This window comes from Chiloscyllium plagiosum, unplaced genomic scaffold (assembly GCF_037043375.1).
Source record: "Chiloscyllium plagiosum isolate Xiang-an unplaced genomic scaffold, Cpla_swu_hap1 HiC_scaffold_38, whole genome shotgun sequence".
Classification (NCBI taxonomy): domain Eukaryota; kingdom Metazoa; phylum Chordata; class Chondrichthyes; order Orectolobiformes; family Hemiscylliidae; genus Chiloscyllium; species Chiloscyllium plagiosum.
The window spans coordinates 23,854,195-23,916,225 of NW_028270176.1; the positions used below are offsets into that span (position 1 = coordinate 23,854,195).

General features: G+C 41.7%; 1 protein-coding gene and 1 pseudogene across 3 annotated transcripts; one reads left to right on the plus strand and one right to left on the minus strand.

Moving 5' to 3' along the window:
• Positions 1 to 24,917: 24,917 nt before the first annotated feature.
• Positions 24,918 to 29,604, plus strand: LOC122544242 (C-reactive protein-like; annotated as a pseudogene).
• A 208-nt stretch (positions 29,605 to 29,812) lies between these two features.
• On the minus strand, positions 29,813 to 51,951 carry LOC122544186 (uncharacterized). Of its 3 annotated transcripts, none has more exons than XM_087981063.1 (7): positions 51,819 to 51,951; positions 42,386 to 42,703; positions 39,328 to 39,633; positions 37,196 to 37,319; positions 36,560 to 36,606; positions 32,603 to 32,667; positions 29,813 to 29,948 (listed from the first exon to the last, which is right to left on the minus strand). In XM_087981063.1, exons 1-6 carry the CDS (start codon positions 51,865 to 51,867, stop codon positions 32,606 to 32,608), a joined length of 906 nt encoding a protein of 301 aa, XP_087837189.1. In that variant the 5' UTR covers positions 51,868 to 51,951; the 3' UTR covers positions 29,813 to 29,948; positions 32,603 to 32,605. The 3 variants fall into 3 exon arrangements, with proteins under 3 accessions (XP_087837189.1, XP_087837187.1, XP_087837188.1); XM_087981061.1 differs by having other exon boundaries at positions 29,813 to 30,073; XM_087981062.1 differs by lacking the exon at positions 29,813 to 29,948 and adding an exon at positions 30,105 to 31,174.
• Between the last annotated feature and the right edge of the window lie 10,080 nt (positions 51,952 to 62,031).

Sequence of the window (62,031 nt, forward strand, 5' to 3'; positions counted from 1 at the left end):
GTTTCCTCCCACCATCCAAAGATGTGCGGGTCAGGTGAATTGGCCATACTAAATTGCCTGTAGTGTTAGGTAAGGGGTAAATGTAGGGGTATGGGTGGGTTTCGCTTCGGCGGGTCGGTGTGGACGTGTTGGGCCGAAGGGCCTGTTTCCACACTGTAATCTAATCTAATCTAATCTAATCTAATGAAGATCAGTGCTTTTCCAACAAGGATGAGAAATCTCCAGGGAAATGTTCCTAAAACATTGAAAAAAAGCACCTTGTGTTGCTCATTCTTGCAACCTGATAGCAACTTCGCTGTTATCTAAATGAAAGCACAACTTCCCCCTAGATTAACATCAAAAAATCTGAATTTATTTATTCTAGCTTATTTGGCATTTGTGTGTTGCTGGTTTAATGTAGAATCAATTGACTATTTGCACAGATTCATGCTTTAAAGAAACGATCGCAAATTCCAGCACTGGATTTGTAACAGCAAAGCTCATTCAATAACTATGGAACTGCAGGCTTGTTTTTTTTTGGTAATTCGAAGCATAATAACTACCATTGATTGTTTGTGTAGCTTTCAAGCTGAGATGGTAATTGTAGAATTAACCACAAATTAAATGGAAAGTGGGCTATTTCATACTCTTTGGACGAGTTATCTATAACCAACATATTCAATTATCCCATAGACTCAAGTCTCATTTTAGGATTATCTCACTTGATGGTCTTTCTTCAGATTCAAACATTAGAGGTTGAATTTTCAAGATATTAGGTCAAGCAGGTAGAACTGACTTGGAAAATTCCTTCACTTAGTGTGTCGTACATTTTTTGGAGTACTCTGTGCCCCTGTGAATTTAAAACTGAGATCGGTAGATTCTTTGGACTGAGGCGAATCAAGATATATGGAACATAAGGCGAGACAGTGAGTTTGAGGTCAAAGTTAAGATGCGAACTTATTGAATGTTGTAGTATCGTCAAGGGGTCAAATATTCTCCTCCTATCTTTTTTTCTGAATGGTGTCAAGAAAACCAAAACAGAATGAAATGATTTTCAGACCTGGACATTGCAGTGAGTGAACCAGCAAATAAACACCGCAATTAGAAAGGAAGCCTTAAACTAAGTCGGAAAGTGGAAAATTTTGAAAATTAGGGTCTCCCATTTAAGACGGAAATAATGAGTATTCTTTTTCTATCTCTTCGAAAAGAGATAATCTTTGGATCACTCTTCTCCACTGAGAAGTGGAAGCTGGACAATGGGTAATTTCGAGGGTTAGGTGAATTTGTGATTGAAAATGGAAATTTGGGCTATGGCCTCTACAGATAGAAAAATGGTGTTCAGTTTAGAGCCTTATTAAACAATAACGTATGCTGGACTGGCTAAAGGGCCTACCACTCCTATTAATTTTTATTTACCTGATAAAGGAGTACTTCTCTAAAACTTTGTGGTTTTAACTAAATCTGTTGGACTACAACCTGTGACCTGTGACTTTTGATTTTGTCCAGCCCAGTTCAACACAGCATCTTTACATCATGACTACTTTTTATGCTCTGCCAAACAATACTCAGGAACACGGTCTATGACATTGAGAGAAAATTTGACATCGCAAAGCCCTGTATTAATTCAATGGATCCTGTCATTTTAATAGCGAAAATGGTCTTCTACCGCTTCTTATGAATTAATCTTGAACACAACCAAGAAAAGTTAAAACAATCAGACCCTCTGTGAAGACAGTGAACAAGGCATTATACATGCCTTAACATTACAACTACAGTAAATTTCTGAAGCCAAAGCAATGAATGTTTTCATGAAAGAGATAAAGGGATGAAAAGTATGTGGAGAAAGTGGGAAAAAAGGTATTGATTTGGATGATCAATCATGATTATGTTGAATGGGTAGCAGGCTAGAAAGACCGAATGGCTTACTCCTGCTCCTATTTTCTGCGTTTCTACATTTAACATTCACCGTGAAAGTGGTCAGTGGGGCTGGACACAGGCACACCTCCCCCAGACATAAGAAATATTATCTCTCAAAGAATTTATCAGTGTAGTCACTACACTTCAGAATATTCAGAGATGTACCTGTTGAATGGAGCTGGTACCTGCTAACAATAACATCTTTATCGTTCTCTGCTGTGCATGAGATTAGCTTTTCAAATCCAGGGAAATGAATCAGTGTCAAGAAGCTCTGAAACAGGCCATTATTCACCCTCCCAGAATGGACTGTAATATCTGAAATGTTTCCTTTGATCTCTCTCCCACTTAGGGTCCACGTGATGTTTACTGGGGGATTAGCTCTGATTCTGCAGGTACAAACGAGGCCTTTCTTGGAACTTGCACAGGTCGGACCAGAAACTATTGTCGGTATCCCTGCAAAAGCAAATAACAGTGTTCAAATGATGATCCTTTTTACCATGCAGTTGTAACATGTACGTGAAATAGTTAATTTTTTGAATAACTAGAATAAATAATGACAAAATATTATTTATTGAGGTTAACAAAGTGAAATGTCCTAAATGATTTCGAATCCATTTTGATCAGTCAAATTTGAGAAGCCACTGGAGCTTGAGAATATGTTCCCAGCTAACGCGACGCTAAGTGCTATGTTTATATCATTTTCTAATGCCAGCCATGTTAGCAGTTACAGAAATCCCTCAATATCTCTACTGGCATTCAAAGAGATCAACCCTGTTTCGCACTTTAATATTGCTCCACGGTGACATCATTGATATTCTTACTTTAAAAATAAATTGGATTCTGTCAATTTCAATGTTGAGATGTTCATTTTTCCAGTTGAGCTTTCACTGAAATTAAAGACCGAAGCTGTTACTGGCCAGGTTGTTTGAGTAAAATGGACAGCAGATACTTAAATAGTGTGCACAGCCATCATGCACTGAGTGGCTGGAACAACGTGGAATGCAAACATGATGCTGAATGTGTAGAATAAATATAATGTTGTACTTGTATTGAACATGCAGCAGTGTGCATTTTCTTTCATGTTCTAGGAAAAAATATTTTGTTACACACTCATTTCATAATTAAAGTCCGCATTTACAAAATAATATCCAGTAGATAGGGCATTTTCAATGACAGTCACAGTTGTCTCAGTAGTGGTGTAAAGTCTGTGACGATGCTATCACTTTCAAAAGGTTATTTTTTGAAGAGAGATTTTAAAGAAAGAGTGGCGAGGAGTCTAGGGTGTGTCAGTTTAATTATGGAAAGGGAATGGCGAGTTCTCCCTGTTCAGGCTTTTTTCTTCTAGTTTTATTTATCGGAAGCAGTCATAAGATGTGTAAGTACCAGGTGTGCTGGATGCTTCAGGAAAGGATTCCTAACTGACTTTCTCTGAAATTTCTCTGAAATTCACCTGGACTTTCCATATAAATGCAGAGGCTACAAGGGCAGTCAAAAAGCTGGGAATACTGCCGGAAGTAACTCATCTCCTACTCGAAAGCCTGTTCATTGTTTGCAAGGCCCAAGTCAGCAGTGATGAAATATTCCCTACTTGCCTGGGTGAGTACGGTTCCCACAACAATCAACAGGCTTGACACCATCCCGGACAGAACAACCTGCTTGATTGGCATCACATCCACAAACATCCACTCCTTCCACCACCAATGTCCCATGGTAACAATGTGTGTCTTTTACAAGGTGCACTGCAGAAATCCACCAAGGCTCCTTGGCACCTTTCAAGCCCATGAACGCTTCCACTTAAAATGAAACAGAGAAATTCATTGGAATACTACAGCCTGCAAGCTCTGCACTATTCTGACTTGGGGATATTTCACCATTCGGTCTGAGTCAAAGACCTAGAATTCCCTCCCGAATGGATTTCAGGTTGTACTTACAGAACATGGACTGCAGTGGTTCAAGGAGGCATCTCACCACCACCTTCTCAAGTGCAATCAGTGATGGGAAAACAAAAATGTTGTCTCAGCCAACAACGCCCAAATCCCACGAATTAAAATACAACTAAGGATTTATCTGACGAACACAGCTTGTACTTAATGACACCAATACCATTCACATTCTCTGCTCTGCATTTAATCAGCTCTTCAGACCAATTTAGACGAGTCAGTGTCAGAAAGCTCTGAAACCTGCCATTATTCACTGTTCAGGAATAGACTCAAACATCTGAAGTGATCCCCGTTTTCCCATTTGTTTTCCATGTATTGATTGCTGGAGGATTGCATCTGACCATGCAGAAACAAAATGCCTCATTCTTGGAACGGGTGCAGTTTGGATCAAATACAATGACGGGTTCATCAAAAGGAAAGGAGCAGATTCACATTATCATGAATGCAAACATCCACATGAAATGTCTAGATGTGAATTAGAATTAGAAGTCCTACAGTGTGGAAACAAGCCCTTTGGCCCAACAAGTGGACACCGACTGGCTACAGGGTATCCCACGCAGACCCATTCTCCTACCCTATATTTACCAGCCAAATAACCTACACTACGGGCCATTTAGAATGGCCAATTCACCTAACCTGCACATCTTTGGACTGTGGGGGGAAACCACAGCACCCAGAGGGAAGCCACGCAGACACGGGGAGAATGTGCAAACTCCACACAGGACAGTCGCCGAGGCTGGAATCAAATCCAGGTCCCTGGAGCTGTGAGGCAGCAGTGCTAACCACTGAGCTGCCATGCCAAAATATTGCTTTCTATTTAAAGAACCGGAGAAGTTAATGGCAACAACTTAAATACATATCAACAGATAATAACACTGCTGTTCTCACCAATAATGTGATGCTGTCAAGCCACAGTTAAGTATTGTATGATATCAGGGTCTATTATAAGCTGTTCTCCCGTTGGCTCCAGCACATGCTGTTAACAGACATGTGTTTATGGGACGTTCTCAAAAAATTTTATGAACACTTGATTTTGTATATCTTCATCCATCTATCATTATCTATACATACGTGAAATTCTCCATGGTTATTATTTTACTTTTCTGACAGGTTCGCATGTTTCTTTGTGAGACATTTCTTCATAGGACAAGCCCTCCAGTTCAAGCAGAATCCTAATAAATCTCCTCTGCAGCCTCTCTAAAGCTTCCATATCCTTCCTATAACGAGGCAACCCGAACTGAACACAAACTTCCAAGTGTGATATAATCACAGTTTTGTGGAGCTGCAGCATAACCTCGCAGCTCTTAAACTCAATCCCTCTGCTAATGAAAGCCAAAACATCACATGTCTTCTTCACAACCCTATCAACTTGGGGGGCAACTTTGAAGGATCTATGGACATGGACAACAAGACCACCTGTTACTCCGTACTGCCAAGGTCCTTGCTTTAAACCCTGTAATTCAAATTCGACCTTCCAAAATGAACCACTTCACACTTTTCCTGACTGAGCTCTGTCTGCAACCTCTCAGCCCAGCTCTGCGTCCTGTCAATATCCCACTGCAACCTACAACAGTCCTCACATTATCCACAGCTCCACCAAAACATGTGCCATTGGCAGACTTACCAACTCACCCTACCACTTTCTCATCCAAGTCTTTAATAAAAATCACAAGGAACCGAGGTCCCAGAAGAGATCCCCGTGGAGCATGACTGGTCACTCAGCTCCATCGACAACCAGACTCTGCCTTCTATAAGCCAGCCAATTCTATATACAGACAGACAAATTTCCCTGTATCCCATGCCTCCTTACGGTCTGAATGAGCCTGCCATGGGGAACATTGTCAAACGCCTTGCTAAAACTCATATACAGCACATCCATTGTTCTACTTTCTTCAATGTGATTTGACACTTCCTCAAACAATTCAGTAAGGCTTGCGAGGCATGACCTGCCCCAAACAAAGTCATGCTGACTAAATATAATCAAACTATGTTTTCCAAAATAATCATAAATTCTGTCTGTCAGAATCCTCTCCAATATCTTGCTCACCACTGACTGTCTTGTAATTCCCAGGGTTATCCCAACTCACATTTGTGAACAAGGCAAGAACATTTGCCATTCTCCAATCATCTGGTACGATTCCAGTGGGCAGTGAGGACTCAAAGATCATCACCAAAGGCACAGCAATCTCTTTCCTCACTTCCCATAGTTATCTTAGGTACATCCTGTCTGGCCCAGAGGATTTACCTACTCTCCAGTTTTTCAAAATTTCCAGCACATCCTCCTTCTTCCTCAACTTGTTCGAGGGTGTCAGCCTGTTTCATGCTGTCTTCACAAATGACAAGGTCCCTCTCAGTAGTGAATACTGAAGCAAAGTATTCATGTCAGATTACAGGTGACTACCATTGCACACTCCTACACACACTCTCTCTCTGTCTGTCTCTCTCTCTCTCTCACTCACACACACATACACACATACATTCCTATACACGCATAAACACGGACACACATACACACAGATGTGCACACAGACACCCACACACACCCGCACAGACACACATACTCCCACACTCACACATGCACCCGCTCACAGACTTAAGACATTCTACACTCACTACACACACACACATACACTTTCTCACACTCACGACCCCCAACCCAGACAGACACACACAGACACAGACAAAGACCCCAATGGACACATATATTTTGTGGGGTGAATTTGTACTTGCAGGGTTACATTGTACTTTGCTCAAAAGCTGCATGCATTCATGTAGAACTCTGAGCTGAAAAACTGCATGAATTAATGTAAAACTCCGTTATCTCACTTTTTAGATTAGAATCAATCTAAACATCATGGCATAGACAGAGCACACAGGGGACTAACACCTTCAACATATTGTCTAGCTATCACCATTGTTAACAGCTAACCAGAGTGCAACTTTTTAAAAAAAGGTTTTGTGATTTACACATGTAGGAAGTGAAACAATCATGGCATTCAAACAGATGAAAGACTTAACCGACAATCAATTTTTCAATGTTTAATTTCAGTTACATCACACTGTAAATTTTTGCTATAAATTTTGTGTGTTAAGATTGAGCTCTCCACTATCACCTGATGAAGGAGCATCTCTTCGAAAGCTAATGTGCTTCCAATTAAACCTGTTGGACTATAACCTGGTGTTCCAAGGTTCCTTCACCCTACCATCCCTTCCTTGCCTCAGTGGGATAAACCTTTGTACCACTCGCAGCAAGTGCTCCCTAATCCACCTCCAATATCTGTCATGCACTTCCCTGACAACATTTGTTCCCAATCAATGCTGCATAGTTCTGCCTAATAGCATTATAAATTTCCCTCTTCCAATTAAATGCACTCATACCATCTATTCGCATCCCTCTCCGTAACTACAGTAAACATCAGGAGTTGTGATCACTGTCACCAAAATGCTCTCCCATCGAGACATCTGAAACCTAGCCTGGTTCATTGCAAAGCATCAAATCCAACATAGCCTACCTACACATTGAGTCAATGCCCTTCTGGGCACAACTGAAAAAGTCTGTTCCATCCTATCGATTTGCAGGAAGGGAGTTTCAATGAATATTCGGCAAGTTGAAGTCACTTATGAGAACAACCCTTTAGTTCCACATCTTTCCATAATCTGCTTCCCAATCTGCTCCACCATGACTCTGTTGCTATTCGGGAGGTATACAGAAAATTCCCAGTAAAGTGACTGTTCCTTTCCTGTTTCTTACTTACACCTACTTCTGACTCATATGACAAATCCTCCTTGATGACTTCTCTTTCTGCAGCTGTGATACTATCCCTGATTAGCAAAACCATTCCCCACCTATTTTACCTCCCTCCCTATTCCTTTGGAAATATGTAAACCACAGAACATCCAACAAGCGTTGTGATATCCAAGCCTCCGTAATGGCCACAACATCGTAGCTCCAAGTACTGATCCATGCTCTCAGTTCATCCTCTTGTTTCTGACACTTCTTGCATTAAAATAGGCACACTTCAAAACAACACACTGACTGCAACTTTGCCCTAACAACTGTATATTCTTCTTCACAAACTTTCTGTCCTTTCCATCTGCTTATTCACCAGCTACCCCAACCTCTGATCCATAGCTTCGGTTCCCATACCCCTGTCAAACTAGTTGAAATATCCTGAAAACCTCTGGCAACCTCGTGACCAAGATATCGGTCCCTCTTCAGTTCAGGTGCAACATGTCCTCCTTGTACAGGTCCAATGTTACCCCAGAAGGTATCCTCCTGATTCACATATCTGAAGCCTGCCCTCCTACACCAGCTCTGCAGCCACGTGTTCAGCTGCACTTGATGTCTGTTCCTCACCTCACTAGCCTGTGGTACTGGTTGCAAGCCTAGGATATTGGTCTGCTCATCCTGTAGCTTCCAATCCGAATTCCATATATTCACTTTTGCGAGATATGCACTCGTACCAAAGTGTACCCGACTTCTGGCTGCTCTCCCTCCCCCTTAAAAATCCCGCAGACTCACATTGAAGAGATTTTTTTAATTGATTAAGTGCAGGAGATAATGTTATAGAATCCCTACAGTGCAGGAAGAGGTCATTCGGTACATCACGTCTGCACTATACCTCTAAACCTTATTGCACCCACTCCCACCCCATGACCCTCTCCCGTACCTTGCTTTTCCCATAGCTAACATACATAGCCTGCACATCCCTGAACACGATAGTGCATCTTAGTATGGCAAATCCACCTAACATGCACATCTCCAGCAAGCGACTCGAACATGCAAAGTGAACTCACGCAGGCACATGGGGAATTTGCAACTTTCCAGGTCAAACCCAGGTCTCTGGCACTGAGAGGCAGCAGTGCCAATCACTGAATAACCATGCCATCCCATTCATCGATAATAATTTACTTATCGAGTTTGTTCGAGTAAAATTTCCTGGATCATTTCAGATCCACATTGATCAGTTGAATTTCAGACCAGCTTCAAAAGCTACTGAGGCGCGAGATTACACGCCCAGCTAATCCGACATACAACACTAAGTGTAAATAATTTTCTGATGTCAGCTGAAGTCAGACTATGGAAGGAAGTGCCACTGATCCATCAGAATCTCGACTGGTAAACAGATAGGCCATGACTGTTTAGCATTTAAATGTTTCCATCATGACATAATTGGTATTCTAACTTTAAAACAGAACTGAATTCTGTTAATCTCAGATTTAAATTGTTCCCTAATTCACTTGAATTCTTACTCCACTGAAATGAAAGAGCAAAGCTGTTAGCTTCCAGAATGGTTGGGTCAATCCTCGAAGCTGCCTTCGACAACATCCTCCACACCAATAAACACTACCATATAGAAGGACAACAGAGCAGATTCATGGGAGCACCATTGCCTGCCAGTCTCCCGACAAGCACCTCACGATCCTGATTTGACAATATATCACCATTACTTCAGTTTTGCTGAGTAAAAGATGTAGAAATCTCTACCGAATGGCATTATAACACATGGACTGCACTTGTTCAAGAAGGCAGCTCTCCATCGTCTTCCCAAGTTCAAGTAGGGACAGTCAAAACACCCACCTTCTGCAGTTGAATTAAATGTAAAATTAGGATGTACTTGCTGAATTGAGTTGGTATTTATTGACACTAATGCCATTCCCATTCTCTGCCTTGCACATAATCAGCTCTTCAGAGCAATTTAATCCATTCAGTGTTCATGAGCTCCGAAACAGATCATTTTTCTCTGTTCAGGAATAGATTCTAATATATAAAGTGTTTCCGTGATTTTTCCCCCACTTGTACTCTATGTGGAGGCTATTAGAGGTTTTGCTCTAACAATGTATATACAAGAAACCTCGTCCTTGGTAGTTTTGGAGTTTGGATCAATATTATTTTGGGTTCATCTGAAGAAAAGGAGCTGATTCACATTATCATGGTTGCAGTCATCCACATGCATAGTCTAGTATGTGGAGTATATTCTATTTAACTAACTGGAGAAGTTTATGAAATTATCACTGACAACAATTTAACCATCAAGAGACAATCACAGTGGTGTTCACCACCAATGGTGCACTGTTGTCAATCCAAAGTTAAATATTGTATGCTATCAGGCCTATTGTAATCTGATCTCCCGTTGGTTCTGGAATATGCTGTTCCGAAACATCATCTCAAAAGCTGTGATGATGTTCTCAGAACGATGCTCTAGCCTGCCACATTCCCACAGTTAAGGGGACTGTACACGATTACCATTTTTTTTGTGTGTTTTACCACATCTCATACATACTAAAACCTGTTTCCACATCTTGACTTTCTGAACTTAGGTCATCTTGCTCTCTTCTGATAATGTCATCATTGATTAACAAACCCGCCCATGTCCTAGATTCCAGTCATGCCTAAATGTCCTCAACTTTTCCAGATTTATGTCCCAATTAACATCATCTTGGAGCAATGGCTCTGTGAAAGCTACCAGTTCATATTGAATCATTATACTCACGCTGTCAGATCATCTGCTTTGTTTTAGGCAATATCTCCAATCAGACACAGAGCCTTCAGCTTCATCCCTTTTTTTGTCTTTGTAAATTCTAATCTTATCTGTTGGTTGAACTTTGTGTTTCGCCTTAACTCACTTTTTGATATAACGCATCATTCTAAATTTAATATCTTCTCTCCCCAATTCTGTTTTGAATCCTCTAAACCTTACAAACAATCAGGCAACAAGAATATTCGCCCAGTATGGTCACACGGATTCTGCCCCATTGGTAGAGATTATACTTGCAGTATTTCTAATGGTAGCACGCTTAGAACTGGAACACGCTTCACTCACACCTGACATCGCTCTAGTCTTCTTTGACCTGTGCAAATTTGCATTTAGATTAGATTAGATTAGATTAGATTAGATTACGGTGTGGAAACAGGCCCTTCGGCCCAACAAGTCCACACCGACCCGCCGAAGCGAAACCCACCCATACCCCTACATTCACCCCTTACCTAACACTATGGACAATTTAGCATGGCCAATTCACCTGACCCTGCACATCTTTGGACTGTGGGAGGAAACCGGAGCACCCGGAGGAAACCCACGCAGACACGGGGAGAACGTGCAAACTCCACACAGTCAGTCGCCTGAGGCGGGAATTGAACCCGGGTCTCTGGTGCTGTGAGGCAGCAGTGCTAACCACTGTGCCACCGTGCCGCCCACAATGCAATAACGTTAGCTGATGCAATAACGTAGAGATCATGAGCTTTGAGGTTCTGCCATTTCATCTGCTATCTAGTTCCTCACAATAACTTTCAGAACATTTTTCTTTGTTCTGCACCTCTTTCTGGTAACAAAATGGGCAATCAGGAGTAGATACTTCCCCATCCAAAGATACTTTCTGTTGAATTGTAAGATAACATCCCAAACCATCGTAGAAAGCTGCCTACTTGACTCATGTTTAATACTGTTGGCGAAGGATGTTTTGGAGCCACGATCTATTGAAGTGTCATGGAGAAGGAGAAGGCTATTTGGCGCAATATTTCTGCAACAGATCTCCAAATAACAATGTGACTTGGTGCAATACTCCTGCCTTTCCCCATAAACTTGAGTGTTGATTCCACTTAAATAATCATCAAACTCCATCCTAAAGGCTTCAGATTAACTTGCTGATGTCAACCGCCCTCAAAATTCTATACTATCCCCAAAACCACTATATTCCCATTTACCTAGCATCTGCCACCCACCCTGACACGTACCTTCCTTGAATAATGCTCTTTATTACAATGCTTTTGTTATTTATATCAACGATCCAGCAGCCCCCACTCTTATTGAGTCAAATTGAAATAACCTCATCTGTGAGGTCAATTCCAAATGGTGAGAATCCTGTGCTCCTGTCCTTTGTCTACTCTTCCCTGCCTCACTTGTAGTCATACCCTCTGGTTAATGAGTATTGCTGGACAAAGAGACCGTGGAGTGCAGTTTCATAGTGCCTTGAAAGTGCAGTCGCAATTAGATAGGATAACGAAGGTGTATGGTATGCGCTCCTTTATTGATAGAGCATTGAGTATAGGAGTGGGGAGGTCATGTTGTGGCTGTACAGGACATTGGTTGAGCCACTTTTAGAATATTGTGTGCAATTCTGGTCTCCCTCTTGACATAAGGATGTTGTGAAACTTGAAAGGGTTCAGGAAAGATTTACAAGAATATTGCCAGAGTTGGAGGCTTTGAGCTTCAGGGCGATATTGATTGGCTGGCAGTGTTTCCCTGGAGTGTCAGAGGTTGAGGAGTGACCTTAAGCAGGCATATAAAATCATGAGAGGCATTGATAGGGTAAATAGAGAAGATATTTTCCCTGAAGTGGGAAAGTTCAAAACTAGAGGGCATAGGTTTAGGGTGAGAGGGGAAAAACTTTAAAAGGAACTTAAATAGTAACTTTCATACAGAGGATGATGGGTATGCAGACTGAGCTGCCGGAGGAAGTGGTGCTTCCTGGTACAATTATAAATTTAAAAGGCTGAGTATGTGAAAAGGAAGAGCTTAAAGGGATATGAGCCAAACATGGACGGGTTGGACCTAAGGTTCTGTTTCTGTGCTGTACATAACTATGACTCTACGACCAATGAACAAATCAGATATCCCGAGGCCTGTGACTTGTGCATTCCTCCTCTTACTGAAAATACAGATGAAGCTTGAAGACATGCACCAACAGGTTCAAGAACACTTTCTTCCCTGCTGCAATTAGACTGCTGAATGGACTTCGATATCTTCAAATAATGTTGATATTGCTTTGCATGCCTACTGTGCAGGTATAATCTTGCACACCTCGCTCTGTGTAAGCATCTTGTGATCTGGATACCCTTGTTTGCTGTGATCTGCCTGCACTGGTCGCAAAATAGAACATTTCACTGCATTTAGGTGTATGCGACTACAATAAATCAAATCAAATTATATCAATACAAATAATGTTTCCGCTGTCTTGATGCGCCACAGTGCCTTCCATTCATAAAATGTGAGCAGAAAGCATTTGAAATTCAAATGTGCATTCCAGACAGATTTGCTCTGGACAAGCCTGACATTCAGGAACTCCCAAGTTCTGCAGCTATGATCCAGTACCCATCCTGCTGTCCTTATTGTGGTCTTAACTACCCAGCAATTGTTTTATATATTTAGTTCTGTTCTTATATGCTGTATCAAACTTATTGCAAGTTCCAGCACTACGTTGATGGAAGAAACCGATGGAAGAAACCGAGTCATGTAAAAGTCACTCAGCAAATAAGCAGCTGCAACTTCTTCGCAGACTAGGAATGAATTCCTGTGGCTGGAAAATTTTAGGTTAAATCAAAACCAAAAGAACACTTCTTTCCCTTACTTCTCATAACTCACTTACTCACTTGCAGTCACAGAGTCATAGAGTCTTACACAATGGAGACAGGCCCTTTCACCTAAAATAGCCCTTACCAAACAAAATATCCAACCACACTAATCCCATTTCTCTACACTTGGCCCTTATCCTTCTAAACATTTGCTATCCATGTCTTTGTCCAAACGCCTTTTAAATGTTGTTAATGTACCTGCCTCATTCCAATGCATACCACCTTCTGTGTAAAAAAAACATAGTGGGCTTATTGCTCTTTGATATTTATGTCAATGATTTGGATGAGAATGTACAAGAAATGATTAGTAAGCTTGCAGATGGCACTAAAATAGATGGTGTTGTGGACAGTGAGGAAGTTTATCAGAAATTGCAGCAGGACCTTCATTAGATGGGGAAGTGGGCCAAGAAATGACAAATGGAGCTTCATACACATGAGTATGAGGCCTTGCAATTTGTAAAGTCAAACAAAGGCAGAAGTTTCATGGTGAATGGTAGGGCCTTAAGGGGTGTAGTGGAACAGAGGGACTTTGGAGGTCAGGTGCATGGTTCCCTAAAAGTGGAATCACAGGTAGAGAGGGCGGTGAAGAAGGATTTTGGTACACTGGCCTTCATCAGTCAGGACTTTGAGTATAGAAATTGAGAAGTGACATTGCAGTCATACAAGGCATTGGTGAGGCCACACTTCGACTATTGTGTTCAGTTTTGGTTACCTTTTGACAGGCAGGATTTTATTAAACTGACAATTTCCAAGCATGTTGCCAGAACTCAAGGGTCTGAGTTATCAGGAGAGGTTGAACAAGCTAGGACTTTTTTTCCTTTCGACCGTAGGGGACAGGGGAGGGAGCTTACAGAAGTGTGTATGATAATGACAGACATGAATAGGGTGACTGCACTCAGTCGTTTTCCCAGACTGAGGGCATCAGTTTAAGGTTATCGGGGAAAGAATCAAATGGTAACTTTTTTACACAGAGAGTGGCATGCATATGGAACAAGCAGCAAGCGGAATTGGTTCAGGTGGATACATAAGCACCATTTAAAATGCATTTAGACGAATACATAGATACTAACGGTTTTGAAGGATACGACCCAAGTGCAGGGAAATGCGGCAAATGACGATGGAAATCTTGGTTGGCATGGACCGGTTTGGGCCAAAGGGCCTGTTTCTGTGCTGTAGAACCCTCTATGACCTGACGTCTTGAGATTCTGCATCTTACATTATAGCTTTCAGTTTAAAATGGCGAATGCATAGAGAAACCATTTTGATTTGCAGAAGTCAAAATGCTGATTTTTATGTCAACACCTGCACACAGTACTCAATCAAAAAGATGAAAAAATGGTTTGTTTTTTTCAGTTAAGTGCTTTGACCAATCAGAATACATTTTATATTTTCAACCAATCCTGTCAATTAACTATCAGCCAACACTAACTGGTACATTTTATAAGACAACATCACGACTAATCACCTCCATCTGGCAGCCAAATAACACTTTCTGTCATACAGTTTAATTGTTGGTGACCCTCATAAAATTGATACTCAAGCTCTTTTTGTAATTTTATCTGAAATGTGCAAAATCAACGGCTGGACAAATGAAGAAAGGTCACTGAACAAGAAACTTCAGTCTGCTTTCTCTCCACAGATGTTGCGTTAGTGATGTGATTAAATGTTTGTAGTAATTAAAATGTAAAACATTTTGAGAGCACCTGTTTAGTTGAGTTCATAGCTGCTGACACTAATGCCCAGCTTGTTCCCTCTGATGCATGATATCAGTGTTTCCGATCCTGTTGGGTGAATCAATGTCAACGAGCTCTGATGTAACCCATTGCTCATCGTCCAGGAATGAACTGTAAAATCTGAAGTGTTCCTTGTGAAGTTTCTGCCACTGACATTCCATCTGATGCTTGCTGGGGGATTGGCTCTGACTCTGCAGATACAAAACAACCTTCTTTTCTCTCTTGTGCAGTTCAGACCTGATACAAGTCTGGGTTTATCTAAAATAATGCAAAATAGAGAATTCCATTTATTATTCTTTTAATCCTGCACAAATAAATTTAGAAAATTGTCTACACAAGTGGCTGGAGCAAATGTAGAGCAATTTCAACATTGTTATGGACCAGATTAAGCCACCTGAAAATATATTAAGAGAATAATCTAGCCCTAACATTTCTTATTTTACAGGTAAATATAAGGCTTTGCATTCCAGATGAAATTCGATCGGTCAAACTACTCGACATTAAGTAAACCACACGTTATTTTTACACTATAGTTAAAATATAAACAATATAAAAAGAGAAAAAGAATTAGATTAATTGAAACCCTGTAGAAATGCCTAACAAAATGATGTATATGTTAACTACTACTAATTAACTATTTCAATATCATAATATTCCATAAACACATGCTTGCCAAAGGCAAATTCAGCAAAATGGATTTTCTCACATGCAATTCCAACTGTGGGAAGAGAATCCCAGCTTTTCACTGTAACAGAGAGAGAATAAGATCCCAGCAACTGCTACTGAAAATGAAAACTACAAACCCTGAGCCCGGACTCTTTGTATTGTTCCAACTAAAACAAAACACCCCAAGGCACCACGAAGTCTTTCCTTTATTGGCCTTGATCAGACTGTTTAGTACTTCTACAACCTTTATTCACAAAAAAAAAACACAAGGGTAATACAGCTCTTGAAGCCATAATATCATCGCCACATTAATCTGTTGAGGCAAATGTAGGATAATTTTCGATCAATTAAGACCCATATTAGATAGGGGATGCATGTATCACTGTAGCTTCCAGCTCACTGTCCTCTCTAAGTGGACGCAGAACTGTTGGGGTGAATGATTTTACAAAATAGTCTCAAGAGCCTTAAAGTCCAGGCAGGCAACCATTTATTCAGCCGAATTTGGACAATCCACCTGAGAAAAAATTCTGAGGTAACACTGTTAACTGCATAAGGATGTGTCAGACATTTAGAAATTGCATATCATGTAAACTGTACACAATTACTTAAATTCCAAGATGGGTTGGCAGAGACAAAAACGCTGTATTGTGCTCATTCCAAAAACAAAGTGCCTGTGCCCCTGTTCTCACCACTCCCTATCTTCCCAGGTGCCAGCCGATCTCCTTTCTGAAGGCTGTGCTTGACTAGATCTCATTGTTTTGCCTTTCTCAGTTTGGTAGTCGGTAATCTTCCCCTTCAATTTCCAAACCTGGTCTCTGGATTAATGCTGATTAAGCCATGTTACATTTTTGTCAAAAGTGGACAAACAAATTTATGTTTAGGCAATTTTCTGACATCGTGTTAATGATGCGTGAGATTATATGTGGGGGGCGGGGGGTGAGGGGGGGGGGGGGGAGCGTGGATTCACCGATATCATTTTATTGCCGAATGGGAATGAACATAATCTAATTGGTAAGAAATTGCTGAGGAATAATTAATAGATTTCAAAGAGATCGGCCTTTTGTTGCTCAAATCATCATGCTTGATCGACTTGTTGTAGTCATTTGACTAACATTACCTTTCATTCACTATCAGAACAGCAGATTGGAAGGAGTCAAACAGCAGTTTGGAAATGTTCACTTTTCCAGGCAAGCTGAACCAAAAAGACAGAATCTGAAATTGTTTCCTGATCAGATGGCTAAGTAAAGCAGAAAAGCAGTTACCTACATTTCACATCCAGTCTAAGAGTTTCTTGAGCGACCACCACTCCACCAGGCTCTGTAAGTTTACAGAACAGGATCCGTCCGTGATGATCAGTGGATGGAGTGAAGGAGAAAGTTGATAAAACAGAAGAGGAGTTCTCGAATTTGTTTAAAATTTCAGACTTTGACTGAATTGGAGTTAAATTCTGATCTTGCATCAATTTCAGCTCAAAATCACAAGTTGAACACGTGTGGGTGACTGAACAGTTCAGATGCGCTGGTTTTCCAGCAATGAATTGCCCAGAGACTACGATTTGAGGTTTCTCTGTCAGTAGAAAGGAAAATAAAAATACACAATCAGAGATTCCAGTATCAATATTCAGGAGGGATGTGCGAACAATGACAAATAAATACATGACAATATTTTCTTCTTGATCTCTGCTACAGTCTAAGATTCCTCAGAGTTACAGATTAATTAAAAACATGCTTGCGCTTCATCACTCATCGTTCCCTTTTCTTGTGATCCTGATGGTTTATTTACAATGTTGATCATTCAATATGTTGGATTAGGTGGTAGAATTTGATGTTTAAGGGAATTTCTTGGCCAAGACTGTGTGTTAATTAGTGGTGGGAAATGCACACCGTGTGAGGACAATGACCTCCTTTGGCAATAAGTAATTACATCACAGCATTTTTCCTCTACCCAGAATATCTCACTCCATAATGCATATCACTTTTCTTTGTCTTCTGAGTGTCGTAGTAACACCGAACAAAGCATTCCAATGGCTGTTTTGAAAGTTTCAATGCCCTTTGCGCAATCAGCTAAGGCCAGAAGCAGTCTCTTCATCTGCACTGAGGATATTACTGGCCAAACATAGCTCCATTGATCAGCACAATACAAACACAAGTGAGAGTCGAAAAGTTGTGCAGTAAGCAAGTGGGAAGCTAGGTAGTGAATGTTGGGCCAATTTCTAAGATATTTGTATCATCTATCGCCAATGATGAGGACCAGAAGACTGGAGGTTGGCTAATGTGGTATCATTATTTAAGAACGTTTGTAAGGAAAAGCCAGGGAACTATATACCAGTGAATCTGACGTCAGTGCTGGTCAATGTTTTTGGAGGGTATTCTGACTGACAGGACTGACATGAATTTGGAAAGGCCAGAACTGAGTAGGGAGATTCAACCTGGCTTTGTTCGTGGAAACTTGTGTCTCAATGATATGATTGAGTTTCTGAAGAAGTGACAGAGAAGATTGTTGATGGCAGAACGGGAGAGCTTGTCTATATAGACTTCCATAAATTATTTGACAAGGTTTTGCATGGTAGACTGGCCAGCAAATTTGGATAATATGGAATTCAGTGGGTATTCACCAATGGGATATTGTGGAAGCCATTTTCTTGGTCATGACTTCTCTCCGGGTTAAGAAATCATTTTGATGAAGTGCCCCTCACCCTTCACAAACAATGTGAACTAAGTATGTGAACTGTGAGAGCTGTCCCGCAGTCTCCCATACATTGCTTAGTTCCTCCCTCTCTGGGTGGTAATGGTAAAATTTAGCTTATCTGTTCAAGGCGCCACAATTTGGCTGCTCAATGTTTCCACACTATGATGTATTGCTGGAGCATGTAGCTTAGTTGCTCAAGCGTGTTTAGCCCCGTTAATTAGTTTGCAATGTATTGCCAATGTGTGTTGTTCTTCTATTTAAGGACATCTGTCCAATATTTGTTCTGAATATCTGTATACAGCATGTTAGGTAATAGCTTTCAATCCTGTCCACTTGAGGAATGTGCGGCATCAATTCAGGCTGACCCCGAGAGCTGACCCCTGATTTGGTGCCTCCTCGGACCATCCTGGCACCTTGTAATTAACGGTTAACCTGCATCTGTGCCAAGGTCTTGTTTCCTATATAAACTTGTAACTTTCTGCTGTACTGCAGAGTTCTACCAAGACACTGTTAGCACGATCATGATACATTGTGTAATAATCAAGTCAATGCTCAAGCTCTGCGTCCAGAGATTTTTCTTCAGCAAGTGCAAAATTGGTTTAAAGGAAGAAGGCAGACGATTGTGGGGGAGGGTTATTTTTTCGGAATGGAGGTCTGTAACCAGAGGTGTGACTCAAGGATCAACGCTGGGACATTGGCCCATTACCTCAAGTAGTGTGAAGGGCAGGAGTGACAGATATATGGGAATATCAGCAAATACAAGTTTGCCTCAAATACATTCACCATTAGGAGGGAGATTGCCAATGAATTAAAGGCATTGGCTTGATGTATTGGTAATTCCTCCCTGCCCTCACTGTGGGTACACTGAGATCCAGGAACTGTCACAGTCAGGAAGCAGAGCACTCCCTCTTTTGACAGAGATTATGAATATTCAGCTAATGTTGGAGTAGTCAGCAGTGACCACATAATATGCGAGGTGCAACAATATATTGTACAAGCCATGAAATGAAAACCAAAGCTACCTAATATATAGAGAGAGAGACAGGAATATTGTTAGGGTAGGCATCTGATGAAGTCCCATTATTCGTAATCTTCACCCTGATGTAATACTCTCCTTCATCTTTCTTCTCAATGTTATTTATTATTAATGAACATTGTTTCATTGTCAGGTTCCCCTTCAGTTCTGTTCTGCATTCATATTCAGGGTTAATATTGGTTGGATCTTCAATACTGTAGATAATTCTAACCCCTCGGGTTCCTTGTTTGGAACCTCCCTTTAACCACAGTATCTGTGGATTTCTGTCACCAATGGTGTAATGAAATGCAGGGAAATGAAGGGAAATGAAAGGCAATTGAGAAATCCAAGTGCATCTTGTAGATACCTCTATCTGATGTTTGTTTTTTTGCACTGCTTGAGGTCTCCGTATATTAAGATGCTGAATGAGTTGCAAAGGGATTGACTGATCTGCAGTCAGTGTACTAGAGAGATGGGATCAATCCTCACTAAGGCAGCTGGTGGAAATTGGATTTGAAAAATATTGTAATTGAAAGCTCACCTCTGGCACCATGAAACGATGTGATTTTTTCTTCTTTGTCATCACCATCTGGTTTATGGTTAGTCGGAAAACCCCAGCCAGTTAAGTTGTGACCTGCAGGTCAGTTGTGTGACTGACTCTGAAAAGCTTTCTGAAATGACTGAGCGAGTCACTCAGATTAAAGGCGTTTCACGTTGGGTGGATCAGAGAGTCAAAAGTCTCTGAAATAGCGTTGATTCAATAAGAAGTCTCGCCTTTCTTCTCCCGCTGATGTTATTCCGTTCCGTCTTTGACACGGTAAAGAACTGCAGAAGGAAATGAAAAATCCAAAAACAGGAATGAAATCCACAAGGAAAGGGGTAATGTGAGACTTGAAGGAGTAAAGTCAACCTCTCGTGACAATCAGGCGGACTTGAAGCAGGTATGGGGTATGCAACCTTCACAAAGTGTGCTTCACTTTGAACAATTAAAAAGGAATGGACTGTTCACTGTGCAAGAAGCAACATTAATTCGAGACACGCTGGCTCACCACTTGGCACCGATCTATCTGTTTTTCTTTTGTTTTATTTCGCTTCCCAAAACATTGGCATCACCACCTGTGTCTGTCCTCCTGCCGAACTTTATACATTTCCCTGCGGCTAACCTCCAGAAGACCGTTATATTCCCTACCTTCTTCCTCTCCCTTCATCTCTGCATTCTAATAACAGTCTGGTTTAACTGTAGTGAATCAATTGTATCAGCCTCCATCAAACCCTCAGGCAGTGCATTCCGGATCCTATATGCCATGTGCCTGAGGGGTTTCTCCAATCTAGCTTCTGCATCCTTTCGTGGGATTTCAGGACTGTTGCAGGTAGAAAAAAAAATCAGTTAGCACAGTATTCACTGCAGAATAGAAGAATGTGAGGTGGATTTAATATAAAGCTGCTCAATTCTAAAATGGCTGGACAGTATAAATGAGGAAAGGATGTTCCCAATGACCTGGAGAGTCCAGGATCAGGGCATCTAAGGATTCAGGTAGGCCAGTTATGATTGGGATGAGGAGAGCTTTCTTCACTCAGAGTGTGGTGGACCCATAGAATTCTCTGTCACAGTAAGGGGTTGCGGAAAACATATTGCATATTTTCAAAAATGAGATAAACATAGTTCGTAGGGAGTTTTGAGAAGATTTGTAGCTTCGCCCGGAGACCCTAGTAGGGTGACAAAGCGTCTGGATATAAACCTTCCAGCTCAGCCAGTAAACCTACATCCACATACATAGTTCATAGGGTTAAAGGGATCAAAGGATATTGAGGTAAACTGGGAACTGGAACTGAGTTAAATGAGCAACCATGCTCATCTTGAATGGTGGAGCAAGCTCTTAGCCATGAATGGCCTCCTCCTGTTCCTATTTTCCAAACCTGCCCCCTCTGATTCTCGTTCATTTATACAGTGAGAGGTGATCCACTCTATTTATTCTCCCACACACCCCATGATACTGAATATCATGTTAAAGCTCGGCATACCTAACCCCACGATTCCCATTCAGTTTTATTCGTTGTAGCAATTCTTTCTTTTTATATTTATCGAACTGCCAATGCAGACAGTCTGAAATTGACTTGTGCCTGATTCGGTGACCAACTGAAAGTAAGGTTGGTTCCTGGAAACACAAGGTGATTGAGTCAGTAGCCGGGCACTCAGCACACTCTCTATTCAGTCTGGTCCTGTCTCATCATCCTACTTAAGAACACTTTCTCCCAAATTCCCCAAAGCCTTCTATGTCATTGGCATGAGCAAATCTGTCAATGTCTACTTTAAACAGACTGAGTGACTGAGTTTCCATAAAGTTGAGAATGCCATGGAATCTCTGCCATCAGATACTGAAAGCATTCTCGTTTCGGTACTAATGAGATGTTTCGTTACATTGTAGTTTTGTGCCTGGTTCTATACTTCCCCCAACTTGGGGATAATCTTATCTACATTTAGCCTGTGTCGTCATTAAACGTTTATTTGATAAGATTCCAATGAGAGCATCTTTCATTCTTCGAGACCCTGGAGAGATTACAAGCCTATATTCTGCAATTGCACTTCAGAGTGTGGTTCTGTCATCCCAGTGTCAAGTCTTTGCTGCATTCTGTATGTGAACATTCTAAAAACCCTACAGGATGTGGACCAAAACTGCAGTACACCAAATAATGCATGAACGAAATTCCATATGTTTAAAGCAAGTCCTCATTACTCCTGTACTTGAAGACTTGCAACAATGGATGACATATTATTGTCCTACCAACTAATTGTTCAACCAGCATGTTCACCTTCTGTGGCTTGAGTGGTTCAGCCAGTTCCCACTGTCCATTTACGCCTCACCTTCGAAGATATGTACTACATATCTGCCCATCATGAAGGTGGATATGGGCATACGCTTCTGTACAATTCTTCTGCCATGGTCTTTTCCAATGTGTCAGTCTGCCCAAGTCCTATTGAATCCACTTTACTTCTGTTTTACACATCACATTCTCAGATAAACTTGGAAACCGGACATTTGTTCCATGAGTATATTTTTTTAAATCTAATCAACCCGATCAGTGTTGCAATCGCACATCTGAGGAGTAGTGAGAGGGGAACCTAACCCCGCTAGCTCTGAGGTCGGGACATTACCATTGTGTAACTAGAGCCCTTCCTTTGAGTGTAAATATTTTTTGTGGCTATTGTGTACATCCAGTGCCTAAGTACCAGCTGGTATCAAATAGTTTCCATCCCATTAATCACAAGTTCAAAACGTGAGAATGAAATACTCCTCCTTACCCTCTGATTCCGGCCAGTTAGCAAATCCCTCATTCTATATCTATATATTCCAAAATATCCTCTTGATTGAATTTTGGGAACACCACTATAGTGGAATCCTTATCAAAGTTTTATGATGATCCACGCACAGTACGTCCACCAAATCGATGTTCTGAATTCACTTCCACCCTCAATAGTTTATCCAAAGCTCTGACTTTCTTTGAGACACCAGGTAAGGATGGCGGATTTCCTTCCCTGAGGGACATTAATGAACATGATGGGTTTTCCCCGATAATTGTCATCATTAGACTTCGATTTCCAGATTTTTTAAAAAATAAAATTGTTTCTAAATTCCAATTGGTCTCTTAGATTGCCGGATGGTCATCCATTTCCATTCTTCTGCATCCTGATGTGTGATGTAGACCCCTCCATAATCAGGATATAAATGTAATTCTATGGATCCAGAATAGTGGCTGCAGCTGTTCTTCAGGCTCTGAAACACAGGAGCTGAAGTCTGTTAGGTCAAAGGTAATTCATGCATACAGATAGGACACTTGACGAACCATAAGGCATAGGTACAGAAAATAGGCCACCCAGCCCATCAAGTCTGCTCTGCCATTCAATCATGTCTGACACGTTTCTGAAGCCTATTCTCCCACTTTCTCCCATAACCCCTGATCCCTTTGATGATCAAGAACCTATCTATCTCAGTCTTAAATATACTCAATGCTCTGGTCTCCACAGGCTTCCAGAGAATGGTGAATTCCAGAGATTCACCACTCTCTTACATCCATATCTTCACACATATTGGTGGATATATTTGCCACGTGGCCAAGCTTACCTGCCATACCAGAACTTTTAAAGCAATTTTACAGCAAGGGTACTGCAGAATAATCTCCCGGTTGTGCACCAATCAGTTTCTTACCCTGCACAAAGCTAAAAGCCAATTACCTGCAAACTATATCTCAATCACCAACTTTACACGGCCTCTGCACAAACAGTTCTCCGTTCACTTCAATCACTTTTACCAACTTATTCCGTTTGATTCCAACAGTTTTGACAGTTGAACCTAAAAGCACAAGTCTATTGTCACAGATCAATGTTCTTCCTTCCCAAAAAAGAGGGTGCTTCAAGGGACATTCCAGCATAAATTGTCCCCTGTCTTCATGGGCCATTTCAGATGGCAGCTCATGATCAATCACATTTCCCTGGATCTGGACATGGTAGCCCATCCAGCTTAGGCTGGCAGTTCGCCTTCCCCAACATACATAGGGGAAGCAATAAGATCTATATGAGAATCAACAGTGGTTCCATGGTACAGCATTAGGATAAGCATTAATTACAGATTACGATAAAAATCTCATTACCACAGAATATTATCTTAGTTTTCTGGATGAGTAGCCTGGTGGCATGACCACAAAGTGTCCTAGTGGCGAAAGCAAGAATTCAAACCTGACCCAGTTATTCTGGGTTCTAGGATCAGAATAAATTAATTTGATTTAATACGATACGGTGAAGGTGTGATGAGCAATTGAGGTTCAGTCAAAAATTTCACCTGAACTGCGGTAAACTGTTGATGAAGAAACCTATAACTGACAAATTTAATATTCAGGTTTCAACTACAATAACTGAAGGTGAAAGAGCCACTGTGTGTAGGAGCAGGTACACAGGTAACAAAAGGCATTTGTAGCACCTTGATAGTCAATTGTTAAAGATCTGTAAAATATGTGACTAAACATGGCATTGAAGATTAATTTTCATATCGAATGTGAAATTTTCATCCTGTGCTGCAATGTAAACCTGGAAGTGAGGGGGTCGTAATTTTCTGCTTGTGAGCTATTTCACTATTTTGCTGTTATCATTGACAGTGTGGATGCAGGAAGAATGTTCCTGATGACCGGGTTACCCAGGACCAGAGCTTGCAATCTAAAGATGCGGAATTTATGATTCAGATGTGGGGCAGTTTCCTCAAACAGAGAGAGGTGAGCCTGTTCAATTTTCTGCCACGGGTAACTGTTGAAACCAAAGCACTAAAGTCTTGCAAGAAAAATGCAGACATGGTTCTTAGGATGAAAGGGATCAAAGGTTACGCGGAGAAATTACGAGCTGGGTACTGATTTGAATGCTCAGCCATGTTAATATTGAATGGTGAAGCAGGTTCAAAGGGCTGAATGGCCTGCTCCTGTCTCTATATTCTATACTCCTGTCTCCAGTCAGTGTGGAATCCGGCCCAGAATCAAGTAGCCGCTGAGTGTAAGGGTTATCACGGCTTGTTATCGCAAAGTCTGAAGGTACTGGAGGGAAATATGATTTCCATTTACCCAGGTGACCAGCAGACCTTCTTCCGATGTTCAGACTCCATTATAATCGACAAGAAATAAAGTCCTTGCATGTGGAAGGTAAGATCTGTAATCAGTAAACATTCCTCCATTGGGGTGTTGTGTATAAAGGAGAACGTGAAGTTGCTTCAAATTCACTCCGTATCAAACTATTAATGGTTCATTAAATGTGTGTAAGTTGATGAGCAGGCTATTTCATGCACAATACGTTGGGAAGCTCAACTTTCTCAAAATAGGATTTGCCAAATTGTGACTGTGTATCCTATTTTGTTGGAAAATCACATTTTCACTGGAATTTTTAGTTTCCAAAGGAATTTCAAAGGCTCTGTTTTTGTAGTGATGTATCGATTGGAAATGGTTGAAGATTAAGTTTGGGACATTCTAAAACATTGGAGAATTGTCTTGCTATGTTATTTCTATTGCTTACTCAGTCTATCCACAGCACCCAATTGTCCGCAAATGATCCTGGAGATTTTTAGCAGTGGGTGCTTCATGCGTAGACATTCCATGCACATTTGATTCTCTCGCCAGTGCCAATGTTCCCAGGATTGTGTATTTAAAATGGGGAAAGAGTCGCGATTTCAAACAGGGATGTGATGTGTTTTTTTTCAATTATCTCTATAATATCTAGACATTGAAGCTTCTAAATATTAAAGAAAAACAGAATTGAAAGGTAATATGACAGGCATGGTGATGATTAATGATAAAACACATGGGTCAGTGTGAATATTAATTACACGAGAAGATTATTAGTCGAGTGAACATCACAGATCAATGCTGGTACACAATGCTTAACTCTTTCAGCCTTTAACAGATCAGTTTCACATTCTCATGTCTCTTGGTTTTTGTTAAAAAAAAATTGGTACGTGAAGGTGCCATAGTCCCAGAGGACCAATCTCTCATCAGACAAGCAGCTAGTGATGGGTTTAAACTGAAAAGTATCTCTGGCAAGGGGCAACATTGAGAAGGTGACTTTCGCAGTAACCCAGCTGTGGGAACAGAAACTACACGGTTGTTATTATTCAACATGTCACAGCAGCAATCAAGCCATTTGAGCTGATGCATGCCACAAAGGTTCCTAATCGCACCTGAGAAAGTGATCATGGGCAGCCACCCTGAGCTCGTTGTTATCAACTTGCTGTACATAAACCCATTTTGATGTTTTGGATGGAATGTCAGAACTTTTGCCCAGTGATCATGAAGCAATGACTCTGAGAACATTTCACTGTTAGTGGGTTCATTACTGAGGGAATTCTTCACTCTTGCAGGGTCAGTAGTGAGGGAGCACCACACTCTCAGGGAGTCAGTACTGAGGCAGTGTTGGACTGTTGTGGTTCAATACTATGGGGACTCTGAAATGTCAGGGAGTCTGAGGGCAAGCACTGTCGGAGTGTCAGTACTGAGGGACCGCTGCAGTGTTACAGGGTCAGTACTGAGGGAGGTCTGCACTGTTGGAGGGTCCGTACTGAGGGAATGCCACACTGTCAGAGGGTCAGTGGAGCAATGGAGTCTTAGAGATGCACAGCATGGGCATACACTCTTCAGTCCAACTCAGCCATGCTGAGCAAATATCATAAAATAATCTAATCCCATTTGTCAGCACTTGGTTCATATCCCTCTGAACAATTCTTACTTATATACACATCCAGACACCTTTTAAATGCTGTTGCTGTTCAAGCCTCCACCGCTTTCTCTGCCAGCTCATTCCATACATGCACCATCCTCTACATGAAAACATTGCCACTTAGATCCCTTTTAAATCTTTCCCATCTCACCTGAAACCTACGCCCTCTAGTTCTGGACTCTGCCACCCCAGGGACAAAACCTTGCCTATTTACTCTATCCATGTCCTTCATGATTTTATACCCTTCTATAAAGTCATCCCTCAGCCTCTGACGTTCTTGGGAAAACAGCTCCGGCTATTCAGCCTCTCCGTATCGCTCAAACTCTCCAAACCTGACAACATCCTTGCAATTTTTTTTCTGAACCCTTTAAACTTTCACAACATTATTCCTATAGGAGGGAGACCAGAATTGCATGAAGTATTCCAAAAGTGTCCTAACAAATGTCCTCTACAGATGCAACGTGACCTCTCAACTCCTATACTCGATGCTGTCACAAATAAAGGAACACATACTAAATGTCTTCTTCACTATCCTATCAACCTGCGACTTCACTTTCAAGAAACTATAAACTTGCAATTCCAGGTCTGTTTGTTCAGCAACACTCCCTAGGTCCTTACGTTTAAGTGTATAAGTCCTGCCCTGATTTGCTTTTCCAAAATAGAGCACCTCACGTTTATCTATATTAAAATCTATCGCACCCTCCTTGGTACATTGGCCTGTCTGATCAAGATCCCATTGTATTCTAAGATATCCTTCTTTGCTGTCCACTACACCTACATTTTGGTGTCATCTGCATACTTAGTACATATACCTCCTATGTTTACATCCAAATCATTTACATAAATGACAAAAAGCAGTGCACCCTGCACCGATGCTTGTGACACACCATTTATTACAGGCCACCAGTCTGGAAGGCAGCCCTCCACCACCACACTCTGTCTTCTATCTTCGACCCAGTTATGTAACCAAGTGAACATTATGATTTCAGAAGATTATTTTTGAGGGAATGCTGCAATGTCGAAGGGAGTGCTGGAAAGTCTCAAGATACAGTGAAGAAGGAGGGTCAGTTCTGAGGAATAGCTGCTCTGTCGGAGAGTAAATACTGAGGGAGTGCTACAATTTCAAGTGACAAGTATTGAGGGAGTGCCGCCCTGTCAGAGGGTTAGTACTGAGGGAGTGCCACACTGTCAGAGGGTCAGTACTGAGAGGATGCTGCACTATCAGAAGGTCAGTACTAAAGTAGTGCCGCCCTATCAGAGGGTCAGTATTGAGAGAGTGCCACACTGTCAGAGGGTCAGTACTGAGAGAGTGCTGCACTATCAGAGGTCAGTACTGAGGGAGCGCCGCACTATCAGAAGGTCAGTGCTGAGGGAGCGCTGCAAGATCAGAGGGTCAGTGCTGAGGGAGTGCTGCACTATCAGAGGGTCAGCACTGAGGGAGTGCCTGCTGTTGGAGGGTCACTACTAAGGGAGTGCCGCAATTTCGGAGGGTCAGTACTAAATATGTGATGCCCATTGTGCACTTTTGTGGGTCATATATTTCTGATAAAACTGCATTACAACCTCATTCTCTCCTTTCATTCTGACTCGGCTGTGGAACTGACTGAGTCGAAGAGAGAGTGCGATGTTCAGTGCACAAAGCACTCTGTCACAACAATAAGAAACATTTAAATGTCCAATGAGCCTGCGCTGTAGAAAAGAAACCAATTCCTCCTTTTAATTTTCATTCTGCCCACCAGTTTGAATATTTTTACATGGCTTTTATTATTCCTTATGTGTATAATCGTCTCCAAATCTTTGATTGTTGCACAAGTTTTTTGTGACTGTGTTAAAGTGTGTGTTTATGTGAGTTTGAAGATGCCTGAGTGAATAAGCCAGTGCAAAACAGTGGAGAGTAGGAAGACTGGAATATCTGACCTTTCCCATTTCTTCCTCTTCCTTTCCTTTTGCATCTCACAGATTCTCCTTTTTAAATGCTCAACTCTGTCTTTGCCTTTGTTTACAGGTTTATTGGGCAAGTCGCTAGTTTTCTCGATTCAAAGCGACAGGAATCTCCCAGCTCTCTGCGTTCACTCTCTGCCTGAGGGCTGCCTCAGAGACGAAGCGAGGCTACAGCTTGTTGTCCTATGCCACAGCGACTAAGGACAACGAGTTCTGCTCTGGCACAATGAGGACAGGAGACTGTCCCTTTACTTTGGCAGCAACATATTCCATTTCGCCCTCCCAGAGACCGATGCTCTGCTGAGACACATCTGTGTGAGTTGGAAATCCTCAACTGGATTCATCGCTTTCTGGCTCAAAGGAGTCCAGAGTCTTCAGAAAGTTAGCAACAGAGGTGGGATGGTCCGAGGCAGGGGCACGTTTATCCTGAGTCAGGAACAGGACTGGGTCGAGGGCAATGCTGATAGCAAGCAGAGTTTCGTGGGAGAGCTGACAGATGTCCACTTGTGCGACTATGTCCTGTCGGCAAAAGACATCAAACTGCACAGTCAAGGGTGTCACTGTGCTGGGTGTAACATCATCAACTGGCACACAGTATCATACGAGAGCAAAGGGAACATGAATGTGGAGGATAATCACGATTGTAACTTCTAAAAAATTGGGACTGTTTTGGAGTTGGCGGGGGCTGAGTCTCCCACGGGCACTCCTACAAACAGGCACAAGTGCAGAAACACACAACACACACACTTCCTAACACAACCCTCATACACACGCATTCCCTAACACAACACAAACATGAACACACACGTACACGCACACCCACACAATCCCACATACACACACATACACACCCACGGACACACATTCACGTACAGATCTACACAACCACACATACACACACATACTCACACCCATCCACCCACACACATGTATATACATATACACAAACATACACACATACAGCCATGTATAAACACAGCTACACACACCCACAGACAGACATGCATACAAACACACACATATGCACATATGCACACAGACACACGCACAAACATATGGGAACATGCACACAATAACATGCGATGTCTGATCTGTGCATTGGCTGCAAGTGTTTTTGAATTTGAGTGTCAGAGATAAGACTGTTGACACTGTCCCTTCAGTCAAAACCAGTGACGGATTGTAAGTGTACCTTTTGTGATTATAAATATTTAATCTCTCTCTATATATTTTTGTGCTTCCATGAACACGAAAGACTCAAACGTTCAACAAATGCACAGGTAAATTGTTTGTGAATAAACTGTAATGATCACCTTTAAATTCACGAACTCACAATAAAAACAAAGCTTTTGCAGTTTTATTGCTGAGCTTTTTCTCTCGAGCATGCCCTTGCACCTCTGCACATTTGTGGTATCGTGGCAGTATTGTTACCCTCAAATCTGGAGATCTAGATTCAAATCTCATCTTCTCCAGATGCCTGTGAAAACATCATTGAACAGGTTGATTGGAGAGGCTATCTCATGGACACGCATCAGTTTTCAGGTGGGCAGTGGATACAAGTTTGTGTTGTAAAGCTGGAGCAGGTCTGGAGACGAGCATGGGCTGAATGAAGAAAGGTAGAAGGAGGGTGGAGATATGTAAACACTGGATATAGATGAGCTGGCACACTGATAAGGAGGGATGTATGGTTTTGACTACATACACTTCAGGTAAACCAGCCAGATTCTTTAAGTAAGACATACAGGATCATCTATTACAAGGTTATTTAAAAAGAAAATTCCAAGAGGTAAAGCTTATAAACAAAATATTTAAACAGTGTTAATATTTTTATATAACTACCCTCTTAACACGAACACAAGCAGCTACACAAACATTCAAATCTTGGAAAGTAATATGAATCTCTCAGCAATGCAAACTTAAAAGTGCTTAGCCAAAAAAAAACAGTTCGATTTAAAATAAAACATGATGCAGAGGATTTTTTTCTTCAGCTGAAGAGAGTTTCCACTCAAGCTGTTACCACTGACTGTGACTTCATGAGTCAGTTGTGGCTGGTTGAATCACTTTTCTGGAGACAGTGATTGAGATACTGAATGCTCCTTTAATGAACCTTCATTTCGATGCTGAGGTTCTCGAGGGGATTTTGAACTCAGACATTGATGAGAGGTTTTTCATAGAAATACAGAGGAGCTGAAGGCAGTTGATCTCTCTGATTGCATGCCTTCAGATGCAATAATTTCCTTATCACACTGACACTGTATCATGTGACCTTTTCCTGAAAATCATGTGGACTGGAGGCGAGCATTTTGTATTATTTGCAACTTCATCCCTTTTCTGCCACAGCCTGTCTCCTTTACTTTACTAAGCACTCCTTCTGAAATGTCCGTTATTAAACAGGTCAAAATTGTTCTAAATTGACGTTAATAGTTTTTACATCACGATGCTCAATACATACAAAACCTCCCAGGAGCCACTGCTTTGAAAATCGTAATGCAGGGATAACATTGTTTACAGGAAAGCAGGTCAGTAATCTTTAGCAAGTGCCAAAGCTTGGTTCTCAACACTTTCAATGTACATTTCATTCTGTTCAAGTGCAATTATGACATCCAGGATTATTCACATCATCAAGCAAGTAAGCAGCCAATCAACCTGAAGCATTCTCAGAGGGAGATCCCGAAGAAATCAAAACTTTGAATGTCTTCCACCCTTAAACAATGGAATTTTAATACATAAATAAAGCAGAAGCTAAATATAACGCATAGATGTTACATGTTAGGTTCTGTATTTCTTCTTTAAATAGAGACGGTCATCAGTCCATAAATGCATTGCTTTAATATTAGAGATGCAGTTATTAACAATCTCCTTCATATGAATTCTTCTCTACATATTTATGTTTGGCAAAGCATAATTTTTATAAGCACTTTTTAAATTCATGGCAAATATAACAGAAGATGTTGACAGCATGGCAATTGATTTATATTTGTTTCTTTATGTGAGGATTTTAACTGTAAAACACCTAGAAGATTAGTCACTTAATACAGGAACATTTCAGTATTCTGCAGATGCTTGTTACAGTTTTTAGCCTTTGCAGCCAAAAAGTGCAAAACGGGGCCATTTTACATACAGTTGCAGTACAGATAAGGATGAAACTAGGCAAATGTGGGACAATAAATTAATTAGGTCGTCAAAAACCATAAATCATGTGCTCATTCCAGGAGGATGAATTCTAAAGAGGGGCACACATCTTAACTTAGAATTAGAATTTAGAATCCCCACTTTGTGGAAGTAGGCCATTCAAACCATCAAGTCCACACTGACCCTCTTAAGAGTATTCCATCCAGACCCCACCCCATGCCTTCCAAACCCCATACATTCCCCATCGCTAACCCACTGTGCCTGCACATGCCTGAACACTACGGAAAATTTAGTACAGACAATCCACCTAACCTGCACATCTATGGACTCTGGGAGGAAAGTAGAGCATTCAGAGGAAACCCGTGCAAACTCTAGAGAATGTGCAAACTCCACCCAGACAGTCGCCCAAGGATGGAAACGGTGAGGCATCAGCGCTAACTACTGTGCCATTGTGCTGCTCGATGCAATATGAAAGGCGAAAGTGAGGACTGCAGATGCTGGAGACTAGAGTTAGAAAATGTGATGCTGGAAAAACACAGCAGGCCAGGCAGCATCCGAGGAGCAGGAGAATCGACGTTTCGGACGTAAGCCCTTCTTCAGCAATATGACAGGCAACAGTTCAACAAATATTCAGTTTACACAGCAGTGACCTTCACTTTAGTGGCAAAACTGAACAATCAATCCATAACTACATCTTGACCTGATGTTGTGTTAGTTCCATTGGCTGGATGTCTGGTTTGCAAATAAGTGATACCAATAAGATCATGTTAATTCATCCACAAAGTTGAGGTTACCATGAAGGACTGTCTTTCGCCTGAGATGAGGAGAGCCTCAGGTCAAGCCATCACCAATTGATTACCTCAAATAGGACAGCAGCCTTACGATCAGGCAGAGCTATCGCCATTTTACATGTTACATGATGATCATTTTTTGGATTTATAATCACAGCAGTTTAACTGTATATTAATTGCAGCAACATCATCTAATAATTGCACCAACCTTTTATCTTCTTGGAATGTTTTCATAGATCGCTTGTGAATTTTCATGGAGTGCTGCAGCACGATCTGAGAAAGCAAGATATTTAGTTTACCATGAACAGATTATGGTCGAGGCATAGAATACGAAAACAGCAAAGGAAGCTTTGTATTCTATCAAGCCGGTATCACCTTCCAGTATTATCAAGTTAGACCCATTCTCGTGCTATTTTACCACAACCTCGTCAACAGTTTTCTTTGAAGAATTTATTCATTTTTCTTGTGCGTTTCTATTCAATTTGCTTCCAACCACATTTCAGTCTGCACGTTCCAGGTCTGAGGAACAAAAAGTCTGGAGGGAAAGCACAAAACCTCACAGCTCAACCTTATTTTAGAAAAATGACTCAACCTCTTTAGTTGCTATTTATTTAACGTTATATCCAGGCATTTTGTGCACATGTCAAATCTGCTAGATCACCTCCACGATCCAGAAAAATTTACCCACTGTCCTCACAGTTCCAATGAACTGCAAACCGACTTCGCTGAAACTATTATAATAACAATTCACTTTATTACATTCCAGGCAGTACCGTTGAAGCTAAAACAATGGACAATTCTAAATTTAAATAGATTTAGAATAATTGAGTTGCAATGTATGAAAATGAAACTACGAGTTTTCATTATTCCCCTGCTGCTTTTTGAATCAATTCTGTAACTTAACTCCTAACATAGTCATTAACAGTAGGTGCAGTGAATAGAGGATCAAAGTTTATATTTGGAATTGTTCCATTTCAAGAAGATATAGAACATAGAACATTACGGTGCAGTACAGACCCTTTGGCCCTCATTGTTGCGCTGACCTGTGGAACCAATCTGAAGCCTGTTTATCCCACACGTATCCATTTTTGATCCATATGTTTATCCAATGACCATTTAAATGCCCTCAAAGTTGCCCTCAATGTTGCAGGCAGGGTATGTCATGCCCTACTACTGAGTAAAGAAACCACCTCTTACATCTGTCCTATATTTATTACCCCCTCAATTTAAAGCTATGTCCTCTCGTGCTCGCCATCACCATCCGAGGGAAAAAATCTCTCACTGTCCACCCAATCTAAACCTCTGATGATCGTCTATGTCTCAATTACGTCACACCTCAACCTTCTTCTCTCTAGTGAAAACAGCCTCAAGTCCCTCAGCCTTTCCTCATAAGACCTTCCCTCCATTTCAGCCATCATTTTAGTAAATTCCCTCTGAACGATTTCCAAAGCTTCTACATTCTGCCGATAATATGGTGACCAGAACTGTACACAAAACTCCAAGTGCGGCCACAGAGTTTTGTACAACTGCAAAATGACCTCATGGCTCCAAAACGCAGAACCACTACCAATAAAACTATGCCTTCTTATTAACCTAGGTGGCAACTTTCAGGGGTCTACTCAAATGAACACAGAGATCGCTCTGCTCATCTACACTGCCAATAATCTTGCCATTAATCCAGTACTTGTTATTCCTGTTGCTCCTTCCAAAGTGAATCACCTCACATCTTTCCACATTAAACTACATTTGCCACGTCTTAGCCCAGATCTGCAGCTTATCTATTTCGCTCTGCAAATTGCAATATCCTTCATCACTATCCACAACTCCTTAGTGTCATCCGCAAATTTACTAACACATCCTTCCATCCAGGTCATTTATGAAAAAGACAAACAGCAGTGGACCCAAGACAGATGGTTGCGGTACACCACTAGCATCTGAACACCAGGATGAACACTTCCCATCAACCACCATCCTCTGTCTTCTTTCAGCTAGCCAATTTCTGCTCCAAACTGCTAAATCACTCTCAGTGCCATGTCTCTGTATTTTGTGCAATAGCCTATCATGGGGAATCTTATCAAATGGCTTACTGAATTCTATATAAACCACATCAACCACTTTACCCTCATCCATCTGCTTGTTCATTTTCTAAGAACTCAATTAGGTTTTATGAGGCATGAACTATTATTCACAAAACTGTGTTGACTATTCTTAATCAACTTATTCCTTGATAGATGATTATAAATCCTATCTCTTATAACCATTGCTAACACCTTACCTACCACCAAAGTTAGGCTCACTGATCTACAACTACCAGGGTTGTCCCTACTCCCTTTCTTGAACAAAGGGAAAACATTTGCAATTCTCCAGTCTTCTGGCACTATTCCTGTAGACAATGATGACATAAAGATCAAAGCCAAAGACTCTGCAGAATCCGCCCTGGCATCCAAGACAATCTTAGAATTATTTCCATTCAGCCCTAGGGGATCTATCTATTTTCACACTTTCCAGATTGCTAAAACCTCCTCCTTGTGAACCTCGATCCTGTCTAGTCTAGTTGTCTGTATCTCAGTATTCTCCTCGTGGACATTGTATTTTTGAAGTGTGAATACTGACGAAAAATATTCATTTAGCACTTCTCCTATCTTCTCAGGCTCCACACACAATTTCCCACTACTGCTCTTGGTTGGCCCTAAACTTACACTAGTTATTCTTTTATTCCTGATATACTAATGGAAAGCTTTTAGGGTTGTTCTTATCTGCCAAAACTTTTCATGTCCCTTCCTGGCTCTTCTTAGTTCTCTCATTAGGTCTTTCCTGGCTAACCTGCTACTCTCAAGCATCCTAACATGAACCTTCTTCTTCCTCTTGACAAGAGATTCAACTTCCTTCATAAACCACGGCTCTCTAACTCGACCATTCCCACCCTGCCTGACCAGTACATAATAATCAAGGACACGTGGTAGCTGTTCTTCAAAAACTCCACATTTCAATTGTGCACATGCCTCACAGTTTTCTTCTCTATTCTATGCATCCTCAATTTTGCCTTATCGCATCATAATTGCCTTTCCCCCAGTTCAACTCTTGCCCTGCAGTATATATCTATCCTTTCTATCGCTAAAGGAAGCATAACTGAGCTGTGGTCACTATCACCAAACTGCTCACCTACCTCCAAACCTAACACCTGGCTGGGTTCATTACCCAGTACTGATTCCAATGGGCCTCGCCCCTTGTTGGCCTGTTTACAGACGATGTCAGGAATCCCTCCTCCACACACACTGGACAAAAATGGACCCATCTAAAGTACTCGGCCTATGGCATTTCCAGTCAATATTTGGAAAGTTAAAGTCTCCCATAACAATGACCCTATTACTCTCGCTCCTATCCAGAATCATCTTTGCAATCCTTTCCTCTGCATCTCTGGAACGAATCGGATGTCTATAGAAAGCTATTCAGAAGCCGACAGAAAACAAAGACAAGAAGGCTAACTACCCAAACAATACCCTCGATTTTTCCTGCACGTAATCATGTTAACTGAATGATAAGAGTCAAGACCCGAATTTGCAAAAACCTTTCTATGTGCTGTGAAGTAGGATGCTGATTCCTGGTCATCCATTTAATACTCAAACCATTACAGTAATTACAAATAAAACATAATGCAGTTGCATCAAAGTTGACTGAAGTTACACTCTGAATTCCTGACTGGTAAATAATAAACAATTAGATTGTGTATAGCATCCGTGTCAAGATATGCTTTCTAAGCCACTAAAATCTGTTCTGTTTTGAGAATAAAGGAATATACAAGACCGTGAAAAAATGAAACAACAAAATGTGAAAGTAGATTAGAAATTGAGATGGCGTGATTTGAAAGTTGTAGGGTGTGCAATAAAATACACAAAGGACAGTTACTTGCTATTCTTCACAACTTAGCAACAAATATAATCGTTAAAAAGATTGATTCAAAGAAATGTTATGTTATATTTCTCAATTAATTCAATTGAAAAGCACATTACCGGGATTGTTGCATTAATTTATCTTAATGTAGCTGCACACATGAACATTCAACAGTCAGTATGATTCATGGTTTAGCAAAATAATTTCAAATCAGTAAAACCTTTAAGTCTTGTATTACCACAGCAACATGGAAATGATGAAATAATTCACTTACCACTTGCTACTGAACTAGTATTTTGTCCTTGTTTTGGAGTTTTCATGCTAAACAAATGTATGCACAATAGAGAATTGTAAGCTTTTCATGACAATGTTGGTTGAAATAATTATGACCTGGAATAGAAACTGTATTGTTAACTCTTTATTGTTCATATAAACTAAATTCATTACTGGCTGGCTGATTTGCATATTGGGAATTTGTACCAAATTCTACAGGCAATAAGTGACTGAACTATAAAATAATCAGAGCATGAACACATAACTTGAATTATTTTAACCTATCATTTACTTTGTTACAAAATTTGAAGCTGCTTTGAAGCAGTGTTCAGTTGATGATGTCTAGGAGAAATTTCTGCATTGCCATTTCAGTATGGGAGATTTAAAACCATGCCACTGCATCAGAAGCAGAAATTGAGCTTTTCATTCAACTGAAACGAAGAGCTAACACAGAGAATATTCTGATATCAATACAAAATGTCAAACATCAGCATTGTCAGTGTAAATATGCTTTTCAATTATATATGTGTTATAGAAATATTATGAATCTACTTTTCACAAATCTACATTACTTAAACTCACCAGGCCATGAAGAAAAATCGTAAATTTCAAGGAAAAACTTATATAATGTACTTACGCTTCTGATTTTCTTTTGATTAACCATGCACTAATCCCAATGGCAAAACCCAGACAAAGAAGCAAAGCAATCGCTATGCCTGCTATGGCACCATCGTTCAAATTGTCCCTGGGATTTGATTGATCTGAAAATGCAATAGGAACAAGTCTTGAAGGTTCATGTAATAAAATGGCCACAACTTCATCCTCTTGAGCTAACGGTCATTTAATTTACATACATGGCTTGGAAGACAGGAAGATAGTAGTAATGTCATTAGACTTGTAATCACGAGGCCGGCTAATAAAATGAGAGTTGGTGACATCTAACTTCAGTGAGTAAATCTCAAATACACACATCTGGCTTCTGTGATGTTGAATTCACAACTGTCATCAACTGTAAAAATCCTCTGGTTCATAAATTTCTTTTATAAACTGAACTCTGCTGTCCTTCACGGTCTGTCCTGAGTGTGACTTCAGGACTGCAGCAGTGCGGATGAGTCTGAAATTCCTTCTGTAATTGGTGTGGAAGCTACACAGTATCAGGACAACACACGACGCTCTTTGCAGTGGTGCCCACATTTCATGAAAAATAACAGAAGAAACTAACTTCTGTGAAAACCTAGTGTTGACCTCTTGTGCTCCTGTTAAAAACAGACATTTAATATGTCATTTTATAGATTTTGCAAGCTGAATCAAGTGCTGAGTTTCTTTGAATAAAATCCGAACTACTAGATAGATAGAATGTCAAAACTCCAAAAAGAAGCATTTCAAATCCTTTTACATTGCAGAATATATTAATATGTCACCTCAGTTACAATATATGTTCCTCTTTGTTTCAAATTCCATTCTCTGAGTCTTACAATCTGGTGCATTGTTGACACTGAAGCTATATTAGATGTAATTGGCATTCTAATTGTCCTACTGTTAAACATCCAAGAGATGTGGACATTGCTGGTTTGGCCAGCATTTATCTCCCAATCCTCTTTGACCATGAGAAAGTGATTGTGAGCTGCTGCCTGATCTACTGGGGTCTGTTTGGTGCAAGTAAACCCCAAAAATACTCTTTGGAGGGGAGTACAATGATGTTGTCACGATAACTTTAATGGAAGAATAGTAAAGTTTCTGGTCATGATAATAAATAGATCTTGCAGGTGACAGTGTTCTGAAGAATCTGCTACCTATCTGATTCTAAATGAGAGCGGACATGGGTTTGGAACATGCTATCCAAAGAATCCTGGCGAATGTTTGCAAAAACAAAATGAGCATCTAAGAGGCATTGCATTTCCAACAATGCACAACTTTACTGACATCGATTCTACAGCTCATTTTACATTTGGCTGCATTTACGTTTCAATGAAGCCAAAGAGGTACTGAACTTCCCAACCCTAGGGAAAGGGATTTTGTCAGTGAACTGATGATTTTATAAACTTCCTACGCTCCAGTGAAACACGTCCCAGCCTTTCCAGTCTATTTTTGTAACTCAACTCCTTCCTTCCTGGCCGCAACTTGGGAAAATCCTTCTGAATCCTCTCCCGCTTAATAATGCACTTTCTACAACCGGGCGACCAGAACTGCACACAGCACTCCAGAAGAGGGCTCACCAACGTCCACACAATCTCATCATGACACCCCAACTCCTACACTCAATGGTCTGAATGATAAAGTCGAGCACGCTAAATGTTTTCTTAATCACCCGGTCTAACTCTAGTGCAAATTTCAAAAAGGACCTGATTCAGCCTGATTGGGTTATGTTTTTTCCAAATCTTCTAAAATTGCTTCTATAATAATTAATTCAAATACTTGCCCAACAATAGATGTTAGGCTGACTGGTTCTGCATTTTGGCTCCATCCCTTTTTAAGTAGGGGTGCCACATTGGCTGTCTTGCAATCATTTGACACATCTCTATATCCCACGGAATTTTGGAAAATTACAACCAATATATCCACTATCTTTGCAGCTACCTCTATTAGGATTGTAGAATGCAATGATCTGGACAAGAGGACTTATTTGCCTTTAATCCCATTGATTTGTCTACTTGAAACTCACCCTCCAGCCGCTCTGAGTGTACACAGAGCAACCTGTTCCTGAATATGACTTAGTCCTCTTTTAAAGCAGCCAACACCATACACGAAGCAATAGAATATGTTACTTACCAAGGACTTGCAGGGTGAGGGTCGCTGAAGCTTTCTCGCCCACTTCAGGTACCATGGTAACAGTGTACTCCCCGCCATCTGAAAACGTCAGTGAATTCAGCAGGAGTGATCCATTTGGCAGCAAAATATGAGCACGTGATTTATATTCATAATTTAGAAAAACAGATGAACTGAACCACAGCGCAATGTTTGTCCCATTGAAAGCCCAGTTCCCATTCTTCACTGCAGCTAACGGCTTCACTGTAAATAATGCGGTTTCTCCAACAGACACATTAATCCGTGTGCTTTCGGTCTGGAGCAGCGAACCTTGGAGTCGAATTAAAGAAATAAACATCATTAAGAGAAACTTGAACCAGGTAGAATTCTCTAAAATGGCAATGACTTCTTTTTTAACATGACCTGCTTTTCCTTATCAACTGATTGCTGTCTTATGTTTCAGTCACTGAAACAAACAGGGTTTGGATGTGACTCTCACTGACTGAGGACAGATGGAGTTAAGGAAAGCATTGGCTGCTGATTTGGATTGCAATGGTGAGCAGAGATATTGGCAAAAAGGCAGGAAGTTAACACTAAGGAAGAGAGACGTTGCGGGCAGATTTCAGAAGAACCTTCTCCCTGCAGTGTAACAATTGTATTGGCAATCTTATACTTGACATTGAAGTAATCGTGTCCATGCTGAGTGTTAATTTCAAGGAAGGTTCAGGAGGAGAAATTAAACGTTGTTGCCAGCATACATGTTTCAGCTGTATGAAAGCAATTTGGAAAGTGATCCCATTAGCTTCCATTCTCTGTACCACGTGTAATTATCTATACATGTGTTCAATTTATATATTAGTAGGAAGGAAGGTTTATGGCACTGGGAAGGTAGTGGGCGGCACGGTGGCACAGTGGTTAGCACTGCTGCCTCACAGCGCCAGAGACCCAGGTTCAATTCCCGCCTCAGGCGACTGACTGTGTGGAGTTTGCACGTTCTCCCCGTGTCTGCGTGGGTTTCCTCCGGGTGCTCCGGTTTCCTCCCACAGTCCAAAGATGCGCAGGGTCAGGTGAATTGGCCATACTAAATTGCCCGTAGTGTTAGGTAAGGGGTAAATGTAGGGGTATGGGTGGGTTTCGCTTCGGCGGGTTGGTGTGGACTTGTTGGGCCGAAGGGCCTGTTTCCACACTGTAATCTAATCTAATCTAAAAAAAATCTAGGTTCTTTGTTGCGAACAGATTTGCATCTGTTAGGATCAACAGCTTGTATAATGTTGCCAAACCCTGAGCTAGCCAAAGTCTCTTTCTGAAGACCACTGCAGAACACTTTTCAACCTGCATCTAATGATTGGGATGTGTTCAGCCAGATGGAAGTTCAGATGTTGCAACCAATTAGGTCACAGAAGAGATTCTGCGGCGTTTTCACTGAATCCCTGTCTCATGGTGGCAGCGGCCATGAACGACATTGAAACGTCACAAATCATTTAAATCATGTTTAGGATTCAGAAATATTAAAGTGAAATAAATGTTGTATCACATTTAAGCATATTCTGAGGGTTTTTGTGTTGTGTGAATTTTTTTTGACATTGTGGATGTCAATTGCCAATAACATAACTATGATTGTCACTCCTTTAGGTTCAGAAAAGGTGAAAGCAGAACTGTACCTCAGAGTAGCATTGTACTGCCCATAATTCACATGACTATAGAAGGAAAATGAAATGATTCGGAACTTACCCCTCTTATTTATATGGCAGCGTCAGTTAGAAGAGTAAATGATAGATCGAGGCAGAGACACGATGATGGGCATTCTACTGATAAATATTGTATGATGTACACAAAATATATAAACTCTTGCTTGTAGCAGATCCGGGCTGTGTAAAAGCCAGTGGAAAGTACAGTAGAAAAATATAGTGAATGGAAAGTGAAATCAATTGAAAAAACAAATCATCTCGGGAGGAATCCTACATCATTTAATGGTTTTTCATACAGGTGACACCAGACATTCGGAAACATGAATGTCCATAAAATTGTCATTTTTAAACAAATTAGTCATTCACAGGATTTGGGCATTGCTGGTTTTGCCAGCATTCATTGTCCAGGCCCAACTGCTCAAAGGGCAGTTAAGAGTCACCAAATTGCTGGTTTGCAGTCACATGTAGGTGAAACCAGGTAATAATGACAGGTATGATTCCCAAAGGACAGCACTGAACCAGAATCCCCCCGTCCTCACCACAACCCAGATAATCAACAGTGCAGGAAATTTCTGGAAAAGCTCAACAGGTCTGGGGACTGAAACCAGAGTTAACAAGTGTCACTTCTTCAGAACATGTCTGAGGACTCGACCACAAAGGTTAACTCGGATTTCTCTCCACAGATGCTGCCTGACCTGCTAAGCTTTTCCAGCAATTTGGTTTTGCTTCTGATCTACAGCATCCACAGTTCTTCCGGGTTGTAATCCGCAATTGTTCAGGGTACCCATGAGGCTATATATTCCGTATTTTTGTTGAATTAAATTTCCACAATTTGCTGATTTGAACTCAGCCTATAGAAGAACCTCAGTTTCTGCATTGAGAGTCTAGCGATGATGCCTCTAGGGCATCTCCTCCTCAATAAATGTTCCTTAAGCTGATGGTGCAATTAAGGATGGTTACAATGCAGCCACTGTTTCAAGCTGGACCAATGAAGGAAACCTGCACAGGTGTACTCACTGGTATCTTGCCTCACCAATTCTCCAAGTCTCATCTACCTTTCATCATCCCTCGCATGATCTCTGTTTTCCACCCTCACATTCTCACCACCTCACTCCAATCTCTGTTTCCATATTCCCATGTGAGGTTGACCTCCCAGAGGGCGGCTGTGATGCGAAACATTGGAAGCAAGAGAGAAACTTGTTTAAATGTGCAGGATCCATGTGTCTCAGTGATATTATGGCACACATCTCTGGGTGAGTTGGACTCATAACGAGATTTAATCTCCCTCACCCACGCCATCCCGAGTGTACACAGAGAAAATCACTTCTGAACATCGCTTACGCTCCTCTAACGCAGACAACCGCATGCACAGAGCAATAGAACATACAGCTTACCAAGTACATGCAGGATAAGAGTCTCTGACGCTGGGTCGCCCACTTCAGGGAACATGGTAACATTGTACTCCCCACTGTCTGAAAACGTCACGGACTTCAGCAGGAGTGATCTATTTGGCAGGAAAATCTCAGCACGGAACTTGTGTTCATTGCTAAGACATACAGATGAACCAATCCATAACCCAATGTTTTTCCCTTTGAATTCCCAGATCCCATTCTTCGCTGCAGCTGATGGTTTCACCGAAAAGATTGCCGTTTCTCCAACAGTCACATTAATCTGTCTGTGTTCGGTCTGGATCGTGAACGACTGGGGCTCAGCTGGAGAAATCAACATCATTAAGGAAGTTGCAAACAGAAACTCTCCACCATGTATACTTCTCCAAAATCCAAAACATAAATCTGATATTTTCTCACAGTCGTTTGCTGGCTTGGTTTGCCAAGTTCCCAAATAGAATGTGTTAGTATTCCTAACTCTGAACCACGACACCCAGGTACAATTCTTACCTTCTGTGGGGGTCTGTAATGGCATCTCTGCAACGGTTGCGTTGCAAAATCTCTAGAATAGTAGGTAAGAGGAAGTGTACCTCACCTACTGCCATTAATAAGCAAACAGAGATCGTGGTGAGTGGCAGTTTCGCCCTCCCAAATGCAACCCTCACCCATCCAGTCTCTGTTACATTCAGAGAGCGATTGGAACATTACAAATCATTTACTTTATGCTTAGGATTCAGAAATATTACAGTGAAACAAATGCTGTATCACATTTAAGGATATTCTGACGGTTTCTGTTTTGTGAAAACAAAATTGTTGTATTGGTACTGTGAATGTCGATTGCCAATGACATTATGAGGATTGTCACTCCTTTAGGTTCAGAAAAGGTGAAAACAGAACTGTAACACAGAGCAGCATTGTGTTGCTCATAGTTCACATGATTGTGGAAGGAAAACACAATAATTCAAAAGCTACCCCACTTATTTACGTGACAGCATCAGTTAGAAGAACAAATGATAGGTCAAAGCATAGACATGATGATGGACATTATACTGATAAATATTGCATGATGCACACAACATATATAAATTTTCGCTTGTGGCAGATTTGTAATGTGTAAAAGCCAGTGGAAAGTACAGTAGAATAACACAGTGGATGAAAGGTGAAATCAATGGAAAAATTCAGATGTCGATCTAGGGAGAAATCCCACCTCATTTATTGGTTTCTTGTACAGGTGACACCAGACATTCAGAAACATGAGTGTCCATAAACTTGTCTTTTTTATTATTATTAGTCATTAACAGGGTTTGGGCATCGCTGGTTTGGCCAGCATTCATTGCCCAGGCCTAACTGCTCAAAGGGCCACTAAGACCACCAAATTGCTGGTCTGCAGTCACATGTAGGTGAGACCAGGTAATGATGCCAGGTATCCTTCCCAAAGGACAGCGCTGAACCAGAATCTCCTCAACCTATTCATAACCCGGATAATCAACAGTGCTGGAAATTTCTGGAAAAGCTCAACAGGTCTGGGGACTGAAATCAGAGTTAAAATGTCAGATCAAGTGTCCCTTCTTCAGAACGGTTCTGAGGATGAGTCACTCAACTCCACACGTTAACTCTGATTTCAGTCCACAGATGCTGCCTGACCTGCCAAGATTTTCCAGTAATTTGGTTTAGTTTCTGATCTATAGCATCCACAGTTCTTTCGGCTTGTAGTCTGCAATGTTTCAGGGTCAACATGAGTCTATTCATTCCAGATTTTGGTTGACTTAAATTTCCACAATCTGCTGAGTTGAACTCAGCCTATAGAAGAACCTCAGTTTCTGCTTTGAGAGTCTAGCGATAATGCTTCTAGGGCATCTCCTCCTTAATAAATGTTCCTTAAGCTGATGGTGCAATTAAGGATGTTTACAATGCAGCCACTGTTACAAAGTAGAACAATGAAGGGAACCTGCTCAGGTGTATTCACTGGCATCCTGTCTCATCAATTCTCCAAGTCTCTTCTACCTTTCATCATCCCTCACAAAATCTGTATCGTCCTCCCCCACCTTCACACAACCTCACTCCAATCTCTGTTTCCATGTCCTATGTTGACCTTTCCAGAAGCCAACCTCTGATGGGAAACATTGGAAACCAGAGAGAAACCTCTTTTGGTGTGCAGGATCCTTGTGTGACAGTGATAATATGGCGCACAGATCTGGGTGAGTGGGACTTAGAGTGAGACTGAATCTCCCCCACTCGCGCCATCCTGAGTGTGTACACAGCAAATCACTCCTGAACATCACTTACACCCCTCTAATGCAGACAACCACATGCACAGAGCAATAGAACATGCAGCTTATCAAGTACATGCAGGGTGAGAGCCGCTGACACTTGGTCACCCGCTTCAGGAACCATGGTAATAAAGTACTCCCCACTGTCTGAAAACATCACTGACTTTAGCAGAAGTGATCCACTTAGCGTTAAAATCTCAGCACGCAACTTGTAATCATTACTTATTGAAGCAAATGAACCGATCCATAACCCAATGTTTCTCCCTTGGAAATCCCAGTTCCCACTCTTCACAGCAGCCGATGATTTCACTGAAAAGTTTGCCGTTTCTCCAACAGTCATATTAATTCTGTGTTCGGTCTGGATCGTGAATGACTGGGGCTCAGCTGGAGAAATCAACATCATTAAGGAAGTTACAGATAAAAACTCTCCACTATATATATTTCTCTGACATTTCTGACATTTTCTGACATTCTGACATTTTCTAACAATTGCTAGATGTCTTGGTTTTCCAAGTTCCCAAATAAATGGTAAAGTGTTTGTATTCCTACCACTGAGGCTCCCAGGTACAAGTCTTACCTTCTGTCGGGGTCTGTAATGGCATATCTGCAAAGGGTGAGTTGCAAGATATCTAGAACAGTTAGTAAGTCAACGTGTACTCACCCCCTGCCATGAATAAACAAACAGAGATGGTGGTAAGTGGCAGTTTCGCCATTTTGAATGCAACCTCACTCCTCCAGTCTCTGTTACATTCAGAGACTGACCCTCTCCCCCTGGTGCAGATCAATGAAGATAGTTTCGGAAAAGGCAACGCTAATTGGTCCAAATTCTGGTCATCTGACAGGAAACTCATTGCACAGTGTACAGTGAGAGGATAACAGCTGGTAACAAAAATCAGTAGAAAAATCAGATTCCCGCTCGTTCAGAAATCTAAATATTGTTCCTCTATTCTACAGTCATGTCAATATGAGGCCTACTTATCCTTCAACCGGGACACCCATGGTTCAATTTTCACTTCAGCTACTTGTGCATGGACTTTCTGGATGGCGCTCAGAACCATTCCTCAAAGAAAGCAGCTAGATCTGGGCAGCTTCAGTGGTGGAATACGATGGAAAAAAACATTCATAGCACAGAAGAGTCAGACAATGACCATTTTAAACAAGAATGTGCAACTCGTCCATTGCTTTCAGTGGCATTGTCAAACCTCTCGAATTCATCTCTCAATATGGTGCTCATCTCATCCCTTAAACACACTGTATTCAGCGAATTGTTAAAGTATCACTCTTTGCCAAAGAAAAGACTTTTCATCAGTTACAGTGTACACGTTGAACGTTGGTTGTAATATTCTGGACAAGCCTGGACATATACAGCTGAGGATAAACAACGTTGTCTAGGATAAAGTCATTGGCTAGGATTGAAAGATAATCAACGAAATTAAACGCTCGTGCACTATGGATAGCAGTCAACATTGCCCACAATTCAACTCATCACCAAACCTTCTCCCACAAGTCATTGCAAACATATAACCTCTATTTTTTTTCTGTGGAAAATCTCTTCCCATTGCTTGAAGAATTGAAGGCACCAGACATTTGCTACGCTCAAAAAAAAAACAAATGAAACCATGATGATAGGAAGCAAAGGTTGTTTACAAAATGACTGGTTGTCATCTGAAGTGCTTTTTCTGAGGGTTTAGTGGAGGGATATTGATCAAAAGAAAGTGGAGTCACTGTCTGAATTGAAATATCTGCAGGGTGTGAAGCAACAGCCTTGCTACATTGTTATTTCTGAGAGCAAGGAGAGACTTGATGGACCAAATGGACTTCTTCCATGATGTAGCCAGCTATGTTGCTTCAGTCTACGAGGGGCAACAGCATGAGGTTCAGAGCAAGTTCAGCTTTAATCACTACAACCATGTACGTGCCAGAGCACCGGGAGAGATTGTCATCCAACTGCTTTTAATCAGAATCTTCCCTTCTATCCTAAATACGGCAGTGAAAATGCCTATTCCATTGTAATTTTTATATAGAGAGAATGTGGGATAAGGGATCGCTGGCAGGACCAGCATTTGGTGGCTGTCCTTTGTTGCACTTAAGGTGATGGTGAGTTGCTTTCCTGAACCACTGCAGTCCATTAATAGTTATGGAGGCAGTTCCAGGGAATTCCACTGAAGGAGATGTCATATAGTTCTAAGTCCAGGTGGTGTGTGGGAACACAAACATCATCATAATCCTGTTTATGTTCAGCCTTTGTCCTTCAAGATGGTTGTAGTCGTAGTTTGGGAAGATGCTGTCTAAGAGTTGTTGGTGAGTTCCTGCAGTGCACCTTGCAGACACTGCTGATGCTGAACGTTGGTGATGGAGCAGTCAGAGAGTCATACAGTCATAGAGATATACAGCATATGGAAACAGAATCTTTATTCCAACTTGTCTATGCTAACTAATTGCTCTATATCAATCTAGTCTAATTTGCCAGCATTTGGCCCATATCCCTCTAAACGGTTCCTATGCATACACCCATAAAGTGCCTTTTTAATGTTGTAATTATACCAGCCTCCACCACATCCTCTGGCAGTTCAGTCCATACACACACCCTCCTTTGTCGAAAAAAGTTGTCGCTTATGTCCCTTTTCAATCTTAGTCTTCACCTCAAACCTATCCCCTCTAGTTTTTAATTTCCCATCTGGGTAAAAGAATTGCCTATTTATTCTATCCATGGCCCTCATGATTTTATATATCTCTATTAGGTCACCACTAAGCCTCCAAAACTTGGGGAAAAATAGCTTCAATCTATTCTGCCTCTTCCTATCGCTCAAATGCTCTAACCCTGGCCAAATCTTCATGCATCTTTTCTGAACCCTTTCTGGTTTTACAACATCCTTCCTATAGGAGGGAGATAAGGATTGCATACAACACTCCAAAAGTGGCATGACTAATGTCCTGTACAGCCGTAGCATGATCTGCCAACTCTTATACTTGATGTTCAGACTAATAAAGGCAAGCATAGAAAACACCTTCCTCACTATTCTGTCTACATGTGACTCCACTTTCAAGGAACAATGAACCTGCACTCCAAGATCTCTTTGTTCAGGAACACACCTTTTGATGTTTGTGGATATGGTGCCCACTAAATGAGGAGCTTTATTCTGGATGGGGTCAGACTTCTTTAGTATTGTTGGGGTTATATTCATTCAAGTAGGGTTGGAAACTTCCACCTTGCCCTTCGCTTAAGCCTTGTGTGCAGGCTTTGAGTCGTCAGGAGGTGAGTTGCTTGCTGCATTATTTTGAGCCTTTGACCTACTTGTGATAGTATGATATTCATATGGAGAGCTAAATTCAGTTTCTCTTCAATACCAGGATCACAATAACATCATTTAAAGTCCATGTCCGGTGGTTAGATCGCCTCCTATTAGAGATGGTCATTGCCTGATATTTGTTTGGTGCCAATGTAGTTTGCCACTTTTCCGTCCAAGTCTGGATATGGTTCACATTGAGGCGCATTTGGGCACGGACTGCTTCGGTATCTGAGGAGTTGCGAATGGTGCTGAACATTGTGCAGTCATCAACCAACATCTGCTTTTCTGACCTTGTACTGGAGGACAGATGTCTGATCGAGGAGCTGAAGACGTATGGCCATGGGATACTACCCAGAGGAACTCCTGCAGGGGCGTCCTGCAGCTGAAATGTTGAATCTCAAATAATCATAACCTATTTTCAGATGTGCCAGGTATGAATCCAACCTGTGGAGTTCTCCCCTGATGATCTTTGACTCCAGTTTCGCTGGGAATTCTTGCTACTACACACAGTCAGATACAGCCGTCATATCAAGGGACATCACGCTCACTTATAGAGTCATGGAGTCATAGAGATGTACAGCGTGGAAACAGACCCTTTGGTCCAACCCGTCCATGCCAACCAGATATCCCAACCCAATCTAGCCCCACCTGCCAGCACCCGGCCCACATTTCTCCAAACCCTTCCTATTCATATACCCATCCAAATGCCTCTTAAATGTTGCCATTGTACCAGCCTCCACCACATCCTCTGGCAGCTCATTCTCTGTGACTTGCTGTCACTATCTAAATATGCTACTTTAGCAAGACCTCACTGCTAATTCAGTTCCAACAACAGCACAAGTGTCTGGAATCAAAAACTTGTATCTGTGAATAAACTTACTTTTCAGAATAAAACACTTGCTGCAAAACTTTTACTGTTGTGTAGTTGCATACAATTGTGCTCCTGTGAGTTGTATCACAGAGAGATGACAATATGTTGGTGAAAAACGGCAGGTCAAGTATTTCTGATGCTTGAGGAGCTCAGGAGTTTGAGAGTTGTTAGGGTTGTCCATAGATCAGCAGTACAAAATGGCCGACAGCTGCCCATAGCTGGAAACAATATGGCTGACGACTTCAGATGGTTGATGCAGCAGAACCATACTGACAGTAAGTTTTTCAAGGTTGCTGATTTGTATGCGATATAGAGCCGAATTGAACATTTGACTAATCACAAGTAGGACAAAACAGCTTTGTAAGAACATTTGTTTCAGCTAACATTGATGATACAAAAAAAATAACTTTTGCATTAAACAATAGCAACTCTGTAGGGAGCTAACATATAAGACATTGAACATTTGACCTATCCCAAATAGCATAACAGCAACCCTGTAAGAACACTTGATTCAGCTATAGTTAACACATAGCTCTCGGATTGTTAATCAATCTGTAACGTACTAAGTAGTTTCATACAGTAAAAATGACCCTCCTCCACACCCCTTATCATTGTTCTTTTGTATTTCTTGTAATGAAAAAGTCAAAAATTAGCAATTTTTGAGGAAAAGAACCGGAAATGGCGTCACCCAACTTAAGAAACCAAGACCTATAATTACAGAGGCGGGACATACCATCAGAACTTCACCCGAGACTCTCACTGATTGATGTTACCTAGTCATGTGACAAAACATCTGAAAACAAACCTCCCAGCTGAGCGAGCTAATATACATCCAAATTTAAAAGTTTCTCATCTAATCAAATGCTAAATAACACTTGCAGAAACTTAAGAAAGTTTTTGAAAACGCCACGATCGGGGTGGACAGCAAGCCTCAGTTATTAGCAATTCAGAGCTAATTATAGATGGACATTTTGTTCTGCTGACCAATAGTAATCAAATGGCGTGTGCACTCTAAGTTTAAATTGTATAAGTCAAGATGCTTTTGCGCCTTTATTGCCTTTTCTGCTGTGTGGTGGAACTGTTCTGTAAATCACAAATAACAATCACCCGAATCCATGCCGTGACTCAAACTCTCATTGAAAATATGAGATCTAACAAGTATCAAGGGTATGACTGTATACTGTCTTTGACCAGAATAATGCAGTTCCGCTGTCAGTGAATGTGAAGTCTTGTCGAGTGACTGCAGGGGTGTTGGTATGGTAGGAGTGTAGCCAGACAAAATGGCGGATTTCTGAAAAATCGACAATTAATGAAGCATTCTTGGAACTTGGGACAAGCCTTGAGCAAGGTTCCTGTGCTAATAGACAGGCTGCAGCTGCAGATGGACAGCATGCAATTAACCCAGCAGCTGCAGACGATACATTATGCACTTCAATTTGAATTGAATAGCATCAAGCTGAATGTCTACCCCAGGACAATCGAAAGATCAAGTTGTTGCCAGACACAGGGTGCTGCCTCACAGCCTTATTTGGAGAGGGCTACCTGACCTATGTTCACCTAACACCTTCAGTAATGGATGCCCAAGGACCACCTTGCCATCAACATGTCAACGCCTGGTTGGGTCCGATTGATCAGGATCAATCTATTACAGGACACTAAGACCCTTCCAAAAGGGCCAGAACAACTACTAAGTGTAAGTATTGCCGCAACACCATCCACAGCAGCAGTAACTCGAGACCAACAACTGTGGAGGAAAGACACCCCTGAGACCACGAGGAGAAGGCTAAGAGATGATCATCGTTACGTGGATCAAAGCCAAGATGTTGAGTGGTGGTATATGATCATCCAGAGTTCAGTTAAAACCAGGATAGTTGATTAGATTGATAGTGTGAATTTTTAATTTATAATATATTTTATTGTTACAGTATTAATTATGGAAAATAAATAAACATTATCGTTTCTTGTTATTGAGCATCGACTCGCAGTCTCTTTGCTAGATATAAGAGTTAAAATACGCTGTGTGGCAGTCACAACGGGAATAATATGATTACTTTAACAACCTAAGTATAATATTGCAAATAAAGGGTATCACTATAGTTTGCCAGTTCTTAAAGAAAAACAGAATAACATATATATAAAACACTTGGCAGTGAAACTAATAGCTGCTTCCACGTTGAATATTTGTTCTATCCATAGAAAGGTGACAGCCAGAAATGCATTAGACCATTTGACCCCCTCTCCATATTGCAGTTCCTTCAAAGGGATTTGAAAGATACTTCCATCAATGTACATTTGATCACTTTTTCGTACTTATCCATACATGCTTCAGTGATGTCTTGATACCACTCCTCAAAAGAAATAGTTTCGATTGTAGACTAGTTATTTTCACATCTCTGAATAACAACAAACTGTATGAACATTGCCAAACACTGAGCCACCCAAAGTTTATCTCTGTAAGTCTGTGTACAACTGAGGCTGGAACTTTATTTTTACATTTTAACAGTTGCAACGTGGCCAGTCACAATGAAGATCAAATGTTGCAACGAACTGGGTGCCGAAGACGTCGAAGTCTTATTTCACTCCTTCAGCTGTCCTGGAATATATATTAATATTTGAGCACTACATAAAATTAAAAATATCCTCAAGGTCCTGTTTGCCCTCAATATCAGTTCAGCCAATATCTGAACCAAATCAAGTTTGTTTTCAGAATTCATCATGTATACCGTTAGTGAATAGTCTCCTTTAGACCTAATTTATCAAATGACTAATGCCAGTCAATGTAAATAGTATCTGGCATTATCCATTACTTCAGTTTTGTCTTCAAGGAACTCAGGTTTTCCAGTTACAACAAGTGCTCAAAAACTCTTGGTGACTTTCTGTCATCCACCAAAGATGGCTAATGTCTCTGCTGTGATCTAGATGGCAGCAGTTTTAAAGAAATAACCTGTTTGGCTAACTAACTTGGAGTACAAAATATTAGAAGCGACACACATACTAAAAAATCTCACCTCCAGAAACATAAGTAGAAATGATGAAAATGCCAAGTAAAATCTCCATTTTCACTTTGTTCTTTGATAAAATCGTACAGTGCAGTTACATACAGTTCTTCTCAAAGTTCTGTGTCAGTCAGTCAGTTTGTACTCACAAGAAAGTACAACGCCTCAAACAAATAGAACCTTTGACTGGTTCAGAGGTGTCATTATGCAACATATTAGCTTCATTCTGCCTGACAGTAGTGGCACATAGTGGCATGATCAGTCCCAGTCATACACTGCAACCAATTGTTTCAAAATAACTACATCATTCAACAACACTATCAACTCCTTCCTGTTGAAGTGACAAAGTCTCGCAGCTGGAATTCAGAAATGTTGATGCATAGAAAATATAAGCAGGAGTAGGCCATTCGAGCCTGTTCCACCATTCAATATGTGTGCAACACGGTGGCTCAGTGGTCAGCCCTGCTGCCTCACAGCGCCAGGGCCCTGGGCTTGATTCCCACCTTGATGACTGTGCGGAGTTTGCAATTTTGCCCCGTGTTTGCGTCGGTTTGCTCGGGGTGCTCCGGTTTCCTCCCACATTCCTAAGATGTGCAGGTCATGTGAATTGGCCATACTAAATTGACCATAATGTTAGGTCCATTAGTCAGGGGAATGGTTTGGGTGGGTTACTCTTCAGAGGGTCGGTGTGAACTTGTGGGCCGAAAGGCCTGTTTCCATACTGTAGGGAATCTAATTTAATCATAATCATCGCTAACCATCGTGCACAATTCCCTCATCCCACCATAACCAATATCTCCGATTCCCTCAGCCACAAGACCGATATCTGCCTCCTTCTTGAAAACACATACTCTTCCGGCTTCAATCACTTTCTGTGCTGGTGAATTCCACAGACTCACCATTCTATAGGTGAAGACGTTTCTCTTCACCTCAGTCCTGAAAGATTTATCCTGAAACTTTGACCCCGGGGGAAGTTAGGAATGTCCTCCCCGCATCCAACCTGTCTACATCTGTTAGAATTTTAAAGGTTTCTATGAGATTCCTCCTGCATTCTTCTGAACACCACTAAATACAATACCATAATCACCTTTATCAGTTACATCCTCAAAGAATTCCAATAGATTTGTGAAGTATGATTTCCCTTTTGTAAATCCATGCTGAATGTCTTTGAATCTAACACTGTTTTGTCAGTTCTTCGATATAAAATCCTCGATAATGAACTCTGGCATATTCTACACGACTGACATCAGACTCACTATTCTCGAGATCACTGGTTTCTCTCTACATCCCCTTATAAATAGTGGAGTTAAAACAGTCACCCACAAATCAGAATGGATGTTCCTGAGTCTAAAGAATCAGGGAAGATGGCCGTCAATGCAACCATTATTCCTAGCAACACTTCCTTAAGTACTCTGGGATGTGGATTATCAGGCCCTGTGGATTTACCAGTCTTCAATTTCGCCAACAACATTTTTCTGTTAATGCAGATTCCTGTCAGCTCCTTCACCTCACTAAACCTAGTGTTCCGCTTCATTTCTGGTACATTATTCATTTTTTCTTTTGTGAAGCCAGAAACAAAATTTGAGGTTAGTTTGTCAGCCATTTCTTTATTCTGCATTATACATTCCCCTCTTCTGACTACAAAGAACCTACAACAGTATACATCAACCTTTGTTTCTTTGTATACTTAAAGAAACTTTTCTGATTGGTTCTTATCTTCCCCATAAGCTTAATCTTATAATCAATTATCTCATTCTCATAAATCTCTTGGTCTTCCTTTACTGATTTCTAAACTGTTCCTGATCCATTGAATCGCTACAGTGTGGAAACAGGCCATTTGGCCCAACATGACAATACCAATCCTCTGAAGAGCACCCCATCTCCCTACCCTATCCCTGTTACCCTGCAATTCCATGGAAAATGCACCTAACCTGGAATACATCCCTGGACACAGTAGACAGCATAGCATGGGCAATCCACCTAATCTGGACATCTTTTGAGAAAATCAGAGTACCCAGTGGAAGCCCACTGCGACTCAGGGGCAATGTGCAAACTCTACACAGACAGTGACCCGAGGCTGGAATCGAACCCAGATCCCTGGCACTGTGAGGCAGCAGTGCTATACACAGAGCCACTGTGCCGACCCCGCCCCCAACCCAACTTGTCCATGCCAACCAAGTTTCCCAAACTGAATGAGTCCAGTTTGACAGCATTTGCACCATATGCCCGTAAACCCTTCCTGCTCATGTACCTAAACAAGTGTCTTTTAAATGTTGTAATTCTACCTGCATCTCCCACTTCCTCTGACAGTACATTCTACATAGGGACCATCTATGCGTGAAAAAACTGCCCCTCAGGTTCCTTTTAAATCATTCTCCACTTAAAATTGTACCATCTAGGTTGAACTCCACTACACGAGGGAAAATACACTTGTCATCCATCTTATCTATATTCCTCATGATATTTCAACCTCTATAAGCTCCCTTCCTCATAATCTCCGGTGAAAAAAGTCCACGCCTTTAAAGCCTCTCCTTGTAACTCAAATCTCCAGTCCCAGTGACATCCTTGTAAATCTTTTAGAACATAGAACATAGAACATAGAAGAATACAGCGCAGTACAGGCCCTTTGGCCCTCGATGTTGCGCCGATCCAAGCCCACCTAACCTATACTAACCCACTATCCTCCATATACCTATCCAATGCCCGCTTAAATGCACATAAAGAGGGAGAGTCCACCACTGCTACTGGCAGGGCATTCCATGAACTTACGACTCGCTGAGTGAAGAACCTACCCCTAACTTCAGTCCTATATCGACCCCCCCTTAATTTAAAGCTATGCCCCCTTGTAATACCCGACTCCATACGCGGGAAAAGGTTCACACTGTCAACCCTATCTAACCCCCTAATCATCTTGTACACCTCAATCAAGTCACCCCTAAACCTTCTTTTCTCTAATGAAAACAGCCCCAAGTGTCTCAGTCTTTCCTCATACGATCTTCCTTCCATACCAGGCAACATCCTGGTAAACCTCCTCTGCACCCGTTCCAGTGCCTCCACATCCTTCCTATAGTATGGCGACCAAAACTGCACACAATATTCCAGATGCGGCCGCACCAGAGTCTTATACAACTGCATCATGACCTCAGGACTCCGGAACTCAATTCCTCTACCATTAAAAGCCAGTACGCCATATGCCTTCCTCACTGCACTATTTACCTGGGTGGCAACTTTCAGAGATCTGTGTACATGGACACCGAGATCCCTCTGCTCATCCACACTACCAAGTATCCGACCATTAGCCCAGTACCCCATCTTTTTGTTATTCTTCCCAAAGTGAATCACCTCACACTTAGCTACATTGAATTCCATTTGCCACCTTTCTGCCCAGCTCTGCAGCTTCTCTATATCCTGTGTAACCTGCCACATCCTTCCTCACTGTCAACAACTCCTCCGACTTTCGTATCATCCGCAAACTTGCTCACCCAACCTTCTAACCCCTCTTCCAGGTCATTTATAAAAATGACAAACAGCAATGGTCCCAAAACAGATCCTTGCGGAACACCGCTAGTGATGGCACTCCATGAAGAAACTTTGCCATCAACTACTACCCTCTGTCTTCTTCCATCCAGCCAATTCCTAATCCAAACCTCCAACTCACCCTCAATGCCATATCTCCGTATTTTCTGCAGTAGCCTACCATGGGGAACCTTATCAAACGCCTTACTAAAATCCATATATACCACATCTACCGCTTTCCCCTCATCAACCTCCTTCGTCACCTTTTCAAAGAATTCAATAAGGTTTGTGAGGCACGACCTGCCCTTCACAAAACCATGCTGACTATCCTTGATCACATTATTCCTATCCAGATGTGCATAAATCCTATCCCTTACAATTCTCTCTAAGACTTTGCCCACAACAGAAGTGAGACTCACCGGCCTATAGTTACTAGGGTTATCCCTACTCCCCTTTTTGAACAAGGGAACCACATTTGCTATCCTCCAGTCTTCTGGCACTACTCCTGTAGACAAAGAGGACATAAAAATCAAGGCCAATGGCTCTGCAATCTCCTCCCTTGCTTCCCAGAGAATCCTAGGATAAATGCCATCAGGCCCAGGGGACTTATCTATTTTCACCTTTTCCAGGATTTCCAACACCTCTTCTCTACATACCTCAAAGCCATCCAATCTACTTATTTGTGACTCAGTATTCGCATCGACGACAATGCCCTGTTCCTGAGTAAATACTGAAGAAAAGTATTCATTCAGTGTCTCCCCAATCTCTTCCGCCTCCACACGCAACTTCCCACTACTATCCTTGACTGGACCTATTCCTACCCTAGTCATTCTTTTATTCCTAACATACCTATAGAAAGCCTTAGGGTTTTCCCTAATCCTACCGACTAAGGACCTTTCATGTCCCCTCCTTGCTGCTCTTAGCTCTCTCTTCAGGTCCTTCCTGGCTACCCTATAACTCTCAATCGCCCCAATTGAACCTTCACGTCTCATCTTGAGATAGGCCGCCCTCTTCCATTTAACAAGGGATTCCAATTCCTTATTAAACCACGGCTCCCTCGCACGACCCTTTCCTCCCTGCCTGACAGGTACATAATTATCAAGGACACTCAATAGTTGCTCCTTGAACAAGCTCCACATATCATTTACACTCTTGCCTTGGAGTCTACTTTTCCAAGCCACACATCCTAAGTCATGCCTCACCGCATCATAATTTCCCTGACCCCAGCTATAACTCTTGCCCTGTAGTACACACTTATCCCTCTCCATCACGAGAGTAAAAATCACCGAATTATGGTCACTATCCCCAAAGTGCTCACCTACCTCTAATTCTAACACCTGGCCTGGTTCGTTACCCAGAACCAAATCCAGTATGGCCTCACCTCTTGTTGGCCTGTCTACATATTGTGTCAGGAAACTCTCCTGACACATTGAACAAACACTGACCCATCTAACGAACTTGAACTATAGCTTTCCCAATCAATATCAGGAAAGTTAAAGTCCCCCATAACAACTACCCTATTACTGTCACTCATCTCCTGAATCACCTTCCCTATCCTTTATTCAATGATTCTAGGACTATTAGGAGGCCTGTAAAAGACTCCTAACAGGGTGACCTCACCTTTCCTATTCCTAACCTCAGCCCAAACTACCTCAGATGGCAAGTCCTCATCCATCGTCCTTTCCACCACTGTAATACTATCTTTGACAAGCAATGCCACACCTCCCCCTCTTTTACCCCCACCTCTGACCCTACTAAAACATTTAAATCCTGGAACCTGCAACAGCCAATCCTGTCCCTGTTCTAGCCATGTCTCCGTAATAGCCACAACATCGAAGTCCCAGGTACCAACCCACGCTGCAAGTTCACCTACCTTATTTCGTATACTTCTTGCATTGAAGTATACACACTTCAAGCCACTTTCCTGTTTACAGGCACCCTCCTTGGAAATTGATGCCATGTTCCTAACCTCCCTACACTCCAGGCCCTGCACCCTGAAGCTACAATCTGGGTTCCCATGCCCCTGCAGAGTTAGTTTAAACCCCCCCCAAGAGCACTAGCAAACCTCCCCCCAAGGATACTGGTGCTCCTCTTTCCGATTTAATAATATCATTCCTAAAGCAGGGCAACCAGAACTGTACATTGTAGTCCCGCATTGGCCTCACCAATGTATTGTACAATTGTGACATGATGTTTCAACTCTTGTACTCAAAAAGTCTGAGCAATGAAGGTAAGAGTGCCAAAAGCTGTCTTCACCATCCTCCCAACCTGTGACACACTTTCAAAGAACGATGCAACTGAACCCCGAGGGCTCCCTGTTTGGTAACACTCCCCAGAGCTCTACCATTAACTATGTAAGTCTTGCCCTTGCTTGCCTAAACAAAATGCATTAATTTACATTTATCGAAATTAAACTCCAACTGCAAATCCGCATCCTGTTATCCCAATTAGGGTGGCGGATGGCTCAATGGTTAACCCTGTTGCTTTATACTGACACGGACCTGATGCAGAAACATTCCCAACTCGGGCGACTGTCTGAGTGGAGTTTGCAGACTCTGTCGGTGTCTGTGTGGGTTTCCCCCGGGTGTTCCAGTTTCCTCCCACAATCCAAAGATGTGCAGGTTAGGTGAATGGCCGGGCTAAATTGCCCCATAGTGTTCGGGGATGTGTATGTTAGGTGCATTAGTCTGAGGTAAATGTAGAGTAGAAGGGGAAATGGGTCTGAGTAGGTTACTATTCGGAGGGTCGGTGTGGATGTGTTGGGCTGGAGAGCTTGTTTCTACACATAGGGATTCTTTGATTCTATGAATTTATCAAGATCCCTTGTAACCTTAGATAATTCTTTAATGTCCACTGTGTTACCAATTTTGGATTCATCTGCAAACTGACTAATCATGCTTCCTAAATTCCTGAACCAAATCATTTATATAAATGACAAACAGCAGTAGATCCAGCATTGAGCCCTGCAGAAGCTCACTGATCACAGGCCTCCTGTCCAAAAAGCAACCGTCCACCAGTACCCTCTGACTCCTACCATCAAGCCAATTTTGCATCCACTTAGCAAACTATCCCTGATGCCAATGTGATCTAAATTTGCTAACCAGTCTAACATGCAGAACATTGCCAAAGGCTTTACTAAAGTCCATGTGGACAATGTCTAACACTCTACACTCATCTATCTTCTTGGTTACATAATTTTAAAAACTCAAACTGGTTTGTGGGACACAATTTTCCATGCACAAAACCATGCCGTCTCTCCCTAATCAGTCCTTACCTTTCCAAGTGCGTGTGAACTCTGTCTCTCAGAATCCCCTCCAGCAACTTATCCATCACTGATGTCAGACACACTGGTCTATAGTTCCCTGGCTTCGCTTGCTCACAAGGTAAAACAGGATTCTGGCTGGATATATGAATTCGGAAAGAATCTTCCAAGTTAGTAAGCAGTGCACAGCTACTTGTCATGAGTGCTCTGATTACACTTTGGGTGTTTCTGGAATGTTCTTTGCTGAGATGAGGTCTAATACGAACAAGGATCAACAGGGATGTGGAGTAATAGATTGGTCAAGGCCTGCTGTACTGAAAAGCAAAGCCCTTTGGCCTACCGAGTGAGCACCAATCAAAAGCAAGCACCTAATTATTTGTACCTTACTTTCTAGCACCTGACCCATCATCAAGAATTCCTTGGCATTGCAAGTGCACATCTATATACTTCTTCATGATGGTTTCTACCTCTACTGCCTTTACAGGCTGCGAGTTTTCACACACTCTGGATGACAAAAAATGATTCCTCTCACCCCTCCAAACCTCCAGCTCCTTCTATAAATCTGTGCCCCTCAGCTCCCCATCTTCACACGCAGTCATTAACCCATTCAACGAGGGGAAACATTTCTTTCCTTCTATTTTATGTATGCCCCTTATACTTAGATATCCCTGAATTATGCCGGCACCAAATGTCCTCTCCTTCAAGAAATATAAGCCCCTCAAGAAAAAAAAAGGCCCTCTTCTGACCTAAAACTCGCCAGCCCAGGCAAATCCAGGGAAATTTCCAAGGTATCCACCCCAGTGCAATCACAATTCTTCTATCATGTGGATTTCAGGACTGCATGCAATACTCTAACTGTAATTTCTCTACTCTGCCTTACTCGGCTAATAAGGATAAGCATTCTTAACCACTTATCTACCTGTCCTGATACCTTACGGGACAGTTGGACATGCACACCAACGTCCCCCAGATCCTCAATGCTTCCCAGGTTCCCACTATTCATCATGTATTTATACAGACCACAAACAGCAACGGTCCCAACATGGACCCATGTGGAGCTCCAATGGACACAACATGCCAGTCACAAAAGCATTCTTCGATCATCAATCTCTGCTTCTGGTCACTCATCGAAATCTGGCTCCAATCACCACATCTCCTCTGTACTTTGCTATCTTTCTTGGATGCAGTACCTTATATATAAAAAAAAGGCTGTTGTCCAAATGCATTGCCTTGCATTGTGGGAAGGAATTGGAGCCAAGAAGAGGAAGTATTGTTGGAATCTATAAATGTATAACCTTAACGTAATAAACGACTAAATTGCTACAAAGTCCACAAGTCTAAAAGTGGAAGTGAATAGCATTGTTGCTGAAAATTACTGTGATCTGAGAGGGGAAAATGGGCAGGGAAAGTAGTATCACAGTGCAAATTGGGCTTTCTGAGAATCAGCACATAAACTATGGCTGTCAATGCCTTTTCATACACTGTACAATCCAATAATATCAATCAGCTTTGCATCCATTGTTCAATATTTTAACACTTTCACTCACTGTCAGTGGTGCTGAATTGCTCCTCCTCACTTTCTCCTTTAATCAAGGTTACAGTTAGAGTGATTGGAGTGAGGTCCAGCCAGATCCTGTCTTCACAACCCTAAAATGGCTGGTGTTCATAAACACTTGGAAGCTCTACTTGATGTTCAGCAGATTTGACATTAATGATTGGGAGGAGCTCGCAATCAATTACTTAAAATGGTGGAGTACAGTGTGCAGTTTTGGTCTCCAGATCTGAAAATGTTCTGGTTGTGGGGAAGTGTGGCAAAGCTTTACTAGACTGATTCCTGGGATGGTGGGCTGACGTATGAAGAGAGACTGGGTTGGTTAGGAATATATTCGCTGGCTTTTAGAAGGTTTTTATCTAAATCTGTGAAAATGCAACAGGATTAGGTAGGGGAAATGCAGGAATGATGTTACTATCTTCAGGGACTCCCGAACAAATTTTCCCAGTCTAAGCATACGGGTAAGCTATTAGGATAGAGATGAGGAGAAATGTCTTCACCCAGAGAGTGGTGAGCCTGTGGAATTCTCTACCACAGAAACTGCTGAGACCAAAACAATGAGGGTGCTGAGACTCTTTCTGCTTGTCATCTACATTAATGACTTGCATGTGAATGTACAAAGTATAATTAATAAATTTGCTGACAACACGGAAATGGGTGTTGTTATTGATATTGAGGAGGGTGGTATCAGGTAGCAGTCTGATAATGGCCCACTGGTAAATTGGAAAGAGCTGATGGGATTTAGTGCTGACAAGGGGCGGCACAGTGGCACAGTGGTTAGCACTGCTGCCTCACAGCGCCAGAGACCTGGGTTCAATTCTCCGCCTCAGGTGACTCTCTGTGTGGAGTTTGCACATTGTCCCCGGGTGCTCTGGTTTCCTCCCACAATCCAAAAAAAAAATGTGCAGGTTAGGTGAATTGGCCATGTAGTGTTAGGTGAAGGGGTAAGAGTAGGGGAATGGGCCTGGGTGGGTTGCGCTTCGGCGGGTCGGTGTGGACTTGTTGGGCCGAAGGGCCTGTCACCACACTATAAATAATCTAAACAAAGTGCGAGGTGATGCATTTGCGAAGGGAAAGATGTGCACACTGGATGGGAGTATCCCGAGGGAGTACAGAGGAACAAAGGGACCTTGCTGTGCACGCCCATGGATCTCTGAAGGTGTCAGCACAGTAGACAGGATGCTGAAGAAGGCTCGTGGCATGATTGCCTTTATTAACTTGTGTGTGGAATATAGCTGCAAAGCAGTCTTGCTATGATGTTATTAAATATTGGTTCGGCCTCAGATGGAGTAATGTGTGCAGTTGTGGTCACCATGCTATCAGAAGGATGTCATTGTATTGGAGAGGGTGCAGAGGAAATTCACCAGGCTGTACCAGCAACATTCAAGAAGCAGCTGAACGAATCGATGAATAGGAAGCGAATAGAGGGAGATATATCCTGTAGGTGAGGGCACTTTAGTATGGAAGGCTAAAATGTGTTGGCGCAGGCTTGTAGGGTGGAAGGGCCTGTTCCTGTGCTATATTGTTCTTTGCTGTTTGCTGCCTGGAACAAAAAGTGTCAGTTATGAGGAGAGACTGGAGAGGCTGGGTTTGTTTTCCTTGGAGCAGAGGAGGTTGAAGGGAGATCTGGTTGAGATGAACAAAATTAGGAGAGGCATAAACAGAGTAGATAATGACAAATTTTTCCCCACAGCAGATTGCCGAAGACCCAAGGGCATAAGTAGAAGGTGAGCAGTCAGTGGTTTACAGGAAACCTGAGAAAGATGTTTTTTCTCATCCAGGGGGTGGTAGAAATATGGAACGTACTGTCTGACAGGATGGTGTGAGCAGGTATTCTCACAACATTCAATAAGCCTCTGGATTTGTCCTTAAAATGCCAGGGCATTTTAGGCTAT

Bases quoted from the DNA above. Each gene is read 5' to 3' on its own strand.
- LOC122544186 (XM_087981063.1), bottom strand. From the start codon at position 51,867: ATGGAGATTTTACTTGGCATTTTCATCATTTCTACTTATGTTTCTGGA. The intron at 36,607-37,195 runs GTAAGTACATTA...ACATTTGTTTAG, and splicing joins ATCAAAAGAAAATCAGAAGC to CATGAAAACTCCAAAACAAG. The intron at 32,668-36,559 runs GTAAGTGAATTA...TTGCTTTCTCAG, and splicing joins TACTAGTTCAGTAGCAAGTG to ATCGTGCTGCAGCACTCCAT.